General features: G+C 44.1%; 1 non-coding gene across 1 annotated transcript; it reads left to right on the top strand.

Moving 5' to 3' along the window:
* Positions 1 to 31,844: 31,844 nt before the first annotated feature.
* On the top strand, positions 31,845 to 32,034 carry LOC149874746 (U2 spliceosomal RNA). Its single transcript, XR_016440065.1, has one exon. It is a non-coding gene; the product is annotated as a U2 spliceosomal RNA (small nuclear RNA).
* The last annotated feature ends 40,055 nt before the right edge of the window (positions 32,035 to 72,089 follow it).

Genomic DNA, 72,089 nt, shown 5'->3' with positions numbered 1-72,089 from the left:
TGGTGGCTGGAGTTCCTAGAAGAAATCACTGTCCATGGGAGACCTGAGAAGTGTTTGCCAACTGGATTACATCTACCTACCAGCATTTTTCTGTGTCACTTCCTCATGCCAGTTTTGATAGGGTTTGGAAACAAAGTTTGTCTTTTCATGTATGACAGTGTTGCTGTCATTCAGTTTTGGCACATCTGGTTTAAGCAGTATCAGTGTTGCTGTCATTCAGTTTTGGCACATCTGGTTTAAGCAGTATAGAGCCAAATGTTCAGGGTTTTTCCCTCCTCCCCTCTTTCCCCCTTTTTTTTTTTCTAGATGGCAAGAGCTTTTAATGTGTTTTCAGTGTGAGACATGCCAGAGTCTGTTGCTTAACAGATTGTCTTCCATATGTAAAGCATTTAATCATTTAATTAAGCCATAAGACATGAGGCCGTTAATGTGCATTCTGGGGATGCTGCAAGGCACCAGGCTCAGTGACTTCAGCTACCCCAGAAGTGCATTCATGCTTTGGTAATGTGGATCCTGGAGTGTCCAGTTGCTATCATAATAAAGAGTGTCTTTATCTGAAAGGGCTTTTAAAAATTTTAAAAACTTTTCTTTTGCATTTTATTGATGCTTTTATTTTTTTGAAAAAAACACAACTATTGATGTTGGCTGGGTGAGATGCCTAACTCTCATGGCTGATCCTGCCCTTTTTTTCTGGCATACTATAAAGTACCTTCAAACTCCCCAGCTCTTTGCCTTGTGCAATATTAATTGAGCCGGCTAGGGAAAAAAATCACAATTTTTATTTACTACATTTAATTCAGTGAAAAGGGGACACAGTTCTGCAAACATTTTCCTTTTTTTCTGTTGGTCCATCCCTAAAAGAATACTTAGAAAGTAATCATTCTTACAATGCTTAGAAAGTAATGTCTGATGGTTTCAAAATGCTTCACGCATCTATATGAATTAGGTCCTTGTCAGCTAGGCACAGTTATTGTAAACTAATGTCTCAAGAAGTTAACTGATATATGCGAAGTTAACTGAAGGGTTTGGTGTCAGAACAGTTTTGTATGAATAGGTAAAGAATGGAAAAACTACTCTTACATACTTCATGAAAAAATACAAACATACAGTACATGAAGAAGGTATATTAGCTATAATTTTGAGTAGCAGGCATAATTGTTTCAGCTGGATTTAACAGTATCTAAAGCATGGAGATTAAGAGCAATTTCCTTGATCACATCATGTTCTAACAACTCATTTACTGTAACAGATTTTTTCACAACATCTTTTAATCATTCACCTTGTATCTGACAAATTCCTGCACTGAGCTCCAACTAACAGTTCTAAGTACTATACTGATTCATAATCAAAATTTTATTGTTAATATATGATGGAAAATTTCAACTTTCCTTAGTTTTAAAGAGAAAGGTAGTATGGAAAGATTGGCCACTCATCATCTAGCATGAGGATCCTTTGGCTTTTGTCCTCCATCAATGTATTTCCCTACAAGATTACTTTCTCCCAGTAGATCTCTCTTAGAGTTGGTCAGTCAGTGAAAGTGAACATGTAGAACTCCTGTAGAAGAAGGGGGAGACTGTGGAATTAAAAGATCCTGCCTTTGATACTTAACCATCAGAATGAGGAACTTCAGGAACTCCATGCAATTTCCTACCCTCTGCTAGATCCCCTTGCTTGTCAGCACATTCTTCATCCACAGTTTTTACAGCATGCACCGCTAGATGCTCAGGTACTATGTATGTGAATGAAGGTCAAGTAAAAATCTGCAGTACAAATAGATTAGGGTCATTACTAGTACCTCTTTTTAATTTTGTTTCTAAGGGTCAGGATGTCATTCTGGTCTATCAGGACTGTGACCTTTTGTAGTTATATTTGTAGGTGTTTCTTCACTCTTTCAGTACTTGCAATATTCCTTTTCTTGTTCTCTTTCAGATGCTATTGCTGTTCCAAACATTCTGACTCTTTTTGCTTCTAAGTCATAATAGTTCCATTGTAGGTAAAATTATTATCAGTATTTGGAGTGTATTTCCCATTACCGTTTTTGAATGCTAGTTTAAACATAGGAAATGCAGGGAAGGTAGAATTAAAGTTGCACTTTTAAACAAGTGCTGGTAATGACCACAGCCTTAACAGTGCCCCATTGGAAGGAACAAATGCAAAATCTTACTGTGTCAGGCAGTACTAGGTAGTCATGAGCCAATGTAAGTGAAGTGTTTGTAATGCAGCAGCAGGAGGACATCTGTGTCCTCCTTATAATGTATTTTGTTTAAATAAATGTTCTGAGTTGTAAATACTGAAGGGATTCCCTCTTCCATTATGTTCTGTCATAAACCCTATGGTCAACGGAGAGCCACCTCCTATAGGTACTCTCTGTGTGCCAAGTTTACTTGATGAAAGTTTGGGAGATGCCATTCTTGGTAGCTGCTCCTCAGTTTTGGAACTCCCTCTGTCTTGAGGCCTGCCAGAGCCTGAGCCAGAACCTGTATAAATCCTTTTTTGCAAGGGCAGGCCTTTAGCAGGTGAGGTTATATGTTGGAGGATTTTGTGGGTTGTTTTATCTTATCTGTTTTTAGGACTCATTATTGTAAGTTGCCCTAAGCCTTATTTCAGGGAGGGCAACATAAAAATGAAATACTGTAAATAAATAAAATTTGAGGCCCCTATTCTCTGAGGTAGAGGAAAAAAATCCTAGATTATTATCTCTTGTGGCAGGCAAGGCAGGCTGAAGACTACTTCATTCTATACCAGCTGCTAATCATGTCCAGAGGCAATTGTAGCAGCCTAGAAGCACCAAAATATTAGAATGTTTTGGCCAAGTCTCCATTTTCTCCTGCCCTGGCCCTGCTCCTAATACCATTGAGAAAATGATGCAGTCCCTTCATCTTTCATGTTGTGCTCAGTTCACATTCACAAATCTAATGGACAGAGTCAAATGTGTAGTGCTTATCTCAGACCAAGTTGTCATAGGTGACATGTGGGGGGGCATGTGCCCCCCCCGAGATTGGCTGCTGCCAAAGCCACCACTGGTTTCTGTGGGCAGTCACCACTCACCACCTGCCCCCCCTGTCACCACCACAGGTATCTGCAGGTGGTCCCTGCTCACCACCACCAATGCTGGCATCTGTGGGTGTTCCCTGCTCACCGCTCACTGCCATAATACCCCTGCAGTCTTGGGAGCCACCAGTCATTCATGCAAGTTGTCATTGCTATCATTGAGCATAGAAGCCACCTTGACTCTACATTCCATGGGCTTCTAACATTTTTTATGGTAATTATTGATTCTGCAAGGTAATATCCACTTAGAAGGTAGTATGCACCTGTAACATAAACTCATCTTAATCAAGTCCCTGGTATGACAATAGGCAGAAATCTCATTCCTATAAAAATTCTAGGAGTGAGGAGAGGTCCAATCCAGGAGTCTTTTAAGCATTTAGGCACAGAATCCTTCTTCTGGTCTACTGCCCAGTTTCCTGACCCTACTTAGGGCCTTGCGGAAGAGACTTTAAAAGAAAATCACAGCCCTTCAGATCTTTCCTTTAACAGAATCCAGCTTCTAAGCTGCAGAAAGATGCCTCTCCCTTCCTGCTGATTAAGTTTAAAAAGTGAACAATTCTTCCTATGGTCTGAAGAAGATATGGCTTCAAGCAGGTTTGGCATTCAGCAGAACTGAGGAAAGATTTTCCACTTGCTGCTTACTGTTTCCTGGCCTCCATGGAAGAGATTTCAGGTAGGGCCCCTTCCCCACAGGTCTTTGGATCCTGTTTTATTGGATCTCTCCTCTTTTGCTTGTAGAACACTTTATGATGATAATCTCAGTTTGGAAGAGGGGGTCTCCAGGTGATACTGTAATATAAACCAGTAATAATACAGAGTGTGCCCAGCCCTTCAGATCTAGTGAGCTCTATTTCTTTCTATGTTCGGTGTGACTTGTGGAACCTGGAGAAGAGGAGGAGCAAGTCAATTTTTTGCAAGTTTCTGGAGGCCTGTTGGATCGTACTAGTGATCTTTAGAAGGCTCTTGACCTTTCTCTGCCATGAAACTTACCTTGCTAATTAGGACCTCAAATAATTTTATGGGCTCATTAGACTTATTTGTGGGCCCTCTCCCCCGCAGCCTTAACAGTCTTTTCATCTCTGAATGAGCTAAAACTGTACCCATGAGCCTGATGACACAAAAGAGGCTTTTCAGGTGCCAAGGAGCCCAAATATGTGTGGTGGGGATTCAGAAGATTTATAATGCCTTAGTAATATAGGAAATAAGCTTCTTTCTGATTCAGGGTTCTTCTTGTTGCTCCTTCCTTCCTATTACCTTTTCCTGCCATTGCTACCTCTCAGTACTTGAAGTCTGGTGGCCTATAGCAGTGCTGAGGAAGAGGGAACCAGCTAAAGTTATGTAAATCCTAACCCAATGCTTTGCTTATTTCTCATACCAAACTACAGTTGCTGTCATTTGAATGTAATTTAGCAAGTGCAACAAAATTTCAGTCCCATCTGAAAGCACTGAAACATGACAAGGAAGGTTTAGTGCCATGACTCATAAAGGAGAAAGGAACCAGTTCATAATCTCCAAAATGAGATTTGGAATCTGGTTGTGCAGACTCAACAGTTTTGGTTCATGAACCTCTGGACCAGTGGTGCCTAACCTTTTGGCCCTGCAGGGTCAAGAGTCTGTGGACCGGATCAGGCCCTGTGGTTTGGCACTACCCTTCCCTTCTCCATGTGCCAGAATTGGACTCTGGGGGCCTAGCACCACCCCTCCCACCCCCTGCATACCATGATTAGGTCCCAGGGGGCCTGCAACCACCTCCCCCCCACCCTGGCATGCCAGGATTGGGTCCTGGGGGCTCAGCATTGCCCTCTCCCAACCTCCACACACCTTCTGCCACTGCTTTCCCTACTGTCCTAGGTCCTGGAAAAGCTCCAAAGCCATTCTGCCCATTTCACCCAGGCTGTGCAGGGGTGGGCTCAGCTGGGAACAGTGACAGCACCAGAGGCAACGGCAGGGGGACTCCACCTTCTGAAGCCTGCTTTTGTGGGGACTGGGAAAGGTGGGGGAATGCACCCCTGTCCATTTCTGTTGCTACCACTGTTCCTGTCCAAGCTGAGTCCAGCCCCCTCATAGCCTGGCTGGAAGAGGCAGTAAAGGTTTTGAAGTTTTCCTGGCCCAGGCCAATGGGGCAAGCAGTAGCAGCAGATGGTGGATATGGAGGGGGGTGGAAATTGATGTACCTCTGAACACAAAGAAGGCGGGGGGAATTCTTAACCTGCCTTGGATACAAGTCTCCAGGGGTACCAGTGTTGCAGTCTGCCCACACTGGTGGGTAGGGCAGGGGAGGAGGCTAAGAGTAGAATACAACCACCCCTGCAGAATGGGTGGCATCTCCCACACCCCACTTTGCACCCTGCTTTGCCAATTCCTTGATCAAGTCCTGGGCAAACTCATATGGACTGGAAATAAGAGCCACATAAATCAGAAGCATAACTTGGGTCTATATCTCCACTAAATACTGTTTGCTGAAACCTTCATAATTTGGTCACTAAAAATATTGTTAAAATATGCTTTTAAAATTTTTTTTGGTAGAATTTCCTAGGATGATCAGTTTTGCTGGGTGATGCTATACCATACTAAGCAGCTTTGTCAATGGCATCCTTTCAAAAATTTGCTTAATCATATTGCCAATCCATTCTTCCTTTTGACTCGCCCTAAATCACAACTCTCACTGAAGTTTATGAGCTGTCAGAACTTATATAGCTTTTGTTAGTGAATGACATAATTTTTTTTCAAAGGTGAGTTTTCCCATATAGCCACCAGATGTCACTAAAATCCCTATTTAAAACAAATGTGCAGGCTGGTAAATGATAAATGGGAGTGATCTATAGAAAGATCAAACCTTAGTTGATAAGGGAAATGTTCAGTTCATGGTAGATATAAAGATGAATCCTGCAACTAATCTCAAAGCAGACCTTGAATGAGTATGATTCAAACTACATTTTTTTAATTTAGGCTGTAGCATTATCTTTCCTTATTATTTAAACCTGCATTTTATTTATCCATATGCTACGGTGGAAATGCAAGTAAGGGTAAGACCTGCATACTAAGAACTGTGGTAAACCAAAGTCCAAACTACCCAGTGAGTTTTGCTTTTCTTTGTGAGGCCAAAACTGATAATTGAAATGCCTTCAAAATCCAGAGCCAAAAATTGAAAGGAAAGAACCAAGAATTTTGAAGAATCACAGTGTCATAACTTCATCCATCATGCAATTTTCCTTCCTTTTGGTGTCTAGGGTCTACAGTCCAGAGTCTAGTCTACTGAGTGTCAGATATTTGGAAGAGGGAGGGAGCTTCCATTGAAAACCATATTTTCCAGGACTAGGCTTTCTCCTCCTGCTCTCTGAAACAGAGAAAAATCACAAAAATCTCAGACCTAGCAGCTAAATCTAGCCACATTCTTCTTCTTCTTGAATTCTTTCAATTACTTATTTTTTTCTTCTTTGAATCAAATTCAAGATCTACAGTCTCACATTTATGACTTTTTATACCCTCATTCATATTTACATCTCAACTTGCCTTTTCCTCTATAGTACTAGTATATCTAATCTTTTTTCACCTTACTACTATCTTTGTCCTTCTCTTCTACACTCAACTCTGTCCTTTTTTATACGGAAGTCAGGGTAGATTTGCACCTTTTAAAAATACTGACCAGTCTGAAACCCTGGGTATAAAATCTAACTTTATTTTCTGAATTTTGGGGAAGTTTTCCTGAACTTAATCTCAGGCCCATCTAGAATAGAACCATTTACCTCTATGAACAGAGATATCTTTTTTGTGGTAAGGCTTGCACTAGTTTTTAGTTTATATTGTTTCAGGGATTTTGCAATTTTTCCCTAAAAAAAATAAGTGAAATGTAACATTCAGCCCAGAAACACTTAATTCTTTAAGAAATACACATGCAAATCATGACACTTGACTCAATGATTTTAGTCATTGTAATATGCTGACATTAAAAAGTCAACAATTAATATCTAAAAGTCTGAAAAGAGAAACATTAGATTACATTTGCTATATGCCCTTTTAACATACAAGGCTGAATGTGAAAGGAGACAAAAATATATAATTAGGTAAATGGTTCATTCTTGAAGCCTTAGAATATGACTTGTGTTTCTATAATTTCAGAGAAAAAGCAGAAAATAGTGGTGGGCAAATACCTAATAGTTCAGATCTTCAGTTATATAAAGGAGCGCCCTTTACAATAAATGTGAACAACAAAGATGATCTGAATCCAGGCCCTTTTGCCTTCAAGCTGTCCCTATAAATTTTTCAAGGCAGTGCTTTTTGATACAAGCAATTAAAGTCAGAAAATGAGTTTTAAAAAGTTATTAAAACTTACATAGGAGAGACGGCATCAAGCCATATTATATGTAAAGAGACTGTGGCCTGCTTTTATTCAATGGTACATGACTATGTAATCTTTCATTGCACTCTGAATAGAGCCTCAATGAGAAGGTGAGAAATTCTAGCACAAATTGAACAAATGCCATTAAAACAATTTTATATATAAAAGGGCACAGGCAGGGTTGTTCAAATAACCTTACGTTTGGTATTTCCTGACCTCTGAGTGCTTAATAAGGTAACCTTGACATTCTTTTAATACAGATTTTTATGGAGTGCTGTATACAGGTATAACTACAATTATTGTGCTATTGTGTCATAAAGCATTGGTTAGAGTGCATTTGGAGTACAGTAGATGTTTACTTGCCTTTGTTTGAAACAAGATATAATTAAACTGGAGTGAACACCATGTGAGGCAGCAGTTCTCAGTGGTTTGTGATCCACTGAGCATGTGCTGGTGCCCACAGAGAGCCTAGTAGGTCATCTATGATACAGGCCGCTCCTTGTTTTCAGCTGCTTATATAAATGTCAAGTTTTAGAGCAAGCTGCAAGAACAACAGCCTATTTGTTTCCCATCTAAACAGACCTCATTTTAAAATAAAGGAGCGCCAAAGGAGGTTGAAGGGTAGCTTGCTGTATGCATCTGTTATGGGCAATGCCAGAGAGATTTACTTGTTCGGTATTTTTAGATGCTAAGGTCAAGAATGCTACACAAAAAGTAGAGCTGGTGGTGAATTTTCTGGCAATACTGGATTTTGTCAGAAAATACTGATTTGTTTAAAAAGAAATGTTCCATGGAAATGCACTGATTACTACAAATGTGCTTATACGGAAGCCTACATCTTACCCTAGCAGTGTGCCTGACAGCCTACTGAGGAGCTTAAGTTCATAGTTTTGAGCATTCCCATCCTTCTGACTGGGGACCAATAGTGTAATGATGATGCATGGGTGAGTGGGGCATGAGCCTTGGGCTCTGGCTAAGGGGGTGCGTGGGACTGGAGTTAGGGGGCACCTTGACCTCCTGTCCCTTGTCCTCCCCTTCCCATACACCTTGCACCCGACTTCCAGAGGCTCAAGCTCTGGCAGTGGGGAGGGCAGAGACATGGCAGTGGTATGTGATTGGAGGTTTGCTACTGCTGGAGAGATGTTGCCTCCTTTTTTGCCACTGAAAACTGGTGGTTTTTGGCTGCTCAATACATGTCACCAGCAAAAAAAGGAGAGGACATCTCCCACAGAGCAAGTCTTTGGCTGATGCAGCATATGCCACTAGCACTCTGGGCACAGCACTGGCTAGTTATGCTTCTTCTAGGGCCTGCAACCCCCTGTGCTGTGGTCCTGGCTGTGAAGCTCGGAGCTAAGGCCTGACAGTTGTCTGCACTCTTCATGGAAGCTCTGCTTCTGGCACCTGACTTAAGCTGCAGTTTTCTAGTCCTCCTGCTCTGGAGTCTGGAAGCCTGGGATTACCCAGACACCTTCTGAGACCTAGCTTTAGCTCATCCTTTCTGCAAATAGGTGCCTGGATGCACAGCATGGAGCTTGGATCCCACGTTGAGCGAAAGTCCTTCCAAGGTTTTTGGTGAGGAACTAGCAGCCTAAGAGCCCTGGGAATCCCAGCTTGGTTTTATTGAGAATGTTTCTTAAGTGAAATGGAACAAAACAGAACAAAACTCCTTCGAAATCTTGGAATTTGTCACAATATCCAGCTCTGATTTTTGACCAGCTCTAAGAAAAAGCATAGAAGATAAACTCTTGGTTCTGTTGAAAGTTATTGCCACTGAGTTCAATTTTTACTCAAAGGCATGTCTACATGTCCTTTAAGGGATTTTACTCAAAGGGCATGTCTACACATTCATTAATGTGCTGTAATTATGGCACATTAAGCTTAGTAACTAATGACAGGTACTAGCTTAAAGTGCCACAATCATTCCTAAAAAAGTGCTGGTGAATGTTTTTTAGTGATGCGAATGTGCATTAGACTAAATCTGCCGTGTGTTAGCTCATTAGCATGGGCTTTGCCTGCCATGCTGATGTGCAGTAGATTTAGTCTAATATGCTTAAAGCGTCTTGTGTAGATGCCCTCACTGTGTAGTTCTTTTTGTGCTCCATAGTAGCCATGTCCCATTTTTGCAGAATAAGGGGTTTTATCTTCATTTTGTTTCTGTGCTGAGGAGGGCTCTTGCTACATTTTCACCCAACATTGTTTCAACAAACTTTGTTTAACAAGCAAACAATTTTTACTTATTGATTTAAACATGGTTTAAAATGTATTGGCTAGCTATGGCACAGCGATCAGCAGAGTTCCAAAGAGCACAGTACCTAGAAGCCATAGCTGAGATAAAGTTTGCCTAGTACCTGGGACTGTACAGATATTTAGTCTGAGGCAGTCCCTGTCCCAAAGGACTCTTGTAATCAGAATGATCAATTCACCTGAGAGATGAAACAGGCACAGAGGGAAGGGAATTGCTTTATGTCTCCCAGCAAGTCTGCGGTGAAGCAGGGGGTAGACTTGCTAGGACTAAGGGAGGGGCCACACTGCCTTGCTTACGGGGCCAACCAGAAGCCCAGTGCACAGCGTTACATTATGTCCACCCTGCAGTAAAAGAGTGTGTTTGTAACTCAGAAAGACTAAGTAGATTTAAAAGAAAAATGATGACAAGGCAATTGGTAATTTAACTCAGGTAAGCACCTCAGGTTCAAACCTATAAAGAAAGAAGCCTTAGGTGGACCTCAAGCTGCTTAGGAACACACCTCTTGTGTAGTGTAGATAAACCTGAGGAAGCAGTGCTGGCCTCTGTGGAAAATTTTATAGGCTGAAGGCACAAATGATCTTCTCTAAGCTCTCAGTGGTTTTAAGTCGTTTCTCAGGAGGCTACTTCAATCAATGGGTATAGTTGTGGCAGCCAAAAATAAATAGTAATGCACTGCCACTCTCTAGGGTCTTTCATCTGAATATCGAAAAGAACTTCATAGCATTTACTAAACCTCACATCCCTTCTGATGCAGATGAGAAAAGAGATGCACTGAGAAGTAAAGTGGCTTGCTTGAGTTGCACAGGAAAGCAATGGAGGAGCTGAAAACAGAACTCAGTTTTCCTGCAGCAACATAACAAAGTGTGGTGGCTGGGGTACCAGCCCCAGGCACGAACCCCAGAGGGCAGGGGTGAAAAAATATGAGTGGCTATACTGAAAGACTAGCTACCGCCATACTGCCAGCAGTGCAGTCAGTGATGCTGTCCTGCCCATGCACCACTACACCCTGGAGCACTCAAGGGTGATGTTATACCTTTGCTTTCCTGTAAGGCATTAACCATTTTATTAATTATAGTCATTATCTTAAAAATCCAGTAAAACTGCCTCAAAGCCTATATTAACAAACAATAAGGTCCCTGTTAAGATTTCAACATTTGACTAACAGGATAAAGTTTGGAAATGCAGGTTTCCCATGAAATGTAATATTGAGATGACACATTATAGGAAGTTGACCAGTTGTCTGTGCAGTTTTTTGGATGCACGTCAGTGTGTAGCAGCTGCTCTGGTTAGATGTGAAATGTCATGCTTGCTGTAGATGTTAGCGATTAGAATAAAACAAGATGAGTATTAAGTATTTGTAAATAAAAGTGGACTTGTGGAGAAAGACTCGTAAACAGAAGCAACTGACACGTTGTTCAGCTGAGCAAATATTCATCAAGTGATGCATTTGGCATAGATATAGACTTAAGGAACCACAAGAATAAGATAAGCAATCTGTTATTATAGATAGATAGATAAATGTATTAATCTCTGCCTTTCATATAGACATATGTAAGAAAAGGTGGTTAATTAAAGAAAATCCTTCATTATCAGGAAAGAGTATATAGGGTTTATTTTACAAAAACAAAGCATTTGCTATCATTTAAAGAAAATAAAAGCAGTATCAATTTGCTTTCTGGTGTCAATATTTAACATGCTCTATTGCTTTGACATATGGACAATTAAGCTCTAAAAATAAATGGGAATTGAATAATAATTCCCCTTCTAAAAGTATGTACAAATTGCCATTAATCTATTTTTGCTTTGAATTTAATACCCTTTGCAGATAAGACACCCACACTGGATGTTCAGTCAAGCAGTTGTAGTTGCAAAATTAGTAACTGCATGTGTAGAGAGGAATTTTGGGTGGGCAGTTCATTCTATGCATGCAAGAGCTAACATTGTGATAACTGGTACAAGTGAGAATTTACCAAGTCATAGACCTATGGTTTGGCTGCCTTGTTAGATCAGTTCAGTTTTTCAAAAAGACATTTAATTTGGAAGAAGTATAGAGTTAGTAGTGCAGAATCATTCTACAGGATACACTGCATGTAAGCATACAATGCACAAACAGAAGTATGTAATAGATAAATGAACTGATTGCACACCTCCTCTGTCCTCGTATTTTAAGGCTTCTAACAATTTGAAGTGGCTTTGCCATTGTGATTTACTTTTGCACACTTGGGTGATTTTCATATTGCTGGCACACTTATATGTGCATGTGCATAACCCCACAACACAAAAGACTCAAAATTTCACAAAATTGCAAATCCACATTCTATTACTGGTGCTGATGGAGAAGAACAACTATAGATGTTACAAGGGTGTGAATGTTACCCAAATGAAATGACAAAAATTAAGAATATTTACAGAATTATTTTGCACCCCTTTTCCATACCTCTTTTCCTTGCAATCATATTTTTTTAAGTACATCACAAATAGCACCTTTCAAGTCCAAGTGCTGCCCTAGCCTAAACATCTCAGCAAGCTAATATAATGAAGGCACAATGGTTTCTATAGCCGGTGACACACAAGGAGATAATATGGCCCAAATCATATCTGTTTCCTGTTGTTTCCACAGCTTGATAAAGGGGAGACTGGCCACTTAAAGTCGGGTCACCTGGGAGTGAGAATTTTAGTAGGCATCCAAGCCAAAGATCAAATTCATGCCTCTGGATTGATGACAAGCCATTTTACAAGTTTGTCACTGGGCCTTCTAAAATGGCATTTTAGTCATAGGTGGAGGGAAAAAATAGTATTTGGGAGGGCTGAGTAAAACTTAATCTTAAAAGATACTTCTACTGTGAAGATACTTCTACTGTGCTGCTACACAGATACTGCCCAGCAGGTAAGGGTGTGTGTGTGGTTGGGGAAGAAGCATAGGAGAGGGAAGGAGCAGGGGGGCAGCTCAAGGCCCCACAGTGTGGGAGGGAGTGAGGCAGAGCCAGGGGCTGGGGTGGATGTGGCCCTGGAGAGGGTCATGGGATGGTCAGTCCCAGGCGGTTCTTCCAGGGGGAGAGGAAGGAGAATGCCAGCTTCACATAGTTTGTTTTGCCATCAAAAATTAACTCAGATCAACTCAGTGAGTTCCCTATCATAATTAATGAGTGCTTTATGAATCTTGGTCTTAAACTTGTACACCACTGTCATCAAGTGCATATGCCCTGGCTTTTGATGCCACTGATGAAACCAAGGAGGAATTCTATGCCAACCTTGACCAAGTCCTTCCTGACTTTCCAGAGGAAGACAGACTTACTCTTTTTATTGATTCCAGTGTCAGAGTCTGAAGGGACTCAAACCTCTGGAACAAAAACATTGGCAAGGAAGGAATAGGAAAGGTCAACTCCTTTGACATCCTCCTTTGACCAGATCCTCAGAACATGGCCTCACCATCATTAACACCCTGTTCCATCTGAAAAACAGGCACAACATAACAAAACACAACTCCCATGATCATCATGGCAACACCCACCATCTAAGCACTGGCACTTGATAGATGATGTCATTGTTTGTGCCTGGGATCACAAAGATGCCCACATCACCCAAGCTATGCTCCAGCAGAAGAAGCAATGCCGATGGAAGATCAATGTTGAAGGACTCAAGGACCCAATCAAGTGAGACCTCTTCCACCAGTGCCTCTATGAAAAGCTAGAAAATAAACAACAATGGGAGAATGTTGGTGGCACTTGGGGTGCCTTCAAGTCCATCATCAGCTCCTGTGAAGAGACACTTGGATTCTCTACTAGGAAATATCAAGACTTGTTTGATGAGAATGACCGGGAGATCCAGGAGTTGATTGACTACAAGCTCAAGGCCTTTTGTGCCTGGCAGAAAGACATCAATTTCAAGCACAAAAAGTTGAATCACTAACAAGCCAAGGCAGAAATCCTTGGCTTGTTCTAAAGAACAGATGGTGAGAACACAAGGTGAAGGAGATTCAACATCTTGCTGACACCCAAAATGATATGTGCATTTTTTTCAATACCACCAAAGCATTTATGGTCTGAGTACTCAGGGACTGACCCCCTTGAGAGATGAAGATGGAGGAGACCTGATCAAGAAAATGGGAGCCACCAAGGCCTGTTGGAAGGAACATTTTGAATACCTCAGTTGAGACTGTTGTTGATGAGAGCATTCTCAACTCCATCCCACAACACCCAGTCAGAGACAGTCTCACCCTTGATGAGGTGAGGAATGCCATCAAGCAGATGAAGACTGACAAGGCATTTGCAAGTGTGGAATCCCCACCAAAATCTTTAAGGGGGAGAGGAGCTCACACCACAGCTCCATGCCCTCATCTTAAGGTTTTGGAATGATGAGGAAATCCCAGATGACCTCAGGGGCGCCATGATCATGACAATCTTCAAGAAAGGAGATAGGTTTGACTGTGGAAATTACAGAGGGATCACTTTGTGGTCCACCACAGGAAAGATCATTATGAGAACCCTCCTAAACTGTTTCTTTCCACTTGCTAAAGTGCTCATCCGGGGATCTGTGGGTTTATGGCATCAAGAGGCACAACTGACATGATCTTCACTGCTTGCCATCTGCAGAAAAAATGCTGGGAATAACATAAACCTCTCTACATGGCCTTCTTTGACCTCACAAAAGCCTTTGACTCTCAACCAAAAAGTGCTGTGAAGGATCCTTCTGAAGTACAGATGCCCACCAAAATTCATCACCATTCTATTCCTGCTCTGTGATGGTATGTGAAAAGTGGTTCTCAGTAATGGATCTATCACAGATCCCTTTGAGGTCAAGATGGGAATTAAGCAAGGCTGCCTGATTTCCCCAACAGCCTTCTTGATGTTACTTACCACAAATTTACATCTGACCACCAATAAACTTCCAGCCAGATTGGAGCTCTACTGCCAAATGGATGGTAAACTGTTTAATCTCAGCTGACTTTGAGCCAAAACCAAGACCACCCTAACCTCAATCATTGAGTTTCAGTATGCTGATGATGCCATAGCCTGTGCCCTTCAGACAGTCATCAACATCTTTATTGAGGCATGCAAGAAAATGGGACTGATGCTTAATATTCAGATTTAAACATCAACTTCGCTGGGCCAGCAACATCATATGGATGTCTTACTCCAGACTCCCAAAGCAAGTTTTATTCTCTCAGCTGAGTCAAGATGTATGCTCAGGAGGAGGGTAGAGAAAGTGCTTCAAGGACATCCTCAAGGCCAACGTGAAAAAATGAAACATCAACTTCAACTCATGTGAGACTATTGCCCAGGGCTACCTCAAATGGAAGAAGAGTTTGTCACAAGGATCTCAGTACTTTGAAACCTTATGACAACAGAGAATGGAAAAATGGGAGTGGCAGGAATAGTATGGTGTGGACTCAATCAAGAATCCAGATCCACTCACACCACATGGAAACACATGTCTGGGTTGCAACAGAGTCTCTCAATCTTGGATTGGCCTTGTCAGTCATCTTTGTACCTACAGATAAGGCAATCATGGAAGACAATCATCCTTGACTGTGAGGGCTTGCCCAATATTTAATTTTGTTATTTATAGAAGTGCTATAATTTGTTTTCTAAATTGTCTGCATTTATAGCCTTTTTATGAATATATTTAAAAAATCAACTTAGACCTCCCTGAGCATCCAAATAGCTAGTTTTGTGGCAGAATTATTATGACAGGAATTTAAAAAAATGAAGACACCCTACTTCAAATATGTAAGTATTCACATTTTTCAGGGTAAGCATGAGATTATGGGGTAAACACTGATGTCCAAAACTCCTCAACCCCAAGGGAGTTAGATACTTCTTCTACATGACCTGCTGTATGAAATGCTGAAGGATATTAGGCCTTCTCCTCCTCTGTCTGCTACTGTGTTTTTCTCTTTCCGCAATAAACATAATATGAAGGAACCACAGATTCACAGTGGGGTCCAAATAGTCATGATTCCTCTCTGTGGTAGGGGCTTCTAAGACATAGGAAAGTAAGAGCCACTAGGGGGGATTCTAAAGTATTTCAAAGGACTCTATCCACATCCTGCACATTATGGTTAAGTTACAGACATTCAAAAAGCTTGTGGCAGAAGTGCTTTAAGTACAGGGTCTTCATAAAGTACTTTTACATTTCTAAACTTTAATAACTTAGGTTGTAGGTATGATAGAAACAATCATACCTAGAAACAATGCTAGATTTCATAAGTAATAACAAATGTATTCTTATTTCAGATCCTTTGACAAATGAAAAATGGCTACTGTAGCCAAGAAGGTAAACTTTGTCCTATGACTAGCAGAACTGAAGTCCATGTCAACTGTGAGAAGAAAATGTGGTTATGTTAAAGTCTAGCATTGTGTACTCTAGTTGTCCTAAAACTTTAATAAATTTGCATTTAAATGCTGTTTATAGATTGTTTCTATCATACCTACAACCTAAGTTATTAAAGTTTAGAAGTGTAAAAGGACTTTATGAAGACCCTGTACAGCAATTTACTCAAAGTGCTTTAGATTAGGTTGGGACTGAACAGAACATATGTGCACTCTTCAGTGGTGGGTCTCAGAGCCTGCCTGAAGTGGCTGAGGCCAGAAGGCTAGGGTCACTTCAGCATGCCTCCCAGAAGGCTGTGGAAGAAAGCCAAGCACAGATGAGCCCAGCTGAGTAGCTGGCCAGCAGGCCCCTCTCCCCAGCACCCCCCACCACACGAGCTGCCTGCTGTTGGCACTGATGCCATGTGGGGGATGGAGGAGAGGGAAAAGGGGAAAGGAGCCTCTCCGCTGCATGGACCCTACCCCCAGCTTGCAGGCTTGAGTCTTGGTGGGGCTGGGCTGGGTCCATGCAGCAGAGGGGTTGTGTCCCCACTCTGGCCTTGGTTCCTGGTACAGTGAAAAGCAGTGTAGCCCCAGGTTACACCTCCTGGCTGTAGCCGGGGGGGGACAGAGTTACTCTACTGTGCAGGTCACTCCCCGTGCTTGTGGACACGAGTCTTTGTGGGGGCTGGGTGGGTTCATGTTGCAAAGAATCTCCATTCCCTTAGTTGCAGCCAGGAGCTGCAGCTCAGGCCTGTGCTGCTTTTTGCCATGCTGGGAACTGTGACCAGGGGGGCATGAAGAGAAATTCATTTGCTGCATGGACCTGGTCTGGCCCTCACCAAGACATGAGCCTGCAAGCTTGATGGTGGGGACCCACGTGGCAGAGAGGCTCTATTTCCTTCCCATCCTGGCCACAGTTCCTGAAGTGGCAAAAAGCAGTGCAGCCTCCTGAGCTGCAGCTCCTTGCTGCAGCTGCAGAAATGGAACCCTCTGTTGTGCGAACTGGTCTGGCCCTCCGCCAAGACACAAAACCAAGCAAGCTGGTGAGGAGGCTCCATGCCATTCAGGGAGAAGACAGAGCCTTTTATATCTCTTCACTGTGACAGCCTAGGGGCAGGGCTGGGCTGGGCTGGTGCTTGCCTGGAGCAGGTGAGCACCAGCCAAGGCTAGCAAGGCATCTGGTGAAGAGTCCCTGGGATGCCAGTGGAATGTGCCTTAACTTGACTGAAGATGGGATTTAGTAAAGGCTGCATGTACATGTAGTACACTTTTACTAGTCTAAGTGATTGGAAACTGGTCTATATCCATAACAGAACCAAAGTTCGGCACACAAAGCTGGTCTATACCCAAAGCAGAACAAAAGTTTGGCACACATAGACTGGTTTAAAAATGGCAGAACCTGGTCTAAGATTTGCCCTCTCCTCCCCGCTACCACAGGGCAAATGTGTGCTTTATTTGTTACTGATCTAAACTATGCTGCTTACAGAAAGCCATTTAACTTAGATTGATTTCACCCTGAGCTATTTGAATGTCTGTACCTAGGCATTAGGGGTATGCAAAATGGACCATATTCAATTTGGATTTGGCCCGCACTGGGAACGTTGATTCAATTTGTTGATTCGGATCAGTATCCCAATTCAATTAGGCCAAATCTGAAGATTTGATGATGATTCAGAGAATCAGTGATTCGGCAATAGACATAGCTTTACATGTTTTTTCTACATACCTCCAGGTACCAGGTGTGGCTTGTGAATGCTACAATGGTGGGGTGGATGGAGCATCTCACAGAAACATAGGGGTGGGGGGTGGGGTTCATGCTCAGCAGCAAACCCAGAAGTGGATGAGAAGTACTTCTGGTCCACTTCTGGGTCCACTGCAGAGTGCACTGCTCCCCCCTTCCCAGCTTGGCAATTGACTACAGGGTGACCCTGGGTGCCCCCCCAGACCCAGGAGGCACCAGTCACTGAGTTGGGGAGGGGGCGGCTGCAGGTGGGCCCCCCCGTGTGGTCCCCAGTGGACCCAGAAGTGGAATGGAAGTGCTTCTGGTCCACTTCTGGGACTGCTGCTGAGTGTGCTGGGGACCCCCCCTGCAATCCCATGGGATGCTCCATCCACTCCATCATCTCAACATTTACAAGCCACCTGGTACCTTGAGGTACGTAAAAAAAACTTTTAAAGCTGTGTCTATGTCTGAATCATTGAATCTTTCTGAATCTCTCCCAAACGATTTGGAGGGTTCCAATTAATTTTGGAGAAATTAAAGGGTATCCTGATTCGATTCAGATTCAGAGATTCAGCCACTGAATTGGGCCGAATCTCCGCTGAATTGAATCAGTGGCTGAAGTTTTGCACAGCCCTACTAGACATAGGCTGATACCCCATTCATCCAGGGTTAACTTAGAGTGGGATCCACCATTTTTAAAGGACTCTATATGCTGAGTGTCTGTTTGGTTACAGCTTTAGAGAGTTTTCTTCATGCTTAATATGCAATACGTGTAATTTCTGTACAGGACCTTGGTACACTAACTTTGCACAGGCATAAATACCTGCACAAGGCACAAGACATTGGAGAAGCAAGCCTACTGACTTTAGCTTGCTGTCATTGTTCTTCATAATTAACACCTTGTGAGATGTTTGGTAGAATTTCTAAAGGGTTTTCTATTTGGGGAAGATACTGTGCAGTTATCTAGGTTGTGAAAAGGCACATGGCCAACCTGTGTCATGTGCCACAAGTGGAACAGGCAGCCTCTCTGTGTGTCACAGCAGATCAGGGAGGGGGCAGGCAACATAGCAAAAGATAGGACAGGGAGCAAAAAAGAGAGCAGCAAATCAGGCAGACAGCACACGTCAGGCAGCAGAAGGCAGAGCAGCAGCTTGGGTAGGGACACATGGCAAGGAACAGAAATCAGCCTGTTGGTCAGGAGAAGGGGCTGGGAGTGGCACTTGGGGGGGTGGGGAACACTCCTGCCCAAAATGTTGGCCTCATTACACTAAAGGATTGGATGTATGACGCATTTACACTGGTATAAGGAGCCTCTACACTGGTATAAACAAGAAGTAGGCAAACTGTGTAGCCTTGCATTGGTGTTTCTTACTTGAATGCAGGCTAGAATGGGGCAAAAGCTGGGACAAAACTATACCAGTGCAAGTGCAGAGTCAGGGGGTGTATCTACATAAAACATTTACTGTGGAATAGACTAATTAGCTTTGCAGTAAATGTCTTGGTGTCTACATGTGTGGCCCTGTTAGCGTTCAGGAAACTAATAAACTCTGCAGCAGGAGAGTACCTGTAAATACAAGAACTATTCTATTGTGAGTTTTTTACTCTGCAGCACGGACCAGATGATCAAAATTCAAAGAAAAAACAAGACTTCTCTCTCTCCTTTCAGTGGGAATCTCATTTCATGCACTCACCCCTTCAGCTCACTATCTGGGCTGGTGTTTCTGCTAGCCAAGGCACACACTCATTGTCCTGGTAGTGCTGGTGCTATCCACTGGACTCTGCTTAGAGTGGTAAGGTGGTGGTCTAGGTGTTGGCCTCCCTGTCTGCAAGTGCCAAGGTAGGGTTTGGAAGAATAGCCAAATCCTGCAACTTCCTCCCTCCCCAAATGTGATAATGAGAGGGATACTGCTGAGCATAAAACAAGGCCCTAAGGTATCTAATCCTAAAGCTCCAGATTTCCAGTAATGAGCATGCAAATCTGACTCTTCATCATCCTTGTTATTGGCAGACCCTTGATATGAGGACAACAGTCTTTCAGTAAATATATAAGGCATCAGTGAGTCTATAGATGACTGAGGAGGGCAATCAGAGTTTTACACATTTGATTTCAGATGTGGCAAATAGTTTGGGGAGGAAGGAGTTAATCCTGGTGATGTCAGGTCACAGCTTCTCCTCTTTGTTTGCCTCACCTATCTGCCTCCATACTGAGGTGAGTTTGCCTCAAATGATTGATGCCTACGTCATAGTGCCATTTGGGATGATGCAGTGCTTGAGTCTCCCAGGTATTGATGTTAATATTGTGTTTCTTCAGATTGCCGTCTAAGGTTTCCTTGAATCTACTGTTTTTCCCACCTCTAGATCAGTGATCAGCAGTGAGGTGGGAACATAGGACCTGTTTTGGGAGCCGGTTGTTAGGCATCTTTATCACATGTACTGTCCAATAGAGCTGGTGCCATATAAACATGGCTTCAATGCTGCTGGTGTTCCCTTGAGCCAGATGCAAGAATTCATTCTTCTGTCCTTCTATTTGAGCCTGACCCTTAGGGTGTAGGCAAATGATGGCATTAAAGTGAGTATCAAAGGTGGAGGACTTTCCATGGAGTAGCTGATATGCTGCAACTCTTGGTGTATCTACACTTACTCTGCAGTAAGGAAAGCTGAAGCAGGGCAGTTGTCCCCACTGAAGAAAACAAATCTAAGAGTCTGGATTCAAACATGTTTACACTGCTGTAATTAGTCTTTACATAAGACCTATGCAAAGCGGCTAGTATTCGCTTTGGATTCGGATTTGGCCAATTCGGGGGGACAGTGATTTGATTCAGTGATTTGAATCACTGTCCCAGATTGATTCAGCTGAATCTCCAAATCACCCAGGCCAGGCCCATCCCCCGCCTGCTCCCCCAGCCCAGCAATGGCTGTCTTGCCTGCCCCAGCTGCTGGCACTTTGAAAAAAAAGCCCCGACTCACCAGGTGCTGCTGGGTGGGGGTGGTGGTGATTCCTGCTGCCCCACACTGCCCCAATGCTGTGTGGGGGGGCTCTGCCATGAGCCCCCTGACTGCTGTCACTTCCCAGTCCAGGCCTCATCCCCTGCCTGCTCCCCCAGCCCTCCCATGGTTGCTCTGCCTGGCCCAGTTCCTGGTGCTTTAAAAAAAGCCCCACTCACCAGGTGCTGCCAGGCAGGGGGGGGCAATCCCCACTGCTCCCCACTGCCCCATGCTGCATGGGGGTCTCTGCCATAAGCCCTGAACCTGCCTTCACTCCCCTGGCCTCACCATGGCTGCCCTGCCCGCCCCAGCTCCAGCCCTTTAAGAAAAAAACTTCCCAAACCCCGGACTCACCAGATTCTGCCCAGTGGGGGGCAATCCTCACTGCCCTGCGCCACATGGTGGGCTCTACACAAGCTCTCTGAAGCCCCAAAGATGCTGCAGGAGCGGTGTGTCCTGGGGGGCTTTCTCATTTTTTTTTCTTAAAGGGTCAGGGCTGGGGTGGGCAGGGCAGTCATGGTGAGGCCAGGGGAGTGAAGGCAGGTTCAGGGCTTATGGCAGAGACCCCCATGCAGCGTGGGGCAGTGGGGAGCAGTGGGGATTGCCCCCCCCCCGCCTGGTAGCACCTGGTGAGTGGGGCTTTTTTTAAAGCACCAGGAACTGGGCCAGGCAGAGCAACCATGGGAGGGCTGGGGGAGCAGGCAGGGGATGGGGCCTGGAGCAGATACCCCCATGGTTCCCTCCCCCCTCCTCCAGCCCCCCCTCCCCTGCCCTTAGTACTTACTAGTTCTGAGTCCGGCTGCAGCTCCCTGCTACAGTGGGTGGGGACTGCTGGAATCATCAAAGCTATCCGCATCTTTTCCAAAGATTCAGAGAGTTTTGAGTTGATTTGGACCTGTTTATTGGTCCCCTGATTCAATCTGGATTTGAAGATTTGGCCACTGAATCAGTCCGAATCTCCTCCGGATCGAATCAGCACATGAAACTTTGCATAGCCCTACATTACAGTATTGTAAGCAAGGAGTGGACATACAATATATAGCTCTACTTTGATGTGCCTTACTCAAATCCAGTTTCAAATTACCCTAGGAAAAAATTGGGTTAATTTACACCAGTGATACACCAGTTACATGACTGGTTACACTACTGCTTACACTAGTGTACATTTTGCTTGTTCACACTTTAACCATCCATTGGTCCCATGACATCTACATGGAACACATCACGGGCCACTGCCAGTACTCTGATCCCACCAGACGAGCTGCTGCCAGACCGGACCCAGAGGGGACTGCCTGAACCACACCCCCTCTGTGGCAGATGGACCTTCACTTCAAGGGGATTCTTCAACCACGGATGACCCTGCTCCACCCAAAGAGGACCCCCACGATGAGACTCTATATGGTCTGAGACACTTCCCTCGAACCACTTCCTCCACCATTGCAGACCATTGTAATGGGTTTGTGTGTATCTATCTCCTTTCTCTCTCAGCGTCATGAACCCCCTCCCTCCCCTTCCCCCTTTTCCCCATCCCCCACCCCCAGGCTTTGTTGGCTAATATTGTATCTCCTGTAACCTAGTTGCGTTCCCCTCCTCACCCCCATCCCTGTATTGTTAGTCCCTCACTGGAGCGATTTGTATTTCCCTACCAGCTTTGTCATCTTTCTTTTTGGATTCCCAGTCCTAAACATTTACTAATAAAAGTCAATCTGTTCCCCATCATCTAGTGGTGCAGTATTGTAATAATGCATATGACATGCTACTACCTCCAGCTATCTACTACCTCCAGATATCATGCCTGTCTACTCCAGAACCCTGTGTAATTTACATCAGTGGAAAGAACTCATCAGTGGAAGAATGTAAGTTATGCTGGTATAAAAGGTTCATCTGTTCAGGCTCTAAATTATCCTGGTTCTGTTTCACTTGCCATGAGACAAGAGCAGTCACAAGAACAATTATTGCATGTCAGCCACTCTGTAGTAAGTTGCCATCTCCTGTTAACTTGCCTTTATTTCATCCTTTGTCCATATCCCCAGTCATTGAACAATATACAGCAAGAAAACATACAGCTACACTTCCTTCTCTTGTTTCCACAGAAACTGGATATGTTAACTTTCATGGCATACTGCAAGATTTATGTAGACTTCTAAGATGCTGGTGAGGAAGTAATTTGCAGAAAATAAGGTGGCTTCTTAAACAGATTATATTATCTTCCTGCTCAATTTATATTTTTGCAAAGTTGGCTTGGCTGAACCAGTCATCTAACTTTGGACTTTTCTCCATTAGTTTGTGTATTTTAACCATTTATGTATATGACCTGCATATTAGAACAAGTTCCTCTTAATAACATTTGAAACTTAAATAGATCCTATTATGAACTGTTAATTATATTTCCTATTTGCCTCTGGCATCTCTAATCATATAGTAGACTTTTATTAGAATTTGAAATAAAATGTGCATTAGAAATCTGATATAGAAGGCATTGCTGTATTTTAGTGTTCACAGGGACTACGCCCTCCATTTATCACAAATACATATCCCATTTATCTACTGTTCTTTTTGGCTGCTTATACATGTGCTGGGACATGGGGGGAGGAGGAGGTGTTTTAATTAGAGCTGTTCCTGGGTAGCTACTCTAATTAAAACTCCTCACCATCATGTGAATTAAGCCCCTGTGCATTTAAAAATGACTGTAAGGCACTTTATCTAAACCTCATTCAACCAGGTTTAGTTAAAGCGCCCTTCAGCCATTTTTAAATGCACAGGGGCTTAATACATGTGATGTTCTAATTAGAACACCAATGGGCATGTGTATAAGCAGCCTTTAGTTCTCCCTTGGCTTAGGTATTCATGAACAGAACAGCAAGAAATAGTGCCATCCCCTTACCATGTTTTTTTGCTGAATCTGAATGTAATACATTTCAACAGATGTGAGTCTATATAAATATTTAATGTTATAATGATTATGTGATTTTATTTAAAATGCTGTATTTCCTTGTCCAGCCATTCAGTGAGGAAGAGAATGAGGGTTAAAGGATATCTGATTTTGGACTAAGAGAACTGTGGAAGTAGCACACAATTCTTGATGGAAATTAAAATTCCACTCATCTTTTTTGGACCACTGTTCAAAGTCTCTGGCTGACTGAAGAAATTTTACTTTGGAGTAAAATTTTATTGTGGAATTGCTTCCATCCCCTCTTCTGGGAGACTTGCATGGGTATAGTTGGGGTATAGAATAGGGCTATACAGAGAGAGGACAGTAAGAGGAAAACAGAAAATGTTGTATCTTGGATTGACAACATTCTTTCGAATTGTGAATATGCTGCCACAAGAGTCCATATGTTCCTGAAAATTGCTGGATTGAAAAGCTATGCTCATCTCTCTCTCTTTCTGTCTCTCTGTCTGTGTATATACTGTACGTGTGTGCGTGTATTTGAAAAAGAAAACATGCAGCTGGCTTTTTTGCTAGTAGTGGCAGCTCCTGCTTGTTCTTGCATGCCAAACACTGTTTTCTGGCCTTCCTCCAGCCTCAAAGAGCACCACCTGCCCTTGATGTATAAACTTTTAATCCTACATTAAAGTGCACTCCCTCCCTTCTCCTGCCTCATTTATTTAATTATATTGGACAAAGATATAAAGACCTTGATTTTTGGAGCGGCTCAGCATCTGCAGATGCTATTGGGATATCAGTATACTCAGCACCTCTGAAAACCAAGTCCAAAGTGCTTACTGCTTTATTGTTTTCTTTTAGAGTTGCCTCAGGTTATATATAAGTAGATCAACCTTTCACTATGGTTTTTCAATAACATTAAGGATTAGTATATCTACCTTGTATCATCCTAAGTATGGCCAAGAATGCAAAATTAATATAGAATTTGTTCTGGTAAGGATAAAATATGTAAGATTTCAAATACTGCAAACAAAAGAAATAGATACAGAAAATGTTTCCTTCGATAAAATTACCTCTGATGTACATTATCACTCAGTGAACATATAAAACAATTTGTCACAATAACCTGAGACCAGTAAAACACAACATTAGGACGTTTAATGCTAATAGATAACTGTAGACAAGGGGTGTAAAAATTCAGCTGATGGGCACCCCATGGAGCTCTATCATCCAGCCCATGGTGCTGCTTGTGCATCTCAGACTGTCCCTGCATGCCTCATGCAACATGTACCATCTTGTATGTGGGGCTGGAGGTCAGTGTTTGTGCTGGCATGTGTAGCCTATGGACTGGTCCCATGACACTAATCTGGCTCGTAGAGCCTAATCAGCTTGATACCTCTGCTGTAGATAACTAGTTATTGGCTGTTCAGTTCACCACTGCGCTGGTGATCTACCATACTTGGTCTGCATCCACAACTTTTATTGATGTCAGCAGGGATGAGGTCCTTGGATCAAAGGCAGAATACTGTTTTCTAATATAGTTTCCTTCTTCCTAAACTTGAGGATCTCAAAGTGCTTTACCTTTCTTAAATGTAATCTCATGATAGCCTATTGAGGTATGTTGGGGGTTGTATTAACCCCTATCTGTAAGAATGGGGAGGAAAGGGAGGCATAGAGAGGTTAAATAACTTGCTGAAAGTCACAGAGGAAGTTTGTGGTACAGCAGAAGACACATCCCCATTCTCTTTATTCCCCATCCAGTGTTTTTGTAATAAGACCACTGTTCTTGCTCTGTGTACACAAGCTACAGATGAACCAAGGACTTGGGCTGAGTCACAGGGAATGTTACTCTTGTATGGTATAGTGCAGTTACTTTGCAAAACACCAGTTTTTTTGTATTTGAAGAAGAATCACTCCCATGGTAATTTTAATACTCCTCCCTTTCTTCAGAACTCTTCCAAAGCTGGGTGTATGGAATCTCAGTAAAGGTGACACGAACCCTACTTTGTCTTGCTTAAGTACCAAACGAACTGACAAGCTGCCTAGAATTAATTTTTTACCTTGAGGCTTCCAAACTGGTTTCCCAGAGTCTGAGAATGACAGAAAGAAATGCACAAAAGGCCCTTCCAGACACCAGAATCAACATTTTTCCACAGGATTTTATAGAAATAGGAATCTGGTTCTGTAGTTTTAACATCTTTTCCCCTCACATTTCTTTATTATAATATTTTAAACGTCCTCTTGTGTGGCTGCCTTAGTGTTGTTTACCACACTGAGCATCGCCTTTGTCTCACAAGAACAGGTTCACTCCCTTCCTGACTTGACACATGCTGCTGAATGTGGCTGCATTCTTGCTGTGCAGAGGATCTATTCATGGTTTTATGAGTGGAAAGGGCTGTTTGCCGTGTGGAGCCCAGCAGGGCTAATAGCATATTTTTTTCCTGAGCTATTATGCTATCGGATTACCACCTGCCCTTTTACTATTCTGCAGGCTATTTACATGGTCAGCCGATAAGTGATAGGTAAGCTTATTGCTAATTGAGTTCCCTTTTTAGGAGCACAATTTGGGATGGACAGACCACACATGAGAGTAATTCTGTATCAGCCTTGGGGACTTTCTAGTATTTGAGTCAAGTTAGATAACAGTAACTCAGTAAAATTAGGAGTAAATGTAGACTAAATATTTTACCTTATAAAAGTGCCCCATTAGAAAGTTACATAAATTTTCCATTGCATACAGCAAAGAAGGTGCTGATGGACATTGCTATACTATATTCAAATGGATACTCACAAATTTGTAGAGAGAGATTTTTAGGGCTGTAATCTGTGCTTGGTCTATGTGCATTAAGGTGAATATATAAATACGTTTTTTGCAACTCCACTTTCTTCAGGGCTGTTGCAGAACCAGCTGTTTTCTGCCTGGTTTCCTCCTGTATTAAATCCTGAGGCAAGATAAACTCCATAATATACAAGAAGCACAAAGCAGCCTGCCCTAGCACCCTCCAGGAACCAGTCTAGCTCCTACCGTCCCCTGCTTAAGGTTGAGTTCCCCTTTCTTGCATCACCTATCAGCGCTGCTTTATTACTGTAATATTGAATGACAAATACTTTGCTGTCCCTTCTAATAACTTGAGAGCTGAAGACACAAATATATTTTTGCCATCCTTGACAAAACAATTTCTTTTACATGTACTGTCACTTTTAGATTAATGGTGTACAAATGAAGTAGTCCTAGTTCTTATAGTTAAAGCCTTTAAAGGGCTAGGATTTGAATAATTACAGCTACCATTTTCTCTTTTCACTGTCCCACAGACACTTTGTGAACAGATGCAATGCAATAGAAAGGGCACAGGGGGAAGCTCTCTGTAGCATTTGGAAAAGTTGAAGAGCTGGACATCTGACTATGGGAGTCCATCACAGGAATTTCATCTGGACATGTGTTGTGCTTTCTATAAAGAACAGTTCAGGACTCAGTTGTTTCCAGTAATTTTTCTGCATAATACTTATGATGCTGGCAACCAAGAAAGATTATTCAGTAATGAAGGTTGCAAGTGAAAGAGGTTGCAAGCAAGAGATGGAACAGTGAAAAAAAAACCTGGTCATACCCTCTTCACTCTCCTTTTTTCAGCTTCCACTGTCTGCTAGTGGGTGCATATACACATGCAAATGCTTCTGGATGGGTTAACTCCAGAGTAATTTACTCTGGAGTAAACTCACCCTGGGCAGGCATGTACATGTGCCTCCATTTGGGAACAGTTTTGCTGCTCCTGGTAGAAGCCTGCTCCTGCCCCTCTGGCCCTGCACTGGCCCCCTGCAGTAGCCCGGGGGAACTCTAAGTTGTCTCCTGGTGGGGGCTGGGAGATTGCTCCGTGCCCCCAGGAGCTGCCTGCTGCTGGGGCAGGCTCCTGTGACAAAGGCAGGCTCCTGGGAAAGGCCAATGTCCCCCTGCCCTGGCAGCAGGGAGCTCCTGGCCCCAGCTCCCTGATTGGGATGTGGGGCTTGGAAAGAGTTGCAGAGAAGGGGCAGGTCCCAGCCCCTTGAGCAGCTAACAGTGAGGTCCTGGCCCTGGCTCACTGCTAGCTGCCTCACTGATGGATCGGGGCAGAGGGCTGGGACCTGCCCCTCCCACACAGCTCTTTCAAGCCCCATGCCTTGATTTCCTGAACAGGGCACAGGGTTGGGAAAAATCTGCCAAGAATGCAAAATTAATATAGAATTTGTTCTGGTAAGGATAAAATATGTAAGATTTCAAACACTGCAAACAAAAGAAATGACTAATGAAAGAGACAATTAATGGGGCCTGCTCTTGACCAGGACAGTTCCTGGCCAGCCCCTGGGCTTCACAGGGAATTCTGCATGTGCAGCCCAGAGCTGGCTGGGACTGCCTGGAATAGGACAGTCCCCAGCCACCTCCAGGCAGCATGTGCAGACTTTCCCATGCAGCCCAGGGCTGGTTGGGAACTGTCCCAGTCAGGGGCAGGTCCCAGCTAGCTCCACGCTAGGTGCAGAACTCTCTCCATGCAGGGAGCTCCCTGCCCCAGCTCTGTGATTGCAGAGCAGAAGCTGGGAGCTCCTCTCTGCTGGGGCAGGGGGACATTGTCTCCATCACAGCTCTGGTGGTAGAGCCTGCCCTGGCAGTGGGCATCCCGGCGGCAGGGAGCAATCTCATGCCCCTTGCTGCCCAGCAGCAAATTTGCTCCCAGTCAGCTATCTACACATGCCTTACTGTATAGTAATTACTCTGCAATTAATTTGCTACTTGGAATTGCAGGCAGCAGATTACTGTGCAATAAGGGTCTGCATGTGTAGATGCAGATGCTTGCTACACAGTAATTTGCTTTACTGTGCACTAAAGCATCTCATGTAGACATGCCCACTGTGTGACAGAGGATATTGGGCAAGATGGACCTATGGTATGACCTTGCAAATAGCAGTTCTTATGATGAAGCGTAGAAAGAAATGGAGGCAACAAGTAAAAAAGGAAAATAGAAGAGCTCTTAGAGATCTACAATCCCTCTTGCGCTTGAGCTGTAAATAATATTCTCCCTGAACCTACTGGAGTTGAAATTTCTTCTCTGGCCCTCTACATTCGTAGATTATGGGGCCAGAAGGGATTGCTGTGATAATCTGGTCCAACTCTCCCAGACAATTCAGCAGTATCATTTATAGTATTAACAGGATTACCTTGAATTACTCATGGCATGACTGATGCACCTAGCTAACTGTCAAGCTCTGTACATAGGGAGTTGGAAACGAGAAGTGGGAGCTGCGCCCCTTGGCAAGCACGGGTTTTATTTTATGCTTTGAAACCTTTATTGGCCATATTGTTGATAGCGTAGCTATGTATGTTGTTACTGGTCACAATATTATTCAGCCCTTTGTATTTGATTCAGCCTCATTAATTGTCTCTTTCATCAGTGATTCTATAAAAACAATAAAGAAGAAAAAGCAGTTTCTTTGGTGTTTTTTGAAAGTTAAGACATGGAATTGAAAGCAGTTTTCTATTTCCCTGCGACATTAGAAACTACAGTGAATGAGAGGTTACAAATCTTTTATCCGAGTAAAGACATATGCTCTGGTTTATTTTATTTTTTTGGTTGTGGTATGAAAATTCTGATGGAAGCAGCTCACTATTGGGCATACATTTCATTTCACTTCCCCATCAGAAGCTCTACTGACAACACAGCCACATAATTATGAAGCTACATGAGAAAGGAAGGGAAACCTATACTTTCTTTTGGTTACTGTTTGAAAGTTCTGTTGCCATATGTCTAAGCAGCACATCAGTTCGGATTTCATTTTCATTGCACTGACAGCAGTAACATCTTAAATCTAATTAACACAAAGTAGATACGAAAGGAAATGAGAAACATAGTGTTGAGTTGCAATTTGAAGGCTTTCTATAAGCTGGGACAAACTTCTCTTGTGCAGCTAAGCTGATCAAAGTCTATAGTATCAGTATGCAAAGTAATGGGGACAGGTTTATATCCCTAGTAATTTCAAAGATGGAAAGATTTCAACAGGCATGTCTAATTGTCCATTTCCCCCCCCATAAATTGTATCCTTCCCATATTTATGTATGGCTTATAAATATGATGGCTTATTTATCATACATCTGGAGCCTGAGTCCCTACACTCCAGGAAAATTATATCAATTTTGTCCCCTTCTTTCCTCCATGCAATATTTAATGATTACCATGTTTTGTTCAAGGCCTACTCATATTAATTCACATATCTTTTGTGTCTCTGTGCTCCAAAATTTTGAAGGTTCAGATTGTTTTAATAATGTAATTTCTTTTCTTTCTTACATGCTTTGGTGAGCAGGGAAATAATCAATGTTGACAGTTAAAGCAGCATTTGAGTTAGCATCTATTGATATAAATGGGACAATCCACATGGCAAAATGATTGTTTCAGGCCCTGTAAGACTCTGGCAGGAAACCTTGGATCTGTTACCTTGATGTCACATTTTCAAGACCTACAGTGCAGTCTAACAATATGATGCTTATTTGGTGTGGGAAAGAAGAGAGGGCAGTAAGCAAGCAAAGAAGCCTTACTCCCACAGCAGATGTTCAAAGCGGGGAAAGCAATGTGGGGATGGAAAATCTATTGCTGAAGCAGTAATATGAACTGTGAAAGAAATCACTGTTGCTTGAACTAGTGGCCATTCTGACTTTACTTTAGAACATTTCCAGTTAGACCCTCCAATGAACTTGTTTTCTGTTCTGCTAGCAAACTTCCATTATCTTCAGGTAATTCTTGGTGCCGTCGACTATAGTGCTTTACCCATGCTAGCCTAATGAGCTGCTAGCCTCAGGTAGACCTTTGGCTTTTGGTTATCTTGGAAATTTTAAAAGCAGGTTAGACATGTCTAGGGTGGCTTAGACAGGGATGCTCCTGCCTTGAGCCAGGATGTGGACAACATGACCTCCCTTTCAGTCCTACTTTTCTATGATTCTACGATACACATGTATCAACAGTAGAAATGATACCTTCTTGTGCTCAGCTAGATTTAATCTAAGATTTTGTGTTTCCTTTCACTCAGCTTGGGGAGGGACAGTTCATGTTTCTGTAAACTATTTGACTCCTAAGATTGAAACAATAGTCTTCATTTTTAAAATACAGGAGAAAAGGAAAATACAACAGTTCACAACCAACAGGTAAGGATATTCAGTTGAACATCATAAATCACATAGAACTAGGTTGTTCCATGTTTCTGAACTGTTGGAAAATAATGTATAGCTTTCTCATTAGTTTAGATGCCCATTTCAAGAACCCTGTCATTTTTAGTGACTGAATATGTACTTTGTTTATTTGAATGTAGATGTCCACCATATCTATATCAATGTTAAACAGAATAAAAAAGAAGTCAAAAAGAAGGCAGGGCAGAGTAGCAGCCCTGTAGTAGTAGTAGTGAGGTGTCATCTATGAAAGCTTATGCCTCTCTGAACCAGTTAGTTTTTAAGACAGTGACTATCAACCAGAGTGCTGCAGTTAGCATTTAATATTGTTAGATGTGCAAAAATTATTCACAAGATAACTCCAGCGATTTCGAAAAGGAATCCGTAGTCAGCACCATCCCTAGGGGGTGGGGGCAGGGGGGTGAATCGGGGTGACCACCGGGGCCTTGCATTATGTGGGGCTCCACAGAGCCAGAAGGAGTGGTGTGGTGACTCCGGGCTGCTGCCAGCTTCACGTCCGGCTTCTCGGCACCCCTTCCCCCCCGCTGCTGAATCCATCATTGAACCACTCGCCGCCCCCCGCCCACCTGCACCACCAAATTTGCTCCAAGCTTCCTCTCATCCGGGGGCAGGGCCCCACATACGCTGATCTCCTCCGGATTCTGCACCCTGCTCGGATCATCTCTGTCCATAGTATTAAACATATTCTGACCTCTTGTGGTCTTTGAAACATTAAAATTGCTTTATTTTTTCTCTGTAGTCAAAAAATGAATGAAAACTAAGGGTTGGTGTTTTCCTAGGGGTGCCTTGAGTCTAACAAGGGGTATCTGGTCTAAAAAGGTTGAGAACCACTTCTCAACCCTGCCTTGCCCTGCCCTGCCCTGCCCTGCCCTGCCCTGACTTCCAATTACCTGAAGAGTGCATCTACAGTTAACTACTTCACAGGCTATCCTGGCTCACCCTGATTACACTGCAGTCCATCAATACTATGCCTTTTTAAGGAGAAAAAATATTTTAAAGTAAAAAAACCCCAACTATTGTTACATTTATGCAATACATCTTCCCCTGCCCTGAGCAAGAGCTGTGGGACGAGGAGACTGGGGGCACTGCTTGAGTGTGCAAGGGGTCTTGACCTTCTGGTGAGGTCCTATTCCACAGGCTCCCCAGGGTAATTGTCTCTGATATGTCCTCCATAGGAGGTCTATATTGAGCAGATTTTTTTTGGTATTGGGTGGTGGAACCGGAGCGTGCTCCATCCACTCCATGCATTGACCTGGTATTGCAGTGCTTCCAGGACCGGTGCAAAAAAACAGAGAAAAAAAAAACAAACAAAAAAACAACAACAACAAAAAAAAACATCTTCCCCTTCTCAAAAATATTTCTTTGTAAACTGATATGAAAAAGCCATAAGGAAAAGGCTACTGTGCAGTAGTGTTGGAAATGACCCATGCACCACTGGGACTGTGCAGTACTGGCAGTCATTTAGTACTTGCTTTAGCTAAAGCAAGTACTAAATGCCTGTGCAATGCCAACTATGCAGCGGGGTGCATGTGTAGATGCGCCCAGGGCATTCCAGTACATTGGACCAAGGGCAAAGCTTTCAAAATTGCTCAGCATTCACCCTCAGCCTTGAAAATACTCCTGTTTTAAACATCTAGGAAATTGCCCTAGAAATTTCTAAGGACCACAGATTGTATCTCTCTGTAATCGACTCCAAATGTTGGTCTTAGAGATAGGTTCACAGCTAGGTTTCATTTTAAAAAAAATGTCTCCCTCTCTTGATTTCTTACTATTTTTTTCTTTTTTGTACTAAGAAGTGGGAGAGGCTGTGTGGCTGTTTCTGTTGGTTTGTTTTTAATGTCTGGTGAATGCGTCAGAATTAAAGGCACTGCGATTCAGTTCAATAAATAAATGGAGCAAATTCTGGGGACTGCAAGTGAGAAACGAATAGTGGAATAATACCCTGGTCATATCCTGTTCACTCTCCCTTTCAGCATCCACCCCCTGCCCTTGTGGGCACTAATCTAATGCACAGCAAAGCATCCATGTCTACACATGTGCAGTAATTACTGTGCAGTAGATTAGTCTAATGTGTCATTTTCTAGTACCTGTACATACAGGTATTATAGATCACATTAAAGTAATGTGCCAAAACCCACATGTAGATGCTTACTGGGAGTGAATTGCCTATCCTGCCACCCTGATCTCCACATGGCTAGGAGACCTGTCCCAGCTTCCAGGCAGCTGCCTCTCAGCCACATGGAGATCATGACCAGCCCCCCATGTCCCCTGCCAGCCCAGGGCTGGCACCTATGGGAGCTTACACCACTCCCTGGATGCTGTTTGAAGGAAGCAGAGCAGGGCAGGAGTAGCCCTTAACTGAACTGCTCCCATCAGGAGTAGATTTGCTCCTGACAGGCACATGTTCAGATGTATGCTGGGGCCCAGTTTAATGTACATGAATTTTTCTACGAGGAGCATTAATTTCATATGTAGATGCAGGCTGTGTGAAATAGGATACTAGGCAAGGTGGACTTATGCTCTGACCCAATAAATGGCAGTTCTTGTGTACAAGTTTTGGAGGAAATCTTGACATTTTCTTCATTGTTCATATTATTGTAGCACCTCAAATTAGGTCTATGTCTATGATTCCTGCAATACTAGAATCTGCATGCACACAGTATAAAAGGATTCCCTACCTGAAATCACTTACAATGGAAGCTCCTCTCCTCCTCCAGGGCTGGTCTGCTCTCTGGCAGCCCATAGCTACAGGGTATAAAAGCTTGCAGCCATTTCCTGCCTTGGGGCACACAGTACAGAAGCCTGCTGGGGCCTGTGCACTCCCTAGGACCAGTGCAGGCCTCATGTGCCCCCCTGGACAGGACACAGGCTGCCTCTGCCTAGCCTGTCCTCTTTCCAGAGCTGGTGCTTGGCCACAGGTGAGTGTTGCAAAGGGCTGCAGATTGCTGAACCCTTTGCCAAGCCCTGGGCTCACCCCAGGACTGCTGTCTGTCTGTCTCTGGCAGCAGGGCCAGCACCTGCTCCCTAATGCTGTTCACCCACACAGTGTCTCCTGTTCTTGCAGGTGCTGTAATGTGCCTCTGCCATGTGGCTCCCAGTCTCTGGCTGTGCCCCTGCACTGGGCACTGCTAGCAGCTGTCCAGGGCTGGCATCACAGGCACAGTCACGCAGGGCCCCAGAGAGCAGCACAGGACATCATGTCATCAACTTCCTCTCTGTTGAGCCCCAGCCCTGCCTATGTCCCCCCAGCCCCGCCCAGGCCCCCAACTGGACCTGGGAGGAGGTTGGTGACTGGGGCTGTGCCAATGTGCAGAGGCAGTTTGTGTGGGGTGGGCACTTGAATGCTCACATTTATGAGGCCCAGTAGAATGGCATGCAGGAGCGAGGGTACTCCTGGTCAGCATGGCAGTGTCACATTAAGGTCAAGGCCTTGCAGGCACCGTAGATGGTTATGCCTGACTGCAATTGTCCATCTGGTCATGCCCACAAGACCACGGCCTTTAAGTAGGAGATGACCCCATTTTGGTGCTTTGGGACCCAGGCTGCACCCCTGTGACTGTTACCAGAAGGGACAGCCTACCCAGGCCCTCACCCCACCCTGACCCCTCCAGTGACATATCACCAAAGGAGGGGACTTCAAACCTTCAGCACCCTGCCTGACCCTCTCTCCCCTGCATCCAGTGGCAGCTTGGGAGCCCAGGCCAGCAGCTGCCTCACCCTCAGCACAGCCCAGATCCCACCACGTGGAGTGGCTAGTAACATCACTGCTGGCCAACAGCAGCACCAGCTCCTCCTTTGTGGGGGGGTGGGACCCTGGCTGGTTACTTTTTTTTTCCCCCCTCTGGTTTTTTTGCACCGGTCCTAGAAGCACTTTACTACCAGGTCAATGCATGGAGTGGATGGAGCAAGCTCCTGTTCCACCACCCAACACCAAAAAGAATCTGGTCAATATAGACCTCCGACGGAGGACATATCAGAGACAATCACCTGCACCACACAGTGTGGGCCATGGACGCTGGGCACAGCTTCTCGCCCTCGCCAATGGGGAGGCCCATGCTGAGCCACCAGCCTCGGATACATGGTAAGTCTCACACTGGGTGGAGGGCCCTCCCAGTCCCTGACCCTGTCCCTGCCCCTGCCCCCACTCCCTGCTTGGCCCACCCACACTCCCCTGGTCCTGGGTTTCTCCCTCTACTGCACGTATAGAGGTGGGATACAGTTCAAAATGTGTTGAGCAGCCCATGTCCCCGCAGCTGGGTTGACACAGACCTCTCACACTCTGAGGAAGGTGGCGATGCTGGTGGCGATGTGCTCCTTGGTAGTTGGGGGCCGGGATGTGTAGTGTGCCATGGGTAGCTCTCCAGGTGGTGGCAGAGATTGTGGGGCAGCCTGGGCATGCCTCCCATGCTGTCATAACTCAGAGTCCCAAACCAGGAGTGGAGGTGTGCCTGAGACACCAGTAGCACCAGGGTGTAGTGGCTTGGGAACCCCTCAGCCTGCACAAACAGTTTATCACGCAATGCCTGGTGTGCAGCAGCAGTGTGGGATGGGGGCTGTCCCCAGGGTGCCTCCCCGGAGAATCCTTTTGTGCAGGGTGGTGTGTGGGATGCAGCCAGCCCCTCATCCCAGTTGTCCAGGAGCCCTGCATGCCCTGACCCCGGGTGTTGTGAACTGGGCAGCAGCACAGCAGAGTGGGTGGCCTGCAGGAGGAGAGAGGGGAAGCAGGGTTTGGAGCTGCAGCAGCAGGTGCTGCCAGCAGCCTGGTCTGTCCTGCCCTGGGAAGGGGGAAGGGGAGGTGGGCTGCCTAAGGTCAGCACCCAGCGGTCCACTGGCCCCAGGGGAGCAAGCAGGGATGAGAGTCTTGGCTGGTGGCTGCCTGGGCCCTGTCCTGGCTGGCCAGCTTAGCATGGCACCTGTGCATGGCTAACCCCAATTTGAGGCTGGGCAGCGCACAGCCCCTGGTACAGAGGATCTTATCTCTGAATCACTGAAAACTCTCACAAAAGGCTTCTGTCTCTTGCCTTTGCAGGGCCAACATCTGGACATGGGGGAGAGCCCGCCAGCCTGAGCAGGCATGCAGGCTCTGGGTCACTGGAGGTGGTGCCATCTGGAGGTGCAAGACTGGGTACAGTAGGACAACTGGGCATGAATGAAGGCCCTGGAGTGGGAACATGAGGAGCTGCTCTGGAAGCAGGTGGCCATCCAGGCCCAGGCAGTGGAGGCTAAGGACACCAGCTGCTGGGTCCTGGCCATCCTTCTGGCCCTGGTGGTCATGTCCATGTCCCTCACTGCCTAGCCCCCACCCATGGGCCTGCAGGGCCCCTGAGTCCCACCCACCACTCTGCAGCAGGCTGCTGCCTGGGCCTAGGAGGAAGTCCTCCAGTGCCTCGTACCCAACTGCCTGGGCCTGGCCCCGCCACTCTCCCCTGCACCACACACCTGAGGACCTGGCTATGCTTCACAGGGATGCTGGGGCTGCACTGGGGCAACCAGAGGGGGAGCCACCTGCCCTTGGGGAGTGCTGTCCCAGGTGGCTGCAGCATGAGGCCACTACCTGCTTGGGGTCCCCATGACCCCCAGACCTGCAAGGGAATGTCCTAAGGCTGGGGTGCTGGGCACCTGCCCCCAGGCTCTGACCCATAGCCCCTCCCATGCCCCCCCGTCCCACTCTGGTACTGAAAATCAGAGAGATTGTAAATGGTTTTCATATTGTAAATATTTTTCACATTGTAAGTGGGTTTTTTATTGTTGGTGAGTAGAGAGAGTGGTGGAGGAGCTGGTGGGTGGAGGTAGGGGACTCTGTGTGTTGGGAAGGGAGGGGGCTCTGTTTGGTGAGGGGGGAGGGAGGAGACATGGGTTGGATGTTGTTAGGTAAATAAAACTTTTTTGTTTCAACTATGTGTGTGTCCTTATAATGGTGCTGGGAATGGGCAGGGGTAGGGGGCATGTGGGTGGCAAGGCAGGTGGGCTGGGGTGGGGAGTGCAGGAGGAGGGGGTTGGCCAGGGCCTCCGACACTCAGTGCCCTGGCCCTGCTGACAGGTGCATGGCTGTCCTGGGGCCGGGAGGGGAGGGCCTGCTGGTGCCAGCAGGACCAGCACCATGGGCAGCAGGAGTGTCTGGAGCTGGTTCCTTCTGGCAGGGGCAGGGCTAGAGCAGTGGCGTGCTGGGCATCACTGGTGTGGACAGGGGCTGGAGCAGCCATGGTGCAGGGAGGCAGGGTGGACAAGAGAGCTGCTGTGTGCTGCCCCTGCACTGTTCATACAGCTCCTGGACAGGGAAAGGGCTGGTCAAGGATCAGGGGGCAGGACTGTGCTTCCAAGATGGTGGCCAAGTGCTGGCAGCTGATTCTGGCTTCAACATCGCTGCCAAGTGCTGGCAGCCATGTGGCCAGAGCCTGGAGCTCCCCCTAGTGGCCATAGGGGCACATGGCAGGGCTGAAGGGACTTGGCACTAGACTTATTGCCAAGTCTCTGCACATGTAGACACCTGCCAAAAATCTCTTACTGCCCAAATCTCTTACTGTTTAATGTGGAGTAAATTTAGTCACACTTAAATGCATGTGTAGACATGCCCTTAAATGGTGTGAATGAGATGATGAGGGGCAGCCTTTTTTTTTTTTTTGTAGATATCACACACAAAAAATAGTTGTTTAAAGACAGGTCCTCATGGAGCTGGAGCTACCTGAGAGGTAGCATGTGAGGAAGCATCAAGAGGCTCATTTGAAAGTCTGATGTGGGAGCATACACTGATTGACTGTAGGAGTCTACTTTTCAGTGCCGAATATGAGTTGACAGGTGGGTCCAGGATAGGCTAGGAAACTGAAGACTTGTAGCTTCTATGGCATACAATAGAGAAGCCAGTGAAGAAATGCAGCAAGCAGGGTGATGTGATCCAAAAGACCTTTTTTACAGTATTTTGGGTTGATATCAGTGGGGATGAGATTGCATTTGGAAATACACTCATATCTGGGTTATAATGGAAGCTGCATCCTTAATTAGGGAGCAGTTGCTGTCACTTCATAATACATAGGCAGAAGGAGGCAGAGTTGCTTCTGTGGTCTTTTTGTTTTTCACAAATGTTTGAGTGCACAGTCATGTAACTCTTGACTGGACAAGCACCCTATGTTGCAAGTAGGCAAACACAACAGGTCCAGCTCTGTTTCTGACCAATAGAAGAAGTTGCCCCAAACAGGTTATTTGAAACAAATATACCACTTATTAACCCTAAGGTACATAGCAAGGGGAGAAAAAAGGACAAATCAATAAAAGCCTTGCACACCTGAGTCATAACTTACTTTTTCCCTTTCCCTGTCAACTTAGGTATGTTCTACTCAGCCCAGGGCCTGTCCTTCTGGGCTGGTACAATGACAATGACTGGGCTGTGGCATCCTGTCAGTGTCTATTTGCTGAAGACCCTTCTCTAGGGTCGAACAGTGGTCCAGCACTGTAGTGATAGGTGGGCAAGCAGGGTAGTCTAAAGTGGGGGGGATGTAGTTTAAAGGGCGGGGAGTGGAGCTGCTGTCTAAGTGGGGGGTGGTGAGCTGCCAGAATGGAGCTAGAGTGGTGCCTTGCTCCACCCCTACTCCCTATGTCCTGCACCCTGCACCTTCCCTGTAGTAGGTCTGGCATTGGGCAGAGCAGCAGCACAGTGCAGGAGGAATGGTTCGAGATTAGGGTTGCCAACTCTGACTGAAGCTATTCCAGGAGATTATTTTTCCCAACATGATGTAATGTCATTAATTGTACTGTTCAACCTGTTCATAATATCAAGCCATCATTTTATTGGCCTGGAGATTAATGCTGATTCCAGTAGACTCCTGGCCAATCTGGAAGGGTTGGCACTCCTACTGGAGATTCATTGCTGTTGGAGGGTGAGTGGGGAGGGCATCATCTCTTTTTTATGCCATCTAAAATTGGTGTTGTGGCAAAAAAGGTGATATCCACCCCCAACTCTGCAGCAGCAGACTGCCAGCTGCTCCTCCTGCCCAGGGCTCAGAACTGTCCAGCTATGCTTCTGCAGCTACTCTTCCTAGTGGGGTTCCTTATATTTATGGCTCTTATTCAGCCAGAGGCTCTGGGTGCAGTAACGCAGCTGTATGTCTTTAGTGGTACCTGGCAAACAGCATCTTCCCAATTAATGGCCAAGCCACTGTTATTTTAACCTCCTTGAAGTGGTTTACCCCAGGTGTCTCGTTTCATTTCCTGCTTGTTATTTCTAAGTGTTCCTTTCGATTGAACTCTGTGCAGTCAGGAAGAAGCAGGTAAACTGAGATACAGCTATTTTCCCTCAGGCTCTACCCTTTGTAGTCATCTAGAGTTATTTTTAATGACTTTTCCTAGGATGCTTCAGATACATATGAAAACTTTACTCTCCAGGTAAATTCTAGTGATCTTCAGTAATCCATAGCAAGGGCATAGATACTGCAAGTTCTTTATGTAGATGAGTCCTTCTGTTGTTGTCTTTGTATGGTAACCATTGCAATAAGGTCCTGGCTCCAGTGACTGAGACTCCTAAGTTTTACCACAGTACAATAAATTAATAATAATACTAATGTAAATTGGCTAACCTGTAACTTGTAAGATTCAGCCTTTGTAAATCTGGAAGAGAACCTCTCTTAATGCAATATGTACTCTGATGCAATATGTGGCCTATGTATTTCTTATTTTTGTCATGTCCTTCACTAAAGAGTGAATTAATTAAATGCATTAGTTTAGTTAGGATTTGAAAGGGGAAGCCCAGCACAGTTTTTGATCCTTTACTATACAGGAAGAAAGTTATTTATAATATAAATAACAAAAAGGGTGTAGCTACTCGTCATTAAAGTATGCACTTTGTTTCATTAAAACAGTTTCCATCTTTGCCACCAGAGGGGTGGCTCAAACTCCACTGAAACACTCACGTACCAAAGAAAGAGAAAAAGAAAATCTCATCGGTGACAGCTGTATGGGGATGATTTTTCACTCATTGGAGAGTCTGTCATAACTCACAGTCCTAAGAGAGTGTCTGTTTCTCACTGTCACTGGTGAGATAAGCTATATTTAATGCTGCAACATCAAAGCTGCCAATTTTACATTTGCATTTAGTAGTACAGTTACAAATTAAATGCATTGCCTGCCTGTTTTTTTTGGTTTGTGGAGGGTAAATGGATGTAATTATATTAGAGAAAAATGCTTACATTAGAAAAAGTGCCAGAGTGCAGTTAGATATTTTAGGGAATATTGGACTTGATGTATATTTGAATAATATGAATTTATAAATTATCAGCAACATTACAAAATGTATATGAACATACTGAGGTCAACTTCCTTATTTTAAAATGAATGATATATGCTATACTCAAGTAGTAGAGACAATGTAATGAAAAGTCAGCATCCAGTCAATAATAGCTAGGAAAAGAAAAAGTTTTCATATTGGTAATAAATAAAGATCTGATATTTGTCTGACTGTTCACTAGTCACTGCAATCAAAGATAGGACAGAATTAGCAGTAGAATTTTTAGGTGGATTATCTTTGTGTTTAAAACTGTTTATTTAAAAGAAGAAAATGCATCTACCTCTTTTTGGGTGGTGGAATATAATAAACTACTGGTCAGAACTAAACATAACCTCTTATTTTCTTTAACAGGCCTGTGAGGTAATTAAAAAGCATTGGATAGAGTCTGTTGTACTAAGACAGCATAAATCTAAAGTAGGGGTGACAAACATACAATGGTTACACTTCTTCACTATCCATGTGTCCTATGTCTGAACTATTTATTAACTGAAATGTGAATGGGCAATGAAGGGCCAATTTATATGTTACACCAAGAGATGTATTATAACTGCCTTAAACATTGATTTCCTTCCTTTGCCTATTCTTGATCAGGATATACACACATAGCACAGCAATAATGTGGGGTTTCCTTATCAGATCTTGGATATTTCCCCAGACTGTCTGCAACCATTAACCTTGCATATTATCTGACTTTAGTGATTAGTACAAGGCACATAAAACCGTATTGATGGCCAGTCTTGGGTTAGAATGGTGAGCTGAATTATTGGAGGCTAGATTTTGCTGACTTTGTGATACAAATGATAGTATTATGCTAGTCCCGTGAAATTGCTAATTTGTCATTTCTTTCATGGTGTAGTCAATGATGTGGTACTAATGAATGAGGCACATAATTGTGTTATACAGAATTGTAGCTTCTTGCTGATTCCTTCTGTGTCTGTATTAAGAGGGAAAGAATGTCAAGACTCTCTTTGTTCACTAATTCACTTCACATTTCTGTACCATGCTACTGGATGATCACAAATATTGTTTGTAATTAATGCTCAGGCTATTGTAGTTAGGCTTCTAATGCTAACTTTGTTTGTTCTGTTGCATTCATTATTTTCATTGGGCACATTAGCAGAATGATGCCAGTACAAGTGCTTTTCTTTCCTGTTGGAGATATGCTCTTTATATGTGTGCATTACAGCTGCAGTGAACTTCAGCAAACAGGCTCTTCAGAGCTTGTATGCTCACTGCCATTCAAAGGTCCCCTCAAGTTCACTTTTCAATGTAATTCTGAAAAGGAAAACCTTAAAACAGGTTCCCTGAAGACCTGGGAGATGGGAGAAAGTGGCTGTTTTAAAAGACTGTTCAGCACCTGCATTAAGCTTCCTTTCTCTATTTGTTGATTTTTGATTTAATGTTATGTGTGAGGAGAGCTTATTGCCTCAGACTGGTAATGAGAGCTGGTCTGGTGTTTACTGACAGTTTTTGAATACCTTTTGGCAGGAGAGGGCTGGTTTTGACATATTGATTATTTCAAACAATGCAAAAATGAGAGATTTTAAAATGTCAAAACCTTTTGTTTCAATACCTTCTAAAAAAGACAGCTTCTTTTCAAAATATGAACAAATTATAATAGAAAAGGATCAAAATCAAAACACAATATTGATTGACCCACACCAAGATTCTTGTGTTTGAAACATCAGATTTTCATCTCCATTCAGGATGGAAAAACACTTTGACCTCTCAAATTCTTTTAATGGAAGGTAAAACTATTTCCTGCCTACCTCTTTTGCTAGTTGCAGCAGAAAAAGGAGGAAGAAGAGGTTATATCTACTGATTTTTTAGGGAAAACCTTGACTTAATGTTAGAGCTTATCAAAACTGGAACATATTTTGAAGGACTTTTTCAGTATTTGAAAGTTAATCTCATTTGCCAGGCTTTGAACTGTTTAAGTTATTAGAATTTTATTGTGAAAAATAGAAACTATTTTTCCTGGTTTTGTTGGAAAATGAGAACCTAGAAAAACAACTCCTAATGAACATTCTAATTTCTCCAAATGGTCCTTTTATGAACAAATGTATATAGAAAGATTCAGCCATGTCTATTGTGTAATTATTTTAAAGTTACCTGCCTGTGGTAAAAGACTATGGTTATTGTTTTGAAAAAACAGTGCGAGGTGGTAAGAGGTCTGAGTCCTGTTCCCAGCTCTTACGTGGCATTGCTATGTAACATAGGGCTAAATCCTACTTCATGCTATGCACCTAGGCTAGGGACAGAAGTTACATATAAACCAGTTTAAGTGATCAGAAACTGGTTTAAACCTGTAACAGAACATAAGTTCAGTGCATACAAACCAGTTTCAAAATGGCTGAAACTGGTTTAAGATAAACCTGGTTGAATGTTGTATCAGACTTAACTGATTTGGGGTCAAACTGGTTTATGGAACTTCTGTCCCAGACCTCTTCCTGGTTTAAGTTAAATCACAGTCCTCCAACATCCCAGCATGCTCTGCAGCCCTGAGCAGGGCTGGCCCTACCCCTTTGCTTTCTAGCCCAAGCAGATGTGATGTCAGATGTGTTGCAGCATGGCCCTGGTAAGGCAAAGTAGGCAGGGCAGAGGCTGATTCTTCCCTCCTCCCCTGGGCCCCCCACCTCCACCACAGCCTGCAGCTGAGGTCTGCCTGTCTGTGGGTGAAGGGCAGAGGCAGAGGGGTGCAGATGGGGTTGGAAGACCCCAACTGTGGTCTGGGGGGCAGAAAGGGCAGAGGGAGGAATTAACCCCCTCCTTCCCTGCCCCCTTTATCTTAATGGGGCCATGCTGGGATGGAGTCTGACCATGCCACCATGCTCTGTATGGCGCTGCATGCCTGCCTCTGGAGCAGTGAGGAGATGGGGAGAGGCAGCAGCCTCTGTCAGGGTGCCCAGGAGGGGATTTATTTCTCCCCTCCCTTCCCTGTCCCACTAGCAGGGACTGCAGCCATTCTGGCATGGACCTGTTAAGGTTAAGGGGACACAGAGGAGGTTAATTCCCCCCCCCTCCCACTGGGGACCTACCCCTGCCAGCCATTGTGGGGCAGGGAGAGGTGCTCTGTGCAGGGTTGCTTTGCCCCGGGGGGGACTCTTCTCCCTCCTCTTCCCCCCCATGGGGTGTGGTGCTCTGTGCAGTGCTGGAGGGGGACTCTTTCCCCTCCTTTGCCCCCCCTGGCATCATGGGGTGGGGAGGGGGACAGGGAGAGGGACTCTGTATGGCGCTGCCTGGCCCCACCCAGCCTGGCCGTGGGGAGTGGCTGTCACTGAGCCACAGCTGCTGGGGATGGTCCCACCCCTGCGGCCTGGTCTGGTCCTGCTCGGCCCCAGCAGAAGTATCCACATGGCTGGGCCAGGCTGCAGGGGTGAGGCCCTCCCCAGAGTCTGCAGTTCAGTGGTGGGGAAGCTGAGGCTTGTCAGTGAGTGCAGTCTGGCCCAGTGCACATGGGCAATGGCTGGCTGGATGGGGAAGAGAAGGAGGGGAAAGAGTCTTCCTCTGGGACCAGGAGGTGTGGCACAGAGCCCCCCTCCCTGCCCTGCGGCAGTGGGGAAGAGTCCCCTTCTGGGGTTGGGCAGCAGAGCTGTGTATCTGAACTACTCCTGGCTGTCAGGGAGCTCATGCAGTGGGCAGAGCTCTCTCCCTCCTCCTCCTCCTCCTCCCCTTCCACAGGGGGATGGCTATACCCCCATCTGGCCACTCTCCCTTTTCCCCCATCCTCCGAACCCTGTGGGCCAAGGTAGGGGTTTAAACTCCTTCTCAGTCATACTCAGGTCTGCTTCCCTGCCCCCCCCCCCGCCAGCTTCCCTGTGGAAAGGAAGGGAGGGCATTTCTGGAATGAAAAGGGAATGTCCATCCACTTATAAACTGGTTCAATCTCTGCAGGTTAGAATAACATGTAAAGATTGAATCAATTAAGGCTCGGGCTTTTTGAAGTCTGTCCCTAGCTCTAGTGGCCACATAACTACAGATTTTGACACTTATACACAGTTTGTGATTCAGCTCTCTGTGTTCACATGGCACAAGCCTACTGAGTGTGCAGATACTTGGAGAAATAGAATCATCTCGGTATGTGTGTCAAGACAGGTAAGTCTCAATTTGAGTCACAATTAGTAGGTGTTAAAGAAGGCTCTATTACCTTTTAGACCAATAGTCTAGATGATGAGGCCACTTATCTAGGGAGTGGTGACTCATGTTCTAGGACCTCTCACCCAGAGGGGGATTGAATCTGTATCTTCTGCTTTCCCACCAAATATTCTAACCACCAGGTCACAGGCTAGGCCTTTCCCAGCTCCTGTTCTTGAAACTGGCCTACTATGAGTTCAGGTATTCTTAGATCTGAAAAGCAGACACCTTCCTAATGACTTTGTCCCAGGGAGCGGGGTGATATCTATTACTCACCCGCAGCCTGGAACGATGCTCCTGGGAAATCTGCGCAGCTCGTGAGCCAGCTATATGTGCAGCTGCGGCTGGCCGGTGATGTCAGCACCAGACGCCGGCCAGCGAAGATAAAAATGGTGGCGGCTGCAGCAGAAGGGGCGTATGGCCCTGGAGAGGAACTGCTACAGGCACCGCGGGAGGAACAGGTCCCCAGGAAGCATCCTGAGGGGACTAGGGAGCCAGAGTGAGGAGCTCCAGAGAGAGAGATATCCCAGCAGTATCTAGCAGCAGATGTCAAGGGAGCAAGGGCTGACCCGGATATCAGAGAGCGGGGACTGCTATGAGAGTCTCGCAGGACCCAGGTGGAGGACTGGTCTGGCGGGGGGGTGGAGGACAGCATGAGGGGTGGCAGGAGCTCAGGAGGACCCGGACGAAGGGTCATGATTGGGGCGGGGTCGCTGCCCAAATCCCGGAGGTGAGGACAGGCCTGGGTTTAGGGGACTAGGGGGAGTAGCCCAGGTGTCGGGGCTATAGGTGATCGTCCCCATGCTGGGGGAAGACTGGGGGAAAGCACCCAGGCTACTAAGTATAGAAGGACCAGAGAATTGGTCCCAGAGGTACCCTTCCTGAGGACGGGGTTGGTAGCTAACCTTGCCAGCAGGGGAGGCACGACCCCACCCCACGAGGTGACTGAGTGCAAGTGGGGAAGCTAGATCGGCTCAGCAGGCCACAAGACACCGTGGAGTCAGCTCAATAGAGGTGGCATGAGGCCGGGGTGCAGGGGTGGTGAAGCCCCGTGTACAACCGCTGGGTTGGACCCGGGCATTGAGGGACCCACCCATTGTGGAACATCAAGACATGGCAGGTGAGAGCGGGATCGTCGATGCGGGGAAAAGAACTACCTCGACGCTTCTAAAGGCCCGGACGCTCGGCTGTAACATCAGAGCCACGTCCATGTGGATCGATAAAGCCCAGCGGGCACAGACTTTCTTTTAAAAAATTAAGGCAGAGAAGTAATTTACAAGGATTTCATTCTCAAGAGATGACCTTGAGTTGAGAGAGTCCCTATTATTGTTGAGATTGGTTGATAACCTCCTAAGCTGTGACAGATGTTGACACTGCTTTTAAGAAATAATGCTATTGACACACACTGTTGGGTTGAACCTTAATGCAATATATTTGCAGTAAAATGGAAAAGTTTTACATTGATATCACTTATTTATTCACAGAACAATTTCAATGTAAGTGAAAGTCCATAACTAAGACTATAATATGCACATTGTAAAAATGCTAGAATAGGATTTAGAGCCTGAAGGAAACATACTGGATCATCTGGTCAAAAACCACATGCATCAAAATAATTTGGGACTTTTGATTCTTCTTCACTGTAATTAACTTTCACAATAGATATTCAAATTCATGCTATCAGCAGTAACCAAAACACTGCAGTGAACTGGTTAGCTTGTACATGCACTACTATAATCTTAATGAGTGAAATTAAATCTCCTCAACTGTGTGTGTCAGAAGCCCTACTTTTCAACACAGTTCAGTAATAAGTCACTTTTGGTGCTTGATAACGGCCTGGTTAAGCAGAAAACTCAAAAATGCTTTACAGAGATTTTGTATGCATGTTTGTAAGGTGGGAATTATATAATCTTTTTTGTTGGATTAATGCTTCCTTTGCAAGTGTTTCAGACTTAATTCATGAATGCCTGCACGTCTTATAGAAGGCACTGAAGAAACGCAAAGTATAAATCTGCAGCCACTTAGCCCAGGTTTGGGCAATATTTGGAGAGGCTAATAAGGGAATATACTGCAGTCCCTTACAGGGCAATTTCCTATCTATTGCACCAGCATAGCCTAATATGGGGTGGCCAGCCTAAGATACACACGCGGTAAGTGGCATGGGCAAGTCCCTGTGTGTGCCATGCAGCTGACTGGGGAGGGGGCAGGCAGCATCGTGGCAGATAGGGCAGGGCAAAGAAAACAGAGCAACAGGTCAGGCAGGGAGCAGAAAGCAAACTAGAGGATCAAGCAGGGGAAGAGGATCAGAGTGGCACTTGAGTTTGCAGGGTTTTATTTGTGGCACTCCTACCAAAAAAGGTTGGCCCCCACTGGATTAATAGATGGGGTACTAGGCCAAGAGTTAAGAATGTTGTTGTTTTCTCAGGAATAAACTAACTTGGTGCCTCTCTTTTTAACTATTTAGATTTTAAACTCTCTGAGGGAGGGACTGCTTGTTACTGTGTGTTTGTGCAATGCCTAAGCAAATGGGGACCCTGCTATAAATTGGAGCCTTTAAACATGAATGTAATATAAATAAAATGCAGTTATAATTGCAATGCTTCTTCACAGTAAAAATCAGGAAACGGAATGTATCATCATACTCCAGTCAGGAGCTCAGTAGAACTAACACCTCCAGTTCGGCTGCATGCATGCCACATGGCTCTTCACATTTGGCCCTTGATGGGAAAGGATGCAGCTGCTGTTCCTAAAACTTACTCTTCATAATTTTAATTATAGGACTCAATCAGTGGTACAAATTGTAAAAGATATTTAAATTCAACCTCTCATAGGAAAAAGATAAGAAAAAAAATCTTTTGGAGGGCCAGGAAAAGAGGGACTAGGTAGCTGACACAGAAATTTCTAATTTAGTTTGGATGCAGGATTGTTCCATGTGTTTTGTGCACCCCTTTTTATGAAAATGAGCAACACAACCACTGAATGCAATGTAACAGTGAAGCAAGCATTCTTCCTTTTATGTCCTTGTCATAAACTAAATAGTTTTCCAGAATTATGCACGAGCAATGGCTCTTTCCACTGATGCAGTGAGGTCCACCTTCATGCAGGTCACACCAAGGAGTTGGCAAATGATCAGGTGTTCCGTGTTTTGCACTTCACTGCACTCGTATGTATTTGTGTCATTAGAGTGGTCCCATTTGATCATCTTTGTTTTTGGTCTTCCATTTTGTTTGTGCAAGTGGTTCAGGCATCACCATGTTGATCAGTTTGTATTAGTCCTTCTGGGAAGGTCCTCCTTGGGTTCCAGGTCCATTTCAGAGTATATAATTGTGCATAATCTTTCCTTCCATAACCTCAGTTATGCCCTGTCAGCCATCATGTCCAAGGGTGCAACACTGATCACCAAACTCTTTCATGCTTTAAGCCATTTAGTTACTTCTGTGTGACCACAGAGTAGATGCGGGTCTTCCATCTGCAGTGATCTTTCTTTTTTGGCTCACTACCTTTCTTCTAGTATCAGATGATACAGTGTCAGCCAATAGTATAGGCTAACTTTTAGCATATTCTGCAGTGGAGCAACCCAAGGCGATAGCAGTGCTTTGTAATGTAGCTGAATTTACTTCCCACTTTGAGGTAATGAAGTTCTGAAATATGTTGTTGCAAGCCCTGACTTTACCTTTCCTCTTCTCTACATGTACTTTCAAGGTGAGTGTTTGGCCCACTGTAACCCCCAAGTATGCAGGGTTTTGGTGATTAGTCAGTGGGATTCCATCCTTGGTGATGTTTAATTTCTGCTTAGCTTCTCTTTGAAGCAAGGATGAAATAAGCAGTGTGGTGGTATGTGTGTGGGGGAAGGATGTAACTTGTGACAACAGTCTGGGAGACCAGAAATACAATAGAACATATAATAATATGGTAATAAAATAATATTTGTTTGTGAGACAATCTTTCCACTGATATTGATGTATATGTATTTTAGGAGGAAACTAATACTTCCTCTCCCAACACCTAGTGGCTATGCTCAGGAAAATGGCAGCTACCCCTAGATAGCTGCTTGCATTCCAGTGTAATCTGTGTGTGCCACAAATCCAGGGCCTAATGAAGTCTAAAGACTATCTTAGTCTCACACCACTTATCCATATGCAATTAACATGTATATAATTAGTACCAGCTCTGAATTTGGCTGAGATTAAATGTGCAAGAAAACCAGCTGGCAGGAAAATGTGAGAATGTGTAAGACAAAGCACATTCCCTTCTATTGGGCATGTCTACACGTGCATTTAAGCACAACTAAATTTTCTGCATATTAAGCTAATGCACAGTAAGCAATTTTGGCAGCTGTCTACATGTGCAGAGACTTGGCACCAAATCTAGGGCCAAATCCCTTCAGCCCTGCCATATGCCCCCCCTGTGGCCACGGGGGGAGCTCCAGCCTCTGGCCACATGGTTGCCAGCACTTGGCAGCCATCCTGAAGCCAGAGGCAGCTGCCAACACTTGGCAGCCATCTTGGAAACACAGCCCTGCCCTCTGATCCCCGGCCATCCCTTTCCCTGCCCAGGAGCTGTGTACCCTGCTTTCCCACACCATGGTTGCTTCAGCCCCTACCCTTACCACAGCCAGTGACACCCAGTGCCCTGCTGCTTCAGCCCTGGCCCTACTAGTGATGAACAGCATTCCATTCTCCTGCTGGCTATGGTGCTGGCCCTGCTGGCTGCAGCATCTCCCTCCCCCCTGCTACCCGGACCCCAGGGTTCAACAAAGAGAACCCCCCCCCAACAAACACAGCCCCTCCACCACGCTTCCCACCCACCACCAACCCTCCTCTTACAATTGGAAAACTGTTTACAACTGGAAAATTATTTACACCTGGAAAGCTATATACAATTGGAAAACTACTTATAATATTTCTGAATTTTGAGCCCAGAGTGGGGGTTTGTAGGGAGCCTACAGGGAAGAGCCCAGGGGCAGGTGCCCAGCACCCCAGCCTTGGCCCATCCGCCCACAGGTACGGGGGCTGCAACAACCCAAGCAGGGGCAGCCTTATGTATGGCTGGGTATTCAGGTGCATGATGTGAGGGAGAGTGGCAGGCATGGCCCCAGGCAGGTGGCAGCAGGTCCAGGGTGGGAGCCTGGTCAGGGGTCTGTTGGGCATGAGGCACCCAAGGTGATGCTCCTAGGACCAGGTGGAGGCCTGTTGTGGGGAAGCAGGTGGGACCTGATGGCCCTGCAGGGCCATGTGCAAGGGCTGGGTAGTGGGGTGGTCATGGACATGACCATCTGCCCCAGGAGGGTGTCCAGGGCCTGGCAGTTGGCATCCCCCTGCTGCCAGAGCAGCTCTAAGCACTCCCATTCCAGGGCCTCCATTTGGGCCCTGTGGTCCCACTGTGCCTGATCCCAGGCCTCCCCCCAGGTGACACTCTCCTGGGGGAAGTCTGGGCAGGTGTTGGCCCAGGTGACCACTGGCCAAGTCCCCCATCCCCATGTGCTTCCTTGGGGCTGGCGGCCTGCTGCTTGCTGGCTGGAAGCAGCCTGCTTCCCCCACCCCCTTCCCAGGGCAGGCTAGGCCAAGCTGCTGGCAGCACCTGCTGCTATGGCTCCAGATGCTGCCCCCCTTCTCTCCCTCCAAGCCAACCACTCTGCTACACTACCACCCAGCCCATGGGACCCCTGGGTATGGGATGTATGGGGCTCTCAGACAACTGGGGCAAGGGGCTGAATGCACCTCTATCCTTCCCCCAAGGTGTCTCCTCCTTCAGTGACATGTCACCAGAGAAGTCAGGACAGGGTAGGGGCTCGGGCAGGCTGCCCCTGCTGATGACAGCCACAGGGGGTGTGGCCTGAGTGCCAAAATACAGATCAGCTTCTGCATAAAGCCCTGGTCTTGGGGGGGACTGATGAATGTAGTTGGTCATAGCCATCCACCGTGCCTGAGAAACCTTGACTTTAATGCAGCACTGCCCCATTGACTAGGAGTAGGAGTGTCCTTGCTCCCACATCCCACCTGACAGGGCCTCATAAATGTGGACATTTGGGCATCTTCCCTGGGTGAACTATCTCTGCATGTTGGCATGGTCCCAGAGTGCCAGGATGTTGCCAACCTCCTCCTGGGTCCAGCTGGGGGCCCAGGCAGTCAGCATAGGTGTGAGCATGCAGACAGAGCCTGGGCTCAATGGGGAGGATGATGAGGATGAAATTCTTGTCCTGCGCTGGCTCTCTGGGCCCCCATGCAGCCCTGTGTGGCTGGCTCTGGACAGCACTCAGGAGTGCTCAGCAGAGGGGTATGGCCAGGGACTGGGAGCCACGCAACAGAGGCACTTCACCACAGCACCTGCAAAGATGGAGACACTCTGTGGGTGAGCAGCAGCAGGAAGCAGGAGCTGGCCCTGCTTCCAGAGACAGCCAGGCAGCAGCCCTGGTGGGAATTCAGAGCTGGGCAAGGGGTGCAGCAAGCTGCAGCTCTTTGTAACTCACCTGTGGCCAAGCAGCAGCTCTGCAGAGGAGACAGGCCAGGCAGAGGTAGTTTGTACCATGTCCAGGGGACTCATGAGGCCTGCTTGGCTCCTGGACACAGAACAGGCTCCTTCAGGAGATGCATGACAAACAGAACCAGGGAGGTGATACTTCCCCTCTATTGGGCACTGGTCAGACCAAAGTTGGAATACTCCATGCAGTTATGGCGCCACACTTCAAGAGGGATATGGATAACCTGGAGAGGGTCCAGAAAAGGGCCACTCATATGGTTAAGGGCTTGCAGACCAAGTCCTAGGAGGAGAGACTAGGGCACCTGGACCTCTTCTGCCTCCGCAAGAGAAGGTTAAGAGGTGACCTTGTGGCTACCTATACATTCATCATGGGGGTACAGAAGGGAATTGGTGAGGCTCTGCTCACCAAGGCACCCCGGGGGTCACAAGAAATAATGGCCATAAGCTAGCAGAGAGCAGATTTAGACTGGACATTAGGAAGAACTTCTTCACAGTTAGAGTGGCCAAAATCTGGAATGGGCTCCCAAGGGAGGTGGTGCTCTCCCTTATCCTGGGGGTCTTCAAGAGGAGGTTAGATAGATATCTGGGGTCATCTGAACCCAGCACTCTTTCTTGCCTATGCAGGGGGTCAGACTTGATCTATTGTGGTCATTTCCAACCCTAACATCTATGAATCTATGTCCATTGCTGCACAATTTTCTTGCTCCCTTTTCGAGTTGGGGAATAAATGAAGTGCTCTCTCACACTTATTCCTCTTCCTTAGTGTAAAGATGGGTTACTGTAAGAGAGAATGCAATTTTGGGTGAAGAAGTTGGTACATTCCACCTTCCCTAACTTCTTATAGGTAGGAGTAGCCCTGCTCCTTCAGTGCCCTCTTTATTGCAGTAGAAGGAACACAACTCCATTCCATCTGGTATCCCACAATCACCTCTTAGCAGAACTGGTCAACTGCAGCCTCGACTTCACCACAATCCGTTGGCTGGGGAATTGGCTCCGTGGTGGGACCCAGAGGGTGGTGGTTGATGGAAGCCAGTTGTCGTGGTGTGCTGTGACCAGTGGGGTCCCTCAAGTCTCTGTCCTTCAGCCAACACTAGTCAACATTTTCATTAATGATGTGGACATTGGTATCAGAAGTGGATTGGCCAAGTTCTCCGATGACACCAAACTTTGGGGTAAAGCATCCACATGTGAGGACAGGACGGCTAACCTTGACAGGCTCAGGAAATGGGCAGATGAGAACCTGATGGTGTTTAACTCCAAAAAATGCAAGGTTCTCCACCTTGGGAAGAAAAACCCACAGCATGCTTATAGGCTCGGCAGTGCTACGCTGGCTAGCATTATGGGTGAAAAGGACTTGGAGGTCATGATTGACCATGAGATGAACATGAGTCTTCAGTGTGATGCTGTGGCTAGTAAAGTGAGCAAAATGCTGGCTTGCATCCATAGATGCTTCTCAAGCAAATCCCAGAACATCATTCTCCCATTGTACTCTGTCTTGGTGAGGCCACAGCTGGAGTACTGCATCCAGTTTTGGGCCCCACAATTCAAAAAGGATGCGGAGAAGCTTGAGAGGGTCCAGAGGAGAGCCACATGCATGATCAGAGGTCAGGAAAACGGACCTTATGATGAGCTATGGGACTCTTCAGCCTGGAAAAGCGCAGGCTCAGGGGTGATCTGATGGCTGCCTTTAAGTATATTAGGGGTGCTCACCAGGATCTGGGGGAATGCCTGTTCACCAGAGTGTCCCAAGGGATGACAAGGTCAAGCGGTCACAAACTCCTTCATGACCATTTCAGGCTGGACATAAGGAAGAACTTCTTTACTGTCCAAGCCCCTAAGGTTTGGAATAGACTGCTGCCGGAGGTGGTTCAAGTACCTACTTTGAACGCCTTCAAGAGAAATTTGGATGTTTATCTTGCTGGGATCCTGTGATCCCAGCTGACTTCCTGCCCCTGGGGCAGGGGGATGGACTTGATGATCTTCCAAGGTCTCTTGCAGTCCTATTAACTATTAAATCTATGAAATCATTACCAGTGCTATCACACATATCCTGTCCTGTCTAGTCCTGGCAATTGTGGCTCTTCTTGATTACAGGCGTTTTCTCTCTTCTTCATCCTTGATAGGGCAGGAGAATGTTTCTTAGGGTGAGGGAGCCCATGACACCTTTGCACCTACTTATCACATGGTACCTGCTGGGGCAAGAAGTCCTGAGTGTTCTCTTCTGTCCTCTCTCAGTACCAGGAAAAGTATCTGCTTGCCTCTCAGTGAATTTCTTCTCATCTCTCCTTGCTTAGATGAGCTCCTGGAACAATCTAGACAGCCCTGAATATATTGCTGACCGCAGTGGTGAGAGTCAGCAGCAGATGTGCTTGGTGAACCTCATGTCTGGTTACACACATTATTCCTTTTGCCAGTGGGTCTCACACATGACCTGGAAGGATTCACCTTTAAGGCCCAATACTCTATTGCTGTCTCTACTGATATTGCTGACCAAAGTACACAATGTGATGATGCTGGGATGCTCACCCAAAAGGAACCAGACTGATTAACAGTTAGTTTTAACAAAGAAAGGACCTGTGTGACCTGAAAATATGTGGATTCAAATTTATTTGTTGGACCATTAAAAAGGACTACATTTGTCAGACCAAATTATCTACTTTGTCCACATTAAAATATAAAACATTCATGTTGAAAGAGAATATGGCACCATCAATAATTAAACCCATTCAATTGACTTTTTTTGTCAATTTTAGTCTGACCTTAAATCACACTGGCCAGCCTTTTTATCTTATGTTTTTAATTACTGATTATTTAGAGAGATTACCTTAGCAATTACTGGTTAATATCCTTAATAGTCAGTTTTACATGTAGTACATTGCTGTGTTTTTACTGGTGCTGCTTGAGAAGCATAATACACTGAATATCTGATCACATCCTGTATGTCCCAGTATTAAAAAGAACAAAATGAAACTAATATGTATTTTGCTGATAAGAATAACTTCTGCTGTGATTATGTTTCTATCAAAATGTACAAGCCCAATATTAGACAGATTTTATATATCTTAGGAAGAGTACAATCACATATAAGAAAAGTTGCTTTAGTGATTAAGACAATGAACACTACTCCAGAGGTTATGAGAGAAAAATATGACTTTGTTTGAAATGAACAGATATTTTTTTCATATTATTGAAAATACATTAGGGAGGAAAACTTATTTATTTATTTATTGAGTGTTACGATAGCTCCATTGGTGACACTTTGGCTTACATATTAAATGACAGCCTGGAGGTACCAGTTCTATTGTAATAAACCACTTAGCAACAGCTAGATGGTATATTTGTGCCTCACAGTTAGTTGTTTCACTGAGATTAAGGAACTGTGCACCTTCTATATGTGCTATTATTTATCGAACCATGTTTGAAGAAATTCGTCTACTGCTTTTCATTGATGGGAGTTTCTGGCTAACAGCACTTTAAATAAGTGGAAAATGCTCAGTTATCACCCAATGTGAACAGGATCAATAATAGTTTAGTAGTGTCTGATAATTGCAGTAGCTGTTATACACAAGAGCTTGCATCTTCTTGAGTGACTCTTATCAATCTATTGTCCGTCATCATCTGATAATCAGACCGAAAATACGTGGGGAATTATCCCTTTTTGAATCAAGCTTGTGAAAAACATTTGAAATAATGGTAAAAAAAATCTCATTGTTCCACTCAGCAGGGGGAGAAAAATTCAGTATCTGGGTGTCTATACTGTGAAAGACACGAAAAACCAATATGCACTTGCTAAGTAGAAAGCTATTTATGGTGGAATGATGCAAGGGGAAAATATTTCTGTAGTATTTGGGGAGTATTTTAAAATACTTGTAATTACACTCTGAAGCAGTAATGACCCTACACATTACTTAAGACTGAGCTAGCAACTTGAAAGTAAACTTCAGGACATGCATAGCAGGTAAAGTAGGCTAGAATGTGGCAGAGTGCGGCTCTCACCGCTTTGTCCTTAAGGACAGAAGCATTTCTGTCACTCAAAGCAAGTATTGTGATGCATGCATAATTGGGGCAGTCTCCTCCTCCACTTGAAGACAAAGCAACTCCTGTCCACATATAATTTACATTCAAAGAAGGCATCCTTTACTTCTTCCACTGGGAGAAGTGTCACTGGGATTTCATTATTTTTCTCCTGGCTACTCCTGCTCCTGCTCTTCCACTTCTCCAAATGAGTGAGAGGGGCATTCTGTATTTCTACATTCCGATGAACCTGGGTTTCTCAAGCTGTCTCCAATGAAAGCTATAGCTGGTGGAGTCTTCTAGGTAGCAGGCTTTAATCTTCTGTAGATTGCTTATTTGCTCGCCTTGGCTTGTGTGTCAGAAGCAAACATTTACCGATAGCCAAATATTATATATTTTGAGACATCAATGTATGTCCCCTGGTTTTTTGTTGGGTTTCCTCACTATCTTTCCCCCCCATAAGAACAGCTCAAGTAAGGATTTACAAACAGAGCTAGGTAAGAAATGGTTTTCCTGTCCCACAAAACTTTGAGGTTTCATACATTTAAAAAACGTTCCTTTTCTGCCCTGGGAAAAAAATAGAACAATTCAAGGTTTCTTCACAAACACACACACAAGCCCCCCAAAACCAAAACCAGAGCTTCCAAACAGACAGGAAGTAAATGAGCTGTCCCAAAGATCAGAGCACTTACCAAGGATGAGAGAGACCTAGGACTGTATCTCTGTTCTGCTGTTTTCTCACATTTCAGGCAAGTGCCGTAATCATCAGGCTCCTAGGTATTTGTGAGTGGCACTCAAAACTCTCTCCCTGAAGCTGTGCCACATTGAGTAAATAAGTATTTATAAGAGAATGGACTTGAACCTGGGTCTGCCATAGCTCAGGGGTGTTCCCTAACCATTTGACCATAATCCATTTCTTCTAGCAGAATTTCCAGGCTGGATATGAGGAATCTTTCTTGAGGAAAGTTTGCACATTCCTGTTCTGACTAATGGGTTCAAAAAAAGCTTTGTTAAAAGAAATCCTGTTAACAAACCTTTATCTCTGTTTTTCTCTTTGATTGAAAAAGAACCCCAATTTAAAGCAAGCAACTGAGAGATACATTTTAGTTCCATAGGCTTCGTAGCATCTAGGGGTAACAAATCATTTTCACTCTTCTCAGCTCTCCATGAAATACCCCAATATCACTATATTGTATTTTTATCTAAGGGCATGTAAAGGTTGGAGGAATACCTAGAGCCAAAATATTGCTAATTATGAGACCTAGCTCTAAAAGCTGACACACTGGGCATGTTCCCATGTACGAGAATATGTCTTTCCTTGGGGACAAGTAGCTGCAGCACACATTTGTGCTGCTGCTATTTGTCTGTGGGGAACACCCCTGCACGTGTGCTCTGGCACATGGTAAATTGCCCTGGGTGTGGTAGGGGAGCCTGGGGCCCCAACAGCTTTACCTGGGGATCTGGGGGCCTCCCGGGGCTGCAGTAGTGATGATCCAGGTGCATGGAGTTTGGCCGGCAGCTGGAGCATGGCTCTGGCTGGCCAGGCTCTGATTTTGGGCAGTGTGCACTGCTGCCACGTGTGCCACCCTGCTTTTTTCTGGCTTGGTTTTTTTTGACAGTCAGAGATCCCAGTGTCAAAAACCCCTGCTGGTCTGCAAATAAGCAGTGTGGTGAATGGCTGCATGTGCAGTGCTTGCAGTTTGCAGTGGTGCAGATGGGTTTGTGGCACTGCAAACTGCACGTGTACACTCATCTGGATGTGCCCATCTGATTTTTGATTAGCAGTGTCTGATATGGCTCAAGAAAAATGACTGCATGTGTTTAGTAACTACTGAGCTATTCTTCAGGATGTTTCTAGACACTTGTAACAAAGTTTTTTCTCTATTTTCTCTGTGATGCACAAGTACAAATGATCCAAATTTATTCTTCGTTACCTCTGCTTTTCTTCCTTTCCTTCCTGTAGATTTCAGGCAAAGAACAGCTGCAGTATAAAGTGTAGGGGCAGCTCCTGGCAAATGCAGCATAGTATAGATGGCATTGGCGGATTTTGTTATGTTTTTACAAGTCTTGTGCGATTAACATGTAGTTCTCAGGCTTCTGCCCTGCTATCACCTCACCTTTTGCTCCTGTTGCTGTGGCAGCTGGGGTCTTTGAGATACTTCTTCTTCCTCTTGCTTCCACTTCTGCTGCTGGGAATAGGGTGGGGCAGTGGGAGGGATCCTGGGGCTGGGCTGTATGTGGAGAGAGGGGCTGGGCTGCCTGCCCTTCTCATGCATAACAGGGTGCAGGGACACTGGACTGCATGCATGGTTGGGTGGGGAGTGTGCTACCTGGCTTGGCCATGTGTTGGGAGAAGGAGCTGGGTTGTAGAGTGGGGGCACTGTGCATCTTGTGCGGTGTGCAGACTTCATGGTGTGCAGCCCCTCTGCTGCTCATAAGTTGGACAACTCTGGCTTAGAGCATGTCTGTGTAGCACAGGGCAGCTCCATGCAGGATTACCTGGACTAGACTGCTTGTGCTAGGTCCTGAACCAGAAGCTAGATAGCTGTGTCTGTAGGGAGGTGAGCTGGACTAATAAGCTCTACTTCCAGTGTGTGTGTGTAGGATGAGCCGGGCACATTTGCATAATGTTATCCTGTACACATTATCCATTGTGTCCTTCCAAAACAAGACAATGGCCAGATTCAATAGTAGAAATTGGGAAAATATTGGCTTAGGGAAATTGTTGGTTCCCTAAACAGTTCAGTAAGTCAGTACGTTAATTAACAAGAGTGTAAATGGTCATACTTTATTTTAAGGTCCCGCAAGTGTTAATAAATGTTTAATAGATGTTATAACGTCCATTAAAGGCATGAATGGCATTTGGTGTGGACAAGCACCTCAGTGAAAGTTGTTGGACATGGGTATAAACAACTTCCTCAATTTAATTATTTAACATTGGATTAGGACAGCTCTTGATCATTTCTTGGATTGTTATTTATCATTTGAACTTAAATGTCAAGTGATACTATGTAAATATTCATGCCATTAGCTCTCTGGCTAGCAGTAAGTCATAAAACAAATAAACAAGCAAAAAATCATTTAGTCATTTTTTGTTGGCTGCAAAACTTCTGGAAATGATAACGAATGGGTCTGTTTTCTAAAGTGAGCAGAGAGATTCTGAACCCACTTTGTCCATATTTTGTTTAAAAGCATATTTTTTTAGTCCTCAGAATTGATTGCAATAAGCCCCTTTTCCTTTTGCAGCTGTTTCCTTTGGCATGGAAGATTGGAAGAAGTTCCTTTTGGAACCTGTCACTGTTGATTCTTGGTAAGCCAAAAGGGCTACAGAGCAATGCAAGGCTTAGCTTCTCCCATTCCCAAAGCCAACACTACCAATTCTGCAGCATCCTCACTTCTTGCCAGCTCAAGGAATGGGAAATAGCCTGAAACCTGTGCAAGGTTTTCAGCACAGTGGCACAGAGAGCTGTCATCAGTTTGTTGAACCCCCTCATATCCCTCCCCTGCCCTTATCGCTCTCTTTATCCTTCAAAATGGCAACTGCCCTATCTGAAATATCTGGAAAATCAGTAGGAATCATGATTTTTAAATCTAGGTAAGTGGATGTCAATATATAATTTCACAACCTAGGAATTTTCTAGGATAAACACTAAAATCTAAGAGCACCGAAATGTTGTACCACAGACCTAGGTTTTAAGGCAATACTCCAAGCCAGTGAACCCCAAATGCCTCAGAGTTAATAGGTATCCTTTTAAGATAAGGAGGAGTTCATAGTGAACAGAGAACAATATAGAAATTCATCTAAAACTGAGACTGGATAATGGCTTTAGCACTAAAGGGCTCAAGTGAAGAGTCCAATGCTTTTAGGTTCAATTCTTAGTTTTAACCATTAAATCAGGAGTCATAAAAGCAGTGAGTGGCAATCTTCAGACATCATTACTTCAAGAAAAGTCTCCCCTCCCCACTCCCCTTTATGTTAGAAATGGTAGACTTCTGAGAGAGGCAGAATACAGGATGGGATAGCTGGGTACATGTTGGCAGGCCTCTGAGAAATTTCCTCTTTAATAGGTCATGCTATTGCATGAGTCTTGACTGAATGATTCATTAGGAAGGTTATAGATGCAACCTGGGGGATAGCAATTAAGTATATCTAATGGACTTTTTCAATAACTCAACACTCGGACCTCGGGATTAGTTGTTAAGTGGAAATATTTCTCATTTTTCCTATTTATTCTGCTGTTCTGGATACTGCATTTTCAAGTCTCCATGGCATCTTCTAAGATGTAAGCATTGCTTGCAGCTTTTAGATTAAATCTGATATTTACCTTTTGTATAAATAGGGAAAAAAAAACCCTATCTATTTTATTGACCCGATAGTTATGAACATTTATATTTCAGGATTTGATCAGTCACACTGAAACATTGTTTTGCTTGGTAGGGAAATTTTGAGGGAAAGGAGATAAAAACGAAGTAAGTATACTTAAGATAAATGCTGTAAAAATTACAAAAGATATAAAAATCTGCTTTACTTGGTGCAAAATTTTCCATTCTTAACATTGGTGTCTGCACATGTTTTTGTACATAATATTGGAACAAATCTTAACCTTACTAATAGCAGTACTGAAGTTTATTAAGCCCTTCCTACCATGTACATCAGTTTTGCACAAGTTCAGAGGATACTGGAAGTACTGTAGCAGTGAGAATGCCGAGAGAAGGAAACTCTGTTGTACTAGAACTCTAGTTCTACTTAAGGAGACAGGAAGCTTTTATAGATGAGTTCCTAGCCTTCGGGCATAGGCCAATCCGGGTGTTTTAAAAGGAGGGTACAGGAGCTGTACTCCCTGCTCCCAGCCTCCCCCACCCCTGCACTGGGGCAGGCAGACCACACTGTAGGAGCAGCAGCTGTGAATTTCTTTGAATTCCCCTAATCAGACAGGAATCTTTCCTCCTTCCCCTCAACTTTCCTCATCACTCCCTCTCCTCACCCAACTTTTCGACCTGGAGGGATGTGGGCAGTGGGGTCCCCCAGGGCTCGGTCCTCGGGCCTGCGCTGTTCAACATCTTCATCAGTGACTTGGATGAGGGAGTAAAAAGCACCCAGTTCAAATTTGCTGATGACACTAAGATGTGGGGGGAAGTGGGCATGCTAGAAGGGAGGAATAGGCTGCAATCAGACCTAGACAGGTTACAGGGGTGGGTGGATGAGAATAGGATGGCATTCAACACTGACAAGTGCAAGGTGATATGCCTGGAGAGGAAGAACAAGCACCACACCTACAGGCTGGGGAACTCCCTTCTTGTCAGTACAGAGGTGGAAAAGGATCTTGGAGTCATCACTGATGCCAAGATGAACATGGGCCGGCAATGTGGGGACGCAGTCAGGAAGGCCAACCACACCTTGTCATGCATCCACAGATGCATCTCAAGCAGGTCCAAGGAGGTGATCCTCCCCCTCTGTGCTACACTGGTCAGACCGCAGCTGGAGTACTGCATCCAGTTCTGGGCGCCGCACTTCAAGAGGGATGTGGACAACATGGAGAGGGTCCAGAGGAGGCCACTCACATGGTCAGGGGGTAGCAGGGCAAGCCCTATGAGGAGAGGCTATGGGACCTGAACCTGTTCAGCCTCCACAAGAGAAGGCTGAGGGGGGATCTACTGGCCTGTTACAAACTGGTCAGAGGGGACCAGCAGGCATTGTGGGAGTCTCTGTTCCCCCCAGCACGACCAGGAGTGATGAAAAATAACGGTCACAAGCTGGCAGAGGGTAGATTCAGGCTAGATATCAGGAGGCGCTACTTCACAGTCAGGGCAGCTAGGATCTGGAACCAACTTCCAAGCGAAGTGGTGCAGGCTCCTACCCTGGGGGTTTTTAAGAGAAGGCTAGATGAACACCTTGCCTCCAGTACTCCACGTTTGACCCCAGTACTTTTTCCTGCCATGGCAGGGGGTCGGACTTGATGATCTGCTCAGGTCCCTTCCAACCCTACCAACTATGAAACTTTCAGTACCCTCTTCCTTCCCCTCTGTGCTGCATGGCACTTCCCTTTCCCTTCCCTCCCGGCCATGCCCTCACTCTCTCTATTTACACCTCTGGGCACAGGGAAACCCTCCCATCATTTCTTCTGTCCCAGCTGCTCCTGTCCCGCTCCAGCTAGGGTGGTGGGGAGCATCCAGGAACAGCAGCAGAGGCAGGCAGGTTCCCCCTCCCTGTGCTTGCTCCTGGGCTGTTGGGATACATCTAGGGGAACAGGGCATGGAGGGAGAACCTGCCTACATCTCCAATCAGGGTCAATTCCCCATGCAGCCCCAATGGAGTGGGGCAGGAGTGGCTCTGGAGCCTCTTGCCTTCAGGTCAGCCAGGGATAACATCAGCGGTAGGCAGGGTAGGGGGTAAGGGAAAGGAGAGGGTAGGTTCTGCTGAACAAAGTAGGGAAATGAGGGGTGCCAAGAGGAATGGATTCTTACCTGCTTCAGGGACTTGAACAAGTCCCTGGTTACTGCTCCTATACTGTGGTACAAAAAGCGGGGTACAACTATGGCACTGCACCCCAGATTTGCCTCCCCCAGTGAACCTGTAAGGGTCCTGATTATTTTGTCTATATGACTGGTTAGTGGAGATTTCTCTTGGCAACTCATTGCCAGAGTGGGAAGAGGAGCTGAAGGTGGATCCCTGTATTTTATTAAATTCATTCTCCTTTCTCATGAAGATGCCTTAAGTATGTCTGTTAGCTACTTGGATACAAATCCCTCACCCTCTCCAGATGAAATTGGAGATCTTTTCTGCCTTAGACACCACTGCTGACCCACTGGGCTACTATAGGACTTCTACCTGGAACAGTCCTGACAGTCACATTCAGTCTTCCCTTCCCTTGACAGTCACATTCAGTTCAGCCTTGAGGAACTATTTAGTTATAAGCCTGGCTGTTTGCCAAATAGCACAAGATTTCAAAGATTTCATATGTGATTGTAAGGTCTGATAGTGAAAGAACATAACTTAACATAAAATATCATAATATAAAATTCATGGTTATTCTGGATAGTACCACTATGTGTGTATACCGCTGAGGTGTCATGAAAATCAGCAAAGCCACTTCCTTTTCTATAAAAACACAAGGACCTATCCTGGAAACACTGTTCACCAGTGTATTGCAAGCCATTCTACTCATTCCTTTGGGATGATCTGCAAAACTTGCTGTTGCTATTTCCTTTCTGAGCTATATAAAACTCCCAAACAGACAATTACAAAAACTTTCATACCACACTATAGCATCCTGCATCATATATATGAGATCTATCTTTTGAGTTAAACACATACAGTAGTGTAAGCTTTAACTTTGATTTCCAGGCCCTTGTTCTTTGTGTCAGCAGTGTAATATTACTTAATTATAGCTTTTTGTGTTGAATTTACTTAGCATTTCTCTTTTATTTTACAGAAAGGAAAAGGACGATCAGTATTGGGTATGAACATAGAACGTGACTCTGGTTCCAGTCTCTTTGGCAAATGCTATATAACAAGGCAGTATTTTTACATGCATCTCACAGACCTGTTAGATTGAAATGAATACTTCAGAGTCATTCTGATCTCTCAGATAAATACATAATTAGGCAGCATAAAATAATAATATGTAAAACATACCCCAGAGACAAGAGCGGATCTATATAATTAGAGAGATCCTTTAAAATGTATTAAATAAATTATGAAATAGAATAGCTTCCAAAGTAAAGGCAGTACTGTATCTGTAGTTTTTATTATACTTTAAAAAGACAGATTTAAGATCGGGGTTATGGTAAGCTTATGTTATATTTAGACGTCTTGCTATTCAGTACAAATTGAAGTAAAATTAAGAGTTGATTCTAGTGTATATTACCTAGCTTTTAAGGTCAGCTGTATCAGTTCTTTCTCATGGTTTTTGTACATATGAAGGTGGTTAACCACTGGAACAGATTATCAAGAAGTTATAAAAACTGCACAATTAGGAGTTTTTAAATGAAGATTAGACAAACATTTCTGTGTGGTGGTTTGACAGATTTGATCCTGCCATAAGCAGTGGTTGGACTACATTATTTCCTGAGGTCCCTTCCAGCCTCCTGGCCCCCGCTTTTTCAATATGTGCGTGTACCTGTGAGGCATGTGCATATACTGAGGGTCTGATTTTGTTCTACTAATATCCTGCTGGGTCCCAACTGAGTTGAGTGTTCAGTGCACTAAGGCTTCTACTTTTGTAGCACTCACTAATTTTATCTGAAAGACTGAGTCACAAAAAAGCAGTGAGCAGGAGGACTCACCCTCCTTTTATATTAATTGTTTTCTAGAGACATTAATAGGATGAAACCTAGCTGGCACCTAAATCTACTTATATGCCTAATTGGTGGAACAGAAGCTGGCCTTTAGCATTCAAAGGTCTAAACATAATTCATAAACATATTTAAGAATGAGTAAGCAGGTAAAGGAAGGTAATTAAAAAGAAAATAAGACCAGTAAGATCATATCAGTCACTGTTTTTATGGGATGTAAAATATAGGTACATATTTTTTACCGTCACATATGGAATATTTGTTTGCCCATTTTTTTCTCCATTTTTAAGCTATATAACACAAATTGTTTCACATAATGGAAGTAGTGTATTGTGGCCCTAGGCCACAACACAGTTCTCAGTAGTGTTGACTGACTTTGTTATGCCAGTTTTAAGCGCCAATCTTGAGATATTCCTGACCACCAGTAGGGCCAATTAATTGCAACTGGAGAGTTGAAGATTATGCACTGCCCATCCTTTACCCCATACTGGGCACATCTACATAAGACGCTTATTGCGCATTAGCTCAATAACACTGCGCAGTAACATGGTGGTTAAAAACCATGCTAATAGCCTACTGTGCAGTGTTATTAGGCTATTGTGCAGTAAGCATCACAAAAAAACTGTCCACCAGAGCTAACTAGAGTTACTGCACATTTAGTTAGTACTTTACTAAGCTAGAAGTAAACTAAATTGCAGTACCTAAGGTGCATTAATGAATGTATAGATGTGCCCACTGACTCTGTGTGTGTGTGTGTGTGTGTGTGTGTGTGTGTGTGTGTGTGTGTGTGTGTGTGTGTGGCAATGACACATTCTACCTGCAGAGCAGGGCATAGGACTAGGGCCTTAGATCCAGATCCTCACCTAAATGAGAATTTGGCACCTACATACCTTTTTTGGATCTGGATTTGAAGAGCCTGAAGCTCACACTTCTGAACTGATCCATGTTCCAGTTCACCATCTATACTACTTTACACATGTATAATCTTAGTGACACTAATAACACTGCATGGATCTGACTGACTGAAAAATGTTGCCCAACATTCATAGCTTTGGGGCACAGGAAGTTGTAAATCACACCTCTTTGCAACAGCCAATTCTCCTGGACTGGAAATAGTGTTGGCTTTTGAGAGAGAGGAGGTGTTGTTACTGTCGATATCCTCTCTGTGCTTTCACCTGAGGGCAGCTTTCAGCATTGCTAGAGTACTATAGGAGTTTTTCTGCTGCGAGCTGCTGGGGGAAGAAGTAATGAGCCACATGCTCTCTGACCTACATACCTCTCCCTCCTTGCTGGACAGCTCCATGCCTCTTTCAGTTGGCTCTGATCTGTAGAAGTCCTCAATTTTTCCAAGCATATTTGATGTGGGGGCTACTTTGCATTGCTGTAAATTAGTTTTGCTGTGGACTGTCCAAGAAGAGAGCTCTCTGCAAGGATATACCCTTGTATAAATCCCAGTTTAAACGGGCACAATTCAATACTAGCAGATACATGGATTAAACAAGCAGTTATTGCCATTTTCTATCTTCATCTTAAAGCATTCTTGGAATTCACATTTGAGCATGATCTTGAAACTTTGCATTGAAGTGGAGTGCTTATATAAGTAAAGGTTGTAGAAACTGGAACAATATTATTTATTTATTTTGGAGAATGACTTCTGAAGGAAAAGTGAGAACATGCTTGGAGGGACTCTTACCTCTACAGAAATATGGCCCCCTCCCTTCCCCAGTGATGGCATCCTGTAGAGGGAAGCTCTTAATTTGGCTGCCTTTTCCCTTAGTGCTCTGATCATGAATACAGGATTTATTTCCAGCACCTCTAATTATCCATTTATACTTTACAAACCACTTTCAGAATGGCTTTTTACACAGGCACCCACGTAGATTTTTGAACATTTCTGGGAAAATGTCCCAGAACTGTTCAAAAATATATGTGGGTGATTTAGACCGCGGTTCTCGTGATGGTGCACGCAAAATGATTTGCCTGATGCAATGCACAAGATAGTGACAGCATGGCAATGCACAGGCACACTGTAACTTGTATTTAAAATGTCATCATCCAGTACAATTGTCCTTCATGGTTAAGATTGCCATCTTACTTTCAAAGGAGAGGCTGATGAGGGAGGCTGTGAGCCTGTGACATGGCCATGCACTTCCTGAACTTTGTATGTTCAGGATAATAATATACCTCTGGTTATTTTGAAATAAATGAGACACAGAAGTGAGATTAATGATATGTCCAGTCTAAACGCAATCACTAAAATTAGCAGAAGCAAGCAGTATAATGTAAGAGATAAAAGTCTTTTATTTTTTTTCCCCTGGCGCTCCCGTATTCAATTGAATGGTCTGGGTAATGAATAATGCTAGGCCTGTTAACGAGCAGAAGAATGTTTAAACAGGGAGAGAGTGCTCTTAGCTTATTACTGCAGACTCTTTACAGATGAATCCTCTTTGGGGTTAAATGCTATGTCTGTGTCTTTAAGCCTTCTTGACCAGACATTTATATATACTGCTGTAGGTCAGAGGGCTTTTTAAAAAAATATAAAAATTACCTGAAGAGAAGAGCACCAAAAAACCCAGATGAATACCAGACACAATGAAGACCTCAGACTTAAGAAAAATGTAGCTTTATTTTGCCCCCCCCACCTTTCTTTTATTATAACCACATATACCTGACATAGGTACGGTATTGATCCACCTACTGGTGCGGTAGCTGCCTTTTTGTTCATACAGTGGTTGTGTTCCCCTCCAGCTGCATGTCAGTTCATCAAAATCAATTCCCTTTTGATTTTTTGCAACAGCAGAGATGGGTCAGCTAACAAATGACAGAGCCCTATTCATGACAAAGCGATTGTTGCATTACAAGTACAATTTTGCAGGAATTTAACAAAAAAAGAAGCACAAGAACACAATTTTCCTGCATCATTTACTATCTCACATGATTCATCAAACTCCTTGAATGTCACATAATACAGTATTTAGGCTGTCTTCAGAATAGACCAATCACCTTCTTAAAGAGAAATACACAAGCTCCAAACGAAAGCAGTTTTTTTAGTGTTCTGAAGAAATATATGTACTCCAGTTTGCTATCACATTTACGCTTTAATGTCATCCTCTAACAAGCTGATTTTGCTAATATTTTAACCTTCCAGAGTGACCTTACTGTGCACAGTATTACTTTACATTTCCTTTCATCTTTTAACATCAATTATATAGGATGGTCAAGAGCAAATGGAGACTCACTAATTGTAATAATGCCTTAATTGTGCAAGTATAGCCTGATAAATACTAAGCAATTACATATGTCTCTATAAAAGCTGGATTGACCACAAAGCTCATATAGAAAGTGGAAAGAAATACTGAAATGAGTTTTAGTAAAGCTGCACAGGAGCAAATTTTTGCATTCTTAGTAGCTGAATACATCTCAGAAGTCATGTCTACATGTGCATTAATGTGCAGTGGTTACTGCACGTTTATTTTAGGACCTGTAATAATGCCTGTAGCAGCACTGGTTACAGCATGTTTAGTTTAGTACCTGTAATAAGAGGTACTAACTAAATGAGCAGTAACAGACACTACTGCGTAGTAGCACTGGTGCGCACATTTTAGGTGATGCTATTGTGTAGTAGACTAGTTCTACTGTGCTTTAGTGCATTAGCATGCGTTTTTCCTGCCACGCTAATGTGGAGTAGAATTAGTCTACTGTGATCAAAGCATCTCACGTAGCCATGGCCTCAGGTACTTCCACTGAAATTAGTAGGGCCATTTAAGGACTAAGATGAACCTTTAATGAGTAAAGGTATTAGAGTTGGAGTTAAATGAAAAGGCAATCTCTTTTTTAAGATTTGTATGTATAAGTGAACCAAACAGGACATATTTTCAGAAGGCAAGGTTTTTAAAGCCCAAATTAAGCCTGAATTAGCTTGAATAAAAGCTTGCATGACTAAGTTGACACACATGAAAAACACTAGATTTCTGCATACACACACACATGTGTGTGTGTGGGTATATATGAACGTAGAAGTAATATATATATTACTCTAATATATATCAATATATATAAAATATGTATTGTCTAACACGCACACCTGTCTGTGTGTGTGTGCATGTGTTAAATGATTCACAAACCTGTATGTACAAATTCAATCTAAATATACATGTTCTCATTTTTGTTTAGCCACCAACTTCAGTGGAAAAAGTTTCCACGATTTTAGGGCAAGATCCTTGGCACTAGGCCTGCTTTTCACTGCAGTAGTGATACCAAAGGTGTTTTAATGAGGCACATGGGAATTCTCCCTGTGGAAACCCTGGCTAGCATGGAACTGGTGTAGTTGCCTTTAGGCATCTCTTTTTCAGCACTCCTGAGTATACAGGAAGCTTAAGCAATAAAGTGGTCTTGCATTCTGGTGTTTCAGAGAGGTGCCTAGTGATGTCTGTAGGATGACAGGAGTTGGCTGAAGGTGGACAACCTTCAAGCTGTGCTAAGTTGCACCAAGGACCATATTGACACCCTAGTTGCATCTTAGGGCTGGCATTGCACAACGGTGATCTGTCTCTTAGGCTGCATCCAGACGAGAGTGGCTGTGTGGTACAGCTGTTCTTCATGCTGTAAGAGGGCAGCATGGGTTTTTTGTTTTGATCCCTGGCTATCTAGGAGTAAAAAAAACCCGTACCAAAAAAAAGTGGAGCAGTGTGGGGCAGCACATGCCACTCAAAACAGGAGCCCAGCCACCCAGAGCCATGATCTAGCTGCTGGTGAGCCTACACACAGCAGGACTGCTGCTGCTGCAGCCCCAGGGGCCCCCCAGTACCTCAGGTAAGGCTGTTGGGGCCAGCCCAGTGCTGGCCCCAGCCTCCCTTACCCCATCTGGGGTAAGTTGCCATGTGCCAGAGGGCACATGGCACAGGCATTCCTTGCAGACAACTAGCAGCTGCACAAGGCATCGTGCTGCTAATTGTCCCTGGGGAACCAAACATCCACGGTTGTGTGGACGCAGCCTTAGAATCCAGTTAATGGCCTCTCTGACAATCTGTTCTACGATAAAATGTTTGTTTTTCTCTTCTGCACAGGATGAGTTTTGGACATGTAGGTTTTGAGGAACTACAGGATTAATTTAGCTAGGAGAAGGACTTTAAAACATTCAGTATCAATAAAAGTGTACAAGAATAATTTGTACTTTTCCCTTTTAAATTAATGCATCTTCCTGTGTCCTTGTGGGTGTGCATCATGTCCTCCACCTTCTAGCTCTGCACACTCTTTTTGAAAATCTTTTCTCTTAGCTCAGAGGTTCAGGCTGAGAATGTAAAGTGGCCTGCAGAGCTTATGTCAGTCTTTTCCCAATAACTACACAGAGAGGACAAAGCTGATCAACTCTAGTTTTTATTCCTAGAGAACTCAAAAGAGATGCCATTTCTGTTTGTTAATCAAAGAGAATAAAGGTGCAACAATTAGGCATTATTCTTACATGCACATACAATTGCATTTAGATGATGAGGTAAATATGGAAGGAGAGTTGGCTTTCAGTAGGTTACCAGTGTAACTCATGGAGTTAGAAACTTTAGACAGCTGTGTTTTAGTTGCTTGGCCATGGCAGCTCTGCTCTTTAACAAAGCAGCAGGCATGTCCCTGTTCCATTTTATATTTTATCAGACACAAAATGTATTATCCTCCCTGCAGCTCCAAAACTGTATTAGATGTGGTTTTGCAAAAGTTTTATGCAGTAAATGTGTTTCTACACATATGCATACTTACATGTCTGAACTGTAGGTGCATTTATAGCAATTCCCACTCCTCTTTTGGGTTTGAGAGCCTACGCTCACTTTGAGCCTGAAACTGATTTTCCGCACAGAAATAAACTCATTGAAACAGGCCCAGGCAAGGCTATCTTATTTTTCATGGTATTGTCACATTTGATTAACAGCTGAGGTATGTTAATGTCAATGCTAGTCAAAATGGTGTGGTTCAAACTCACTTATTTTGAGCAAAATGAGGAATGATAGCAAAATGTTTGAGAGTTGCTGTGCTAGGGGATGGTGCTGTGCCTTCACTGAAGTCTTGATCCTGCCCCCCTGAAGTTATTGAGAGTGATGCCATTGTCACCAGAGGGGCCATATTCATGCTCCTCTAACATGCCTAGGAGCAGTATCTCTTGAAAGGTCTTTCTGAGGCAGTTTGGGTCTGCATGCCCTCTTACGTATGACTGTGTGTAATGATCCTATGTCTGGAAGAATTTCATTTATGGTTGATATATTTTGTGTTCCCCATTTGATTCTTCTCTGAAATATCCACTGATGTTTGTATCATGCTGAGAACAGTACCAAATGTCAGGTTGATCAAACATTTTGCGAAATTCTTCTTACTTTCTATTAACCCACACTTGTAATTTATCTTGGAGTGTCTTTGTGGTGTAGAGATGCTGTTGGCCTATCTGGGATTTTTGTGTCCCAAATTTGCCTTTGGGGATATACTGTAAATAAGAGGTAGGTTAAAAGGAAAAGGGTATGCTAGTGGTGAGGGCAGCTGAAGTGCATCAGCTTAGTATCAGCAGTGGTTTATAAGAGGGTCTCATAAAAGGCAGCTCTGTGTCATGTTTTGTGCACTCTTATTTCCTTTGATATCAGCAGGGGAATTTTCTCTGCGAGACCCATTCCCATCTTACTTTTCTGCTTTCACATCCCTGCTGCTTTGGGCTTTCTCCTTTCAGTTTGCGATGTGTTATGTATTTTTCAACCTCCTTACCTGATGATTGTAGGAAATTTGACACTTTCCTTAAAAGAGAGGGCAAAACTGGTGTGGAAATTCTTCAAAGGGTGGTCTGTAGCTCATATCCATCGAAAGGAATTCTTTCTTTCATTTGGAGGCCAAGATGATAATGAAGGTGTAACTTTTATATAAAACCACCAAATGCTAAAGAAAAATAATTGAAAATGGGAACTTATTGTTGATAGTTTCTATTCTACTGTATGTTTAATACATACATATACTTACACACACACACATATATACATACATACATACATACACACACACACATATATAAAAAACCTTATGAAATATATTGAATTATATATAATATCATATAAACCTCTTCCCCCAGTGTTGTACCATTCAATTAAAAAACAAGCTTTGGAAGGGAAATATATTTAAAATTAAAATCTCTGTCCTCTGCAGTATCTTGCAAGCACCCCTGTTTAGTAAGAAATAAACTTATGCTACACTTCACAGAGCAAACACTAAGGAACCAGTTAAACATTTATACAGGAATACTCTGTTTCTTTTCAATGCAGTTTCCATACTAACTGTATCATTTACAATGAATTTTCTGTATGCTTTCCATGTAGTACTCTATGTCCATTTCTGTGTTACCCCTTGCAGGTTACTGACCCGCAGTCCACTTTAGGAAAGTACCCTGTTGGAGAAGCATGTGACTATCTAAAATGCCTAGCCACAGTACTGGCCTCTGGTGCATTTCTATCTTTTACAAATAGATGGCACTTTTGACTTGTACTAGAGCAATTCTGTTGGTAGGAACAGAATACCTGAAAAACACTTGCTGGGGTTTTCATAAAAAAAGTCAGGCATATATTTGTTATTACTCATATGGGGGCAAAAGACATTAAAGCATATTCAGAAAGTGTGCTGCCTATGTCTCAAATGCTAAAACCTAAAAGGATCATAAATAAGCAAAAAAAATGAAATCCATTTGTTTGCAGCTTACGATACACTTGGGGAATGGGGTATATATGATCCTAGGAACAAGCTTGAAGAGAGTTATATTTTAATACTAGCCTGTTTTAAATGTTAACTAGGCAATTGCCACAAAGTGTCTTATTTGCTTCTTTTTGGTCCACACGTGTGCACACATAGACAGTTAGAACCACACACATAGGGGAAAAATCAGCCTGTTGTCTTGCAAGTGTTACTTATCATATTAATTAAAATCTGGTGACACGATAACACTAGCAGCTGTGTGGGAAAGCGAGGGAAATTAACAAACGTTTGATTTGTTGTGTTGCTAATGTGACACTTATTATACAGGTCACAGTAAAACAATACCTCAGCCAAAATATGCTAATGCTGGCGGAGAACTGTTGCAGTTGTAAAAACATTGGTGTTTATTATAATGAGGCAAAATAGCACATTACCTTTATGAGAGTGAATTGATATTTTTCAATGCAAAAAGAAAGTATACATGAAGCTTTTATAATGAGTAAAACATAGAGAAATAATAAACTGAAATTATTATACTTACCCTTAAGTACAACTAAAAAAGAAACAAACTCAGGTAAAAAAAAGAATATGAAGCTCATAAAAACACTACACATTTATATGTTTATATTTTTTTTAAAATAAGGATTAAATAGAGGATATTTCTAGTTTCTTAGTTTGGCTATACAAGGAACATTATTATTAAAAAAAAGCAGTCACTAAAATGCAAGTAATGCTACTAAATGCATTTGTAGTACTGAAAATGTAATTCAATTTGGAAGGAGATGTTTATCCTTTTTAATAAATATTCACATTTATTAAGTATTCATTTTCCCTGAAAAAAATCTGTAATATACACAGTTATCTTTAATGGTGACAGGAACCTGTTCAAATAGTTTGATGATGGCATATTTTTTGAAGAAAGGAGTCCAGACTTAAAGTAATTATTTCCACCCTTTTTCCCAACCTTTGGCCATACACAATTGCCCACTATTTAGTAGCTCTTTCCAAACTTATTTTTACCGTGATCTGGATCAACAATGACTTTTATGTCACAAGAAATAAATTTACAAAATTCGTACGTAAAATAGACAGAATTCCTTCCACAAATCCAATAGAAATCACAAGTTTCATGGATAGGCATTCAGTATTTTGAAACAGTTTACATTCTCTCAGGAATAATTTGATTTTTCCCTTTTCAAAGATTCTTTCATTTACAGTGTATTTTTCAATCTTTGCAACATATTTTTCCAGCACTGAGAAGGGTTTTTTTTCCTTCTTTCTGATGTTTTGATCATTTTACTGAAATGGGGTGTATGAAGTCAACCATTTGTTTGACAGTCTTTGACAGCAGATTATGTAGATTTTGCCTGACAGAACACTAGTCATTCGGAACTGAATTCTGAGTGAGCAATCTAGATCAAAGGTCAGCCCACAGGGTAC

This window comes from Crocodylus siamensis, chromosome 1 (genome assembly GCF_052110815.1).
Source record: "Crocodylus siamensis isolate JL-2025a chromosome 1, ASM5211081v1, whole genome shotgun sequence".
Taxonomy (NCBI): Eukaryota; Metazoa; Chordata; order Crocodylia; family Crocodylidae; genus Crocodylus; species Crocodylus siamensis.
Note: the sequence above shows the minus strand (reverse complement) of the source record. Positions and strands in the feature narration are given on the sequence as shown.